Genomic DNA, 72089 nt, shown 5'->3' on the forward strand with positions numbered 1-72089 from the left:
GCTCCTTTGTTGATACACGTGCGGCTACTGCGCACACAATTCACAAACACAGAAAATATATATTTTTTTGGTTTGGAGTGTACTTTGGGGGTTACAGCACCCTATAACAGACAAGCCAGCCGGCCCTTTACTTATGACACAGGCGCACGCTTGGCACTACTTTGTTGATGCACGTGCGGCTACTGCGCACACAATTCACAAACACAGAAAATATTTAATTTTTTGGTTTGGACAGGAGTGTACTTTGGGAGTTACAGCACCCTTTAACGGTCAAGCCAGCCGGCCCTTTACTTATGACACAGGCGCACGCTTGGCGCTGCTCCTTTGTTGATGCACGTGCGGCTACTGCGCACACAATTCACAAACACAGAAAATATTTTTTATTTTGGTTTGGAGTGTACTTTGGGGGTTACAGCACCCTTTAACGGTCAAGCCAGCCAGCCCTTTACTTATGACACAGGCGCACGCTTGGCACTACTTTGTTGATGCACGTGCGGATACTGCGCACACAATTCACAAACACAGAAAATATTTTTTTTTTTGGTTTGGACTGGAGTGTTCTTTGGGGGTTACAGCACCCTTTAACGGTCAAGCCAGCTGGCCCTTTACTTATGACACAGGCGCACGCTTGGCACTACTTTGTTGATGCACGTGCGGCTACTGCGCACACAATTCACAAACACAGAAAATATATTTTTTTTGGTTTGGACTGGAGTGTACTTTGGGGGTTACAGCACCCTTTAACGGTCAAGCCAGCCGGCCCTTTACTTATGACAGAGGCGCACGCTTGGCACTACTTTGTTGATGCACGTGCGGCTACTGCGCACACAATTCACAAACACAGAAAATAATTTTTTTTTTGGTTTGGACTGGAGTGTACTTTGGGGGTTACAGCACCCTTTAATGGTCAAGCCAGCTGGCCCTACTTATGACACAGGCGCACGCTTGGCACTACTTTGTTGATGCACGTGCGGCTACTGCGCACACAATTCACAAACACAGAAAATATTTTTTTTTGGTTTGGACTGGAGTGTACTTTGGGGGTTACAGCACCCTTTAACGGTCAAGCCAGCCGGCCCTTTACTTATGACAGAGGCGCACGCTTGGCACTACTTTGTTGATGCACGTGCGGCTACTGCGCACACAATTCACAAACACAGAAAATATTTTTTTTTTTGGTTTGGACTGGAGTGTACTTTGGGGGTTACAGCACCCTTTAATGGTCAAGCCAGCCGGCCCTACTTATGACACAGGCGCACGCTTGGCACTATTTTGTTGATGCACGTGCGGCTACTGCGCACACAATTCACAAACACAGAAAATATTTTTTTTTTGGTTTGGACTGGAGTGTACTTTGGGGGTTACAGCACCCTTTAACGGTCAAGCCAGCCGGCCCTTTACTTATGACAGAGGCGCACGTTTGGCACTACTTTGTTGATGCACGTGCGGCTACTGCGCACACAATTCACAAACACAGAAAATAATTATTTTTTTGGTTTGGACTGGAGTGTACTTTGGGGGTTACAGCACCCTTTAATGGTCAAGCCAGCTGGCCCTACTTATGACACAGGCGCACGCTTGGCACTACTTTGTTGATGCACGTGCGGCTACTGCGCACACAATTCACAAACACAGAAAATATTTTTTTTTGGTTTGGACTGGAGTGTACTTTGGGGGTTACAGCACCCTTTAACGGTCAAGCCAGCCGGCCCTTTACTTATGACAGAGGCGCACGCTTGGCACTACTTTGTTGATGCACGTGCGGCTACTGCGCACACAATTCACAAACACAGAAAATATTTTTTTTTTTGGTTTGGACTGGAGTGTACTTTGGGGGTTACAGCACCCTTTAATGGTCAAGCCAGCCGGCCCTACTTATGACACAGGCGCACGCTTGGCACTATTTTGTTGATGCACGTGCGGCTACTGCGCACACAATTCACAAACACAGAAAATATTTTTTTTTGGTTTGGACTGGAGTGTACTTTGGGGTTTACAGCACCCTTTAACGGTCAAGCCAGCCGGCCCTTTACTTATGACAGAGGCGCACGCTTGGCACTACTTTGTTGATGCACGTGCGGCTACTGCGCACACAATTCACAAACACAGAAAATAATTTTTTTTTTGGTTTGGACTGGAGTGTACTTTGGGGGTTACAGCACCCTTTAACGGTCAAGCCAGTCGGCCCTTTACTTATGACACAGGCGCACGCTTGGCACTACTTTGTTGATGCACGTGCGGCTACTGCGCACACAATTCACAAACACAGAAAATATTTTTTTTTTTGGTTTGGACTGGAGTGTACTTTGGGGGTTACAGCACCCTTTAATGGTCAAGCCAGCCGGCCCTACTTATGACACAGGCGCACGCTTGGCACTATTTTGTTGATGCACGTGCGGCTACTGCGCACACAATTCACAAACACAGAAAATATTTTTTTTTGGTTTGGACTGGAGTGTACTTTGGGGTTTACAGCACCCTTTAACGGTCAAGCCAGCCGGCCCTTTACTTATGACAGAGGCGCACGCTTGGCACTACTTTGTTGATGCACGTGCGGCTACTGCGCACACAATTCACAAACACAGAAAATAATTTTTTTTTTGGTTTGGACTGGAGTGTACTTTGGGGGTTACAGCACCCTTTAACGGTCAAGCCAGTCGGCCCTTTACTTATGACACAGGCGCATGCTTGGCACTACTTTGTTGATGCACGTGCGGCTACTGCGCACACAATTCACAAACACAGAAAATATATATTTTTTTGGTTTGGATTGGAGTGTACTTTGGGGGTTACAGCACCCTTTAACGGTCAAGCCAGCCGGCCCTTTACTTATGACACAGGCGCACGCTTGGCACTACTTTGTTGATGCACGTGCGGCTACTGCGCACACAATTCACAAACACAGAAAAAAAAAATTTTTTTTTGGTTTGGACTGGAGTGTACTTTGGGGGTTACAGCACCCTTTAACGGTCAAACCAGCCGGCCCTTTACTTATGACACAGGCGCACGCTTGGCACTACTTTGTTGATGCATGTGCCGCTACTGCGCACACAATTCTCAAACACACAAAAAATATTATTTTTTTAGCACTTCGGGGGAGCACCCCTGATGGACAGAGCTCCCCCTGGACAACACTACAGCACCCCTTTAGGACTGGGACACTGCACAGGACTTTGGAGTGGACACAGCCCCTATGGAGAACTGACTGCACAACACAGTCCAGCCAGCCCCTATGGACTTTGAAGTAGTGGACACAGCCCCTATTAACAACAGCAGCACAGCACAACACAGCCAGCCCCTATGGACTTTGAAGTAGTGGACAACAGCAGCACAGCGCAGCACAGCACAGCACAGCACAGCACAACACTACTCTGCACTACACTACACAGCCCAGCCAGCCCTAACTTCCACCCTCCCTCTTCACTGTTCACAGCCGAGTGAGAAAATGGCACCGACGCGGGTACCTTATATAGGATCCAAAACCCGCGAGACCCGGAAGGCGGGATAATGACGTTTTGCCTCGATTTCAGATCCGAGTCAGGCGGGAAAAGTCGAGCCTGACTTGGATCGGCCTCGGATCGGGGGGGGGCTCGGGGGGGGGTTCGGATTTCAGAAATCCGAACCCGCTCACCCCTAACGTGTAGGTTCCCGATAATCAATGCAGTGCACGCTGAATTAGGCCCAGTAATCGCCCATTTTGCGGCCAGCTCAGCATCAGACCCATTTCTGTATAATACGGAGCCTGTGCTCTCTGGGAAGGTAAAATGTCACCGAGTTTTGTGAACTGCAGATAACACACGTTCCTCTCTGTGCCAATGTGGCAAACGCATTCTATCTGTCTAAACTCACAAAAGGAGCTGGATTCTGTTTTATTGATCTCATCAGGAATGACGACATGCTCCCTGTGGATTTTTATCCTTCTTGATGTGGATCAATGACAGTATTAAAACTTTCTACATTTTGGTTCATTCATTTTTAGTTCCATATTTGTCCTGCAAAACAGAGCACTGAGATTAGCAATTCTCTATAATAACAGCAAAGCGAGATGACCACTGGGTAACAGGTTGGCTCTGCTCAATTCACTTAATATTGTTATTACATTATAAAACTTTGCCCCAGAACATCAAAGTCAGTGAATCCATGTACAGTAGGTGTATGTACAAAAGTGTCTCTGGAGTAAAAATGTTCTATTTAAATTAGAATGCAGTAACATCTTATAGACCAGACCTAGCTCCTGCAGCAAGTGATAAACCTCGTTACGTTATTGGCGTGTTCATGCTGCTGTTTTCGAATAATTTAATTTATGGCTGGTAACTTCATTGTTAGTTTACAGTGTGTTTTGAATTTTAAGATGACATTAACGTGTCCATGAGCAAAGAGATACTTAGCGTCCGGTTTTAAGAGGTTTAGAAACTGACGGGACCGACGGTGACTTCTAAGATCAAAATACCGCATATAATAAAGGTGGGATTCAGTTTCTAAAAAAAGAAATAAAACTGCCGTTGATCCCGGTCGGTTTCTAAACCCCAATCCCGCTACAAGCCCATAGGGTTTTCTACAATGTTGCTTAGTAAATTTACCCCATGTGTCTCTACTACTACTGTAGCTTAAAAAGTAAAAAAAAATTCAAGAAACAGAAATAGACAAAAATAACTAATTTACAAATGAATAATGAAAAGTGTAACGAGTATTACAGCAACAGAGCTTACGGGGGCAATGTAATAAATAGTAAAATTGCTGGTTTTGGTGTTTTTTGGGGTGTTCTAACTGAACGTGAAGCCGGTCGGTGAACCCACCAGCTGACTGATGAGAGATCTCTCCTGATTGGCTGGCTGTCTATAACACAGACGGGCATCCGGCAGTTACCTTAATATAATATGGGGTCAAAATATTGAATAATAACATGCAGGGAGCAACAGTATACTACTATGCAAATAGACTCTGATGATGATAGCGTCTGATAGCACTAGCTGCCTGCTTCTGATTGGCTGGTTGGCTCTGAAGCTGATAGGTGCTTTCATCATGGCTTGTGTCTATAGCATACATAGGTGCACCTGACTGTGGAAGGAATGAGACGTGTACTATGAATGTCTTTGGACTAGTTACAAAACAAAGCTTAACTAAGCCCTGTGCTATACCCGGCTGCGGATGTGCAGTACTATAGCAGACCAGGTGGCCATCTTGGTAGTGGTACCTGGCAAAGAGATAGGCAGCACAGGAGCGCACTTCTCTCCACCACGTCTGATGTCACCGCACTGTAGTAAATCTCCCTGTTAGCGCTGTGGAGATGGCACATTTAGGAAGGTGGATTCATTTTAGTGGATGACTTGCGGCGGCCACTTGATTTTGGGCCTAATCCGAAGGTAGACGTTACACCGATGTTTGCGGAGTTGAGCGCTTAATTTTGTCCTGCACTACGCCTGCGTCCGGATGGAATACCGATGGCGGTCGCAGTGAGGATTTGTGACTGACGGTCAGTGAGTGTTTGTGGGCATGTCTGGGCACGCACTCACTATGGCTCCAGCGGATGACTCAGAGGATTGATGGTGCGACCAATGGTGTGACCGACAGCATATTCTCCCAACTGCCTCGCTACTGGCAGAACAGTCCCACTTTTCGGGAACTGTCCCGCCTTCCCACCAATAGGCTGCAGTGTCATGTGTGGCAGCGAGAGAATAGATGGCGAGCGCAAGCGCTTCCCGCACTTCATCTGTACACAGTGTGGGGAGAATCTAGGGTCACCCCCCCCCAGAGTGATGCAAATGAGGCCACGCCAGTGGCGTATCTATAATGGGTGCAGTGTGTGCGGGGGCACACGAGCCCCCGGGTCCAGGGGGCCCCGCACCGCACACACTGCACCCATATTATTTTAGACTTACCTGTCCGTGGTTCCACGTCGGGTGTCTGCGCTGCTCAGAACACCGGAAAATGGCCGCTGCGGCCATTTTGTCCAGTGTTCTGCGTCTGCGCAGTAGACTCTGGGCACTAGAGTGTTCCTGGGCTCTACTGCGCATGTACAGAACGCCGGTAAAATGGCCGCCACACCCATTTTCTGGCGTTCTGCGCATGCGCAGTAGACTCTGGGCACACTCTAGTGCCCAGAGTCTACTAAGGCTCCGGTGGCTGGCTGGACGCGTCAGTCGGCTGCAGGCCACCGGGGGTAGAGGAGGGGGCCCCGCACCGGGAGTGCACACGGGCCCCCTCCTCTCTTAAGACGCCCCTGGGCCACGCCCCATTTTTGGGAGCGCACAGGGTATGCGATGGGCATCTCTGTACAAATCCCAGCGGCTGCAGCATTTGCATGTTTTCCCAGAGCCGCTGCGTACAACGTCCAAGCTACAACGGAATATACTGTATGACTAAAGCAGGCCCCTTGGTACTGATAGAAACATTTATCTGTCACATAGACAAATTGCTGCATGCGGCAGCCCCTGAAAGGACTGAATTTAGCAAATAGGTCACAAAAAGTATCATCACAGACTGATGCAGAATGACACAAGAGAAGCCTGGAGTAACGGTGCACAGAGGGCACATAAGTACCTTTTGCCCCTTTTCCTCAGTGAATCTCTTACATTAAGCTATTTAGAACCACTGTACAAACCTCGTCGTCTTAGGAAATCTCTGTGTTTGGCTGTAACAGCAGCCTGGATGTATTTGTCTCTGGAGTATTCACCTTCTGAAGCATTTATACCGCTTATCATGCAAGTGGCTCCTTCATTTACTTTACTATTTCACATTCAGATTAAGCACTTGCCTTCCCAAGCGGGTTAAACTGTGCTCACCCACACACACGGTAAATGCCGGGAAGAGGATAAATTGCTGAAGTCTTATTAAATAAAGTAAATATGTACTGAGCGTATTATGCCACTGTTGTCAGGTTTGTTTGTCTTGCTTAGTAATGGCAGAATGTGAGTAATAAGCCAGCACAATACATTGATTATTCTGCACTCGTTCTGTACAGAGATAGGCCAGATCGTGGGGGCGTCCGGTTGCTACAAATTAATAAAAATAATAGGCCGGGGGCTGCTGCTGAGAAGGGCATTAGGGAGACACTGCTGCCCCCGGTGTGAGTTCTGTGGACCTGATTCAGCAAAGATCGCTATTGCGATTACGCACGCAGACGGCCGATTGTTGCATGTTTTGCAGTGCGCATGTGCGAATGCTCCACTGCGATCACTCCGTGATCACATTGACCACGCAGACCCATCGCAGAGTGATTGAGAGGAAGTGACCATTCGGGGGAGGTGACGGCGTGGGGGTGGTGGGGGAAACGCAGGCGTGTCGGTGCGTTTGAATTCCGTTACAGGTGTGTGCATAAATTAGCCGTTGCGATGCCATACGCAGCCTGAGCTTTCACTGCGTGCGATGAGGTAAGCAAATTCTGAGTAAGGTCAGACATTGTGCAAGTGAGCGTGAGGCTCTGATGGTACTCGATGTTACCGATGGTGCGTGAGACCGATGGTACTAGATGTTACCGATGGTTTTGCAGACTTGCAATGTGTTACAGATGTGAGTAAGAGGGGAAGTGGCCATCTTTATGTTGGGCTGCGACGGCATAGCGATTGGAAACATTAGCATATTTTCGCAGTGGGTCTGCGTGCGTAATCTCAGCTGCGATCACAATAGCGATCCGTAGTGAATCAGGTCCTGTGTAGGTAAATAGGAAATGCTGAGAGAACCACAGATGCCAGCATGTATAGTAAGACAGAATTTCTGGAACTATCTGCAAATATATTCATTACACTATGACAACTAAAGACAATTTGGTGGGGCGAGCTGGATAACATAAATCACTGTGACGGGCTATAAAAAGAATGTTGGCATTTAACATTTTCCTTGTTTTATTTATTTCATTTTTTAAAACTGCTATTAATGATTTATAATTCTGTTCTGCGTCATGGACTGCTATGGCAACCACAGTCACGTGGCACATGATACACTAGGCAGAGACCTCCCCCGCTGCTGCCTTCATATGACGTGCTGGGAGTCATGAGCTGGCGTGTGTGTCTGGCAGTCATACCTGTCTGTGCTCCAGAGAGATCAGGGGCAAGCTTGGAAGGTAACTTAGTGTGTAAGCTCTATCCAGCAGGGCCCTCCACCCCTGTTTACCCATTTGATGGGTCAGGATCACTGAGCACTGAAACTATTCCTAAATCCTGGAGGCGTGGCCATGCCTCCTACAAAAACAAATTAAAAATACTATGCGTGGCACCACAAAGGGGCTGATCAGGGCTCCCACCAGGCCCCTCCAACAAGCCCAGGCCTGGGTAATCAGTAGCTGCCCACCCTCCCGGCACCGCTGGTCCTATCTAGTCAGGGAGTTTAGATTGATGACCGGTACTCCACATAAGTACTTATACTACGATATCCCTTTACTGTTATCTATGTTTACCTTGCACAAATCTGCGTAGGCTTTGTGATGACTTTTAAATAAAAAATAATTAAAATAAATACAAATGATATTATCTGTGGGGTTGCTGTGTTGTTGATAAGTTTCTAGGCAAAGTCTTTCAGCACCAGTTGATACAGAAGTGATACGTCTGACTTATTAAAGTCACAGTGAATTTTTTATGTTGCTACATGTAAATAACAAATGGTGCCACTCAGTGTTGGACAGGGGCATATATAAGTAGAAAATGACAAGGGCGTGAGCACGATAGGGGAAGGGGGCGTGGTCTCATTGCAAGGGGTGTGGCCTCACAGGATATGCTGTACCCACAAGCCACACCTCCCATTTTCATCACGCTTGGGGCATGGGATACATACAATAAACAAGGCCAATATAAGTTATGTCCTACCTGTACTTGCAGCCTTGACAACTTGCTGCAGCTGCCAGCTGGTTCTCTAAGCTCCGTTGGTGCTTGTCTCAATCTTGGAAAGTTTGGGACCTATCGGAATAGAGATGGGGAATAAATACCTGCATTTAAAAAAAGTGTCAAATAATTTAGATCCCTCCCCCTAAATCTGCAACTGCCAGCCAACATAAAGCATCAGAATGCATGGATCTATTTCCCTGCCTCCTCCCTGCCCATATCTATATTACTGCCCCTCCATAGTTGTCTCATTGCCCCCTCCCTCCATATCACTCTGATTGCCCCCTCCATTGTTGTCTCATTGCCCTTGCATAGCTTTCTGATTGCCCCCTCCATAGCTGTTTCATCAAGTACTGGCATATCTTCTAATTGCCCAGGGTCCCCAACCACAGCTGTCTCATTGCTCCCTCCATATCATACTGACCCCCTCACAGCTCTCACTGACCCCCTTACTGCCCTCTCACAGCACTCACTGCCCCCTAGCAGCACACTGACCTCCCTCCCAGCTCTTTCATTTCCCCTGCTCAGCAAAGGGATCCATTCACAGCACACACAGTGACCCCCTCACTGCCCACCTTACAGCACTCACTGACCCTCTACTGCTCCCTCCCAGCACTGACACCCCCCACAGCTCACACACTGACCCACCCCCACACACAGTACTCACTGACCCTCTACTGCCCCCTCCCAGCACTGACACCCCCCACAGCTCACACACTGACGCACCCCCACACACAGCACACACTGACCCTCTACTGCCCCCTCCCAGCACTGACACCCCCCACAGCTCCCACACTGACCCACCCCACACACAGCACACACTGACCCTCTACTGCCCCCCCCAGCACTGACACCCCCACACTGACCCACCCCCACACACAGCACTCACTGACCCTCTACTGCCCCCTCCCAGCACTGACACCCCCCACAGCTCACACACTGACCCTCCCCCCCACACAGCACACACTGACCCTCTACTGCCCCCTCCCAGCACTGACACCCCCCACAGCTCACACACTGACCCACCCCCACACACAGCACACACTGACCCTCTACTGCCCCCTCCCAGCACTGACACCCCCCACAGCTCACACACTGACCCACCCCCACACACAGCACTCTGACCCTCTACTGCCCCCTCCCAGCATTGACACCCCCCACAGCTCACACACTGACCCACCCCCACACACAGCACACACTGACCCTCTACTGCCCCCTCCCAGCACTGACACCCCCCACAGCTCACACACTGACCCACCCCCGCACACAGCACACACTGACCCTCTACTGCCCCCTCCCAGCACTGACACCCCCCACAGCTCACACACTGACCCACCCCCACAAACAGCACACACAGTGACCCCCTCACTGCCCACCTTACAGCCCTCACTGACCTCTACTGCCCCCTCCCAGCACTGACACCCCCCCACAGCTCACACACTGACCCACCCCCACACACAGCACACACTGACCATCCTCATAGAATTACTTATTTCCTATTCACTTCCAACTTCAAAGCACATACTGGTCCCATCACTTTCCCCTCACAGCACCACATACTGCCCCCCTCACAGCAGTGCCACCTATAGGGGTGTTCGGCCATTGCGGTCGAACAGGGGTGCCACCGATAGAGGCCGCACCCCTCCCCAACATTTCAGTGGGACAGCCAAAGTGGCCCGCAGCTGGTCAAATCAGGAGGTTTGGGACCCCCACCGCCACAGCTGTGCGGCGGTGCCGGACCCCGGAGTCTGAATTGATGACGGGAGAGGGCTGGGGGAAGCCCAGCCTGACGTTATTTGGAGGAGTGCCATGCGGACATGCCTCCAAATATAGTCATGCAGTGGGTGTGGCCTATGGAAATTAGGCCACACCTTCAATTTCATTTGCACACGACAAAGCCGCACGTGATGTTGGGGCACACTGTAGAGTGCTGGCACAGGGTGCTCTGACCCCTGGAGATGACCCTGCCTCACAGCACCACATACTGCCCACTTACGGCAGCACCACATACTGCCCCCTCACAGCACCACATACTGCCCCCTCACAGCACCACATACTGCCCCTTCACAGCACCACATACTGCCCCCTCACAGCACCACATACTGCCCACTTATGGCAGCATCATATACTGCCCCCCTCACAGCACCACATACTGCCCCCCTCACAGCACCACATACTGCCCCCTCACAGCACCACATACTACCCTCTCACAGCACCACATACTGCCCCCGTCATAGCACCACATACTGCCCACTCATGGCAGCACCACATACTGCCCCCTCACAGCACCACATACTGCCCCCTCACAGCACCACATACTGCCCACTTATGGCAGCATCATATACTGCCCCCCTCACAGCACCACATACTGCCCCCTCACAGCACCACATACTGCCCCCCTCACAGCACCACATACTGCCCCCCTCACAGCACCACATACTGCCCCCCTCACAGCACCACATACTGCCCCCCTCACAGCACCACATACTGCCCCCTCACAGCACCACATACTGCCCCCCTCATAGCACCACATACTGCCCCCTCACAGCACCACATACTGCCCCCCTCATAGCACCACATACTGCCTCCCTCACAGCACCACATACTGCCCCCCTCACAGCACCACATACTGCCCCCCTCACAGCACAACATACTGCTCCCCTCACAGCACCACACACTGCCCCCTCATAGCACCACATACTGCCCACTTATGGCAGCATCATATACTGCCCCCCTCACAGCACCACATACTGCCCCCTCACAGCACCACATACTGCCCCCTCACAGCACCACATACTGCCCCCATCACAGCACCACATACTGCCCCCCTCACAGCACCACATACTGCCCCCCTCACAGCACCACATACTGCCCCCCTCACAGCACAACATACTGCCCCCTCACAGCACCACATACTGCCCCCCTCACAGCACCACATACTGCCCACATATGGCAGCATCATTAATTATATTTATTAATTAATTATTAATTTTTAGTAAAAATATGTATGTATTATATTGTTTTTTTAATATTGTGATGGTTATATGTGTGATATGTGACACTATGGTTGATAAATGGGCATATTAACCAATTGACATCTGTAAAAGGAACGCAAAATAAATCTTTTGGAACACATGATTAAAATAAATAGTCATCTAAAATTGCCGCTGGAACGCACATGACGTCAGCTGGAACGCATAAACCGGAAGTAGCGGCAATGTGACCCGCGATTGATGGGAAGAAACACAGCAGGATTGAATCTTGCAATCTGCAAGCAATTAAGGTGGTTTAAAAGCCCCATCCAAAATATGGGGAGCATTCTGTCTGAGGAAGCCGCTGAGACTCTGAGAGGCGGGGAAACGCGTTACTCCTATCTACAAACGTTTATGCTCCACGTTCCATGCAGCAAGGACTATTCAGCTCAAAGCAAACTGAGGCTGGGAAAGATCACTACAAACTCCTCTGCCAGGCTCCTAGTGAGTATCACCACATGGATATGTGCTGAAAAACCACTAAGAGGATTGAATTCTGAGATTTGTACCACAGTGTGATAACCATCTGAGCGCTGGACTGTATGTCTTTCAAAAAATCATTAAAAGAACTGAGATATTCAATAATATGCTGACCATTTCAGTCATTGAATTATTGAGATTTGCACCACAGTGTGCTAACCATCCAAGTGCTGGACTGTATGCTTTCTCTAAAATTACCAAAAGGACTGAGATATTGGGCCTGATTCAGAACCACTCGCAAGCGGCTGTCCGCTCGCAAGTGGGTCGATGTTGTGCACTGCGCATGCGCCAGACGCGACGAGCGAAGGACTTTCCTTCGCTCGTTGTGTCTGATCAAAGGGGGCGTGCTGTCGATGTTGATTGACAGCACGCCCCCTTTGGTGGGCGTGCCGGGGGCGTGCCTCCCAGACGGGGGCGTTCCCAAGGGAACGCCTACCGTCAGCAGCCGGCCCCACTGACATCACTAGTGATGTCAGTGGGAGTGATTTTGGCTCTGATAGAGCCAAAATCACTCCGGGCCTTGCGGTTGAGAAACTCAACCGCAGGCTCCAGCTCGCAGTTTCGATGGTCGCGATGGTCACGACCATCAAACTGCACGCTCGTATAGGCTGTGGGTGGTGACCCACAGCTATACGAGCGTCCAGGAGGACGCTCCATAATTATGGAGGGCGGCCCTCATTCAGAGTGTGCGCTCTGCTCAGAGCGTACGGCTCTGAATGAGGGCCATTATCCATTAAGCTGACCATTTGAGGAATTGGGAATTTATATCTTTTGTCTATACTCTCTAAAAACGACAAACAAACGGCTGGTTACCTATATAAGGGAAATAGATATATATTTCACCTTTTAAAAAAATCCCTATCATTGGAAATGCAAAGGAAAGGACATTATGTATAATCCTTCCACTGAATAAGTGGATCACAGGGAAAATAAAGGATCACTATTAGCAGTATTATCCTTGGAATTTCCAACAGCCCTGCAAAAAAAGCATGATCAGCAAATGCTGACTATTTGAAATATACGTGCTTGCTTTTACATGTGTGGTTTCAGCATGTGTGAAGCATTTAGCTATTAATTGATGGTACCATATTAGTGGTGTTTTTTTTATAAAAAGAGCACTCTATTGTCAATTGGAACAAGTGAAATATTGGCCCTCATTCAGAGCCGTACGCTCTGAGCAGAGCGCACGCTCTGCATGAGGGCCGGGCTCCATTTTCATGGAGCGTCCTCCTGGACGCTCGTATAGCTGTGGGTCACCACCCACAGGCTATACGAGCGTGCATTTTGATGGCCGCGATGGTCGTGACCATCGCGACCATCGAAATTGCGAGCCGGAGCCTGCGGTTGAGGTTTTCAACCGCAAGCTCCGGAGTGATTTTGGCTCTATCAGAGCCAAAATCACTCCCACTGACATCACTAGTGATGTCAGTGGGCCGGCTTCTGACGGGAGGCGTTCCCGTGGGAACGCCCCCGTCAGGGAGGCACGCCCCCGGCACGCCCACCAAAGGGGGCGTGCTGTCAATCAACATTGACAGCACGCCCCCTTTGATCGGACACAACGAGCGAAGGAAAGTCCTTCGCTCGTCGTGTCTGGCGCATGCGCACGACGGAGCTCCCTCCGTCGTGCGCATGCTCAGTGCAGACCATCGACCCACTTGCGAGCAGACAGCCGCTCGCGAGTGGGTCTGAATCAGGCCCATTGTGTATATGTCTGCTCAATCTTTATAAGATATACCCCATTACTGGTTTTTCTTTTTTTTTATTATTATTATTACTATTATTATTATTGGCCAATTTTATTATTTTTATTATTGTTATTGCATTAATAAATATGTATATTTTATATTGAAATTATTGTGTGGATAATCCTATTGATTGCAGTGCTGTCTGTTACTTTTACTATTTCAAAATTCTATTTTTCAAGAAAAGTTGGCAATTCCCTTAAAAGTAACAGATACCTGCAGCAAACATATTGGTTTCACCCACAAGTGCCTGGTTGGCGCCAGGATTTGTTTCTTTCTATCTTTATTGTCAATAGGGGGCCTGGGCTGGGAAGCTGGCTGCCGGGAATATCTTAAGGCTGCACCCAGCACCTTTTCAGGTAGTGAGGCTCCCTCAAGGTACCTAGTAAGATGACTGCTTAGGGTTCACAACTGGGCTTGTCACAGTGTGAGTCCTCCGCTGGTGTGTGCCTACATAACTCTGCAGTATCACTACCTGCTCACACATCATTTCCAACACAAATGCCGCTACTGACTCCTTCCCTTGTGTACAGCCGTGCTGCCCAATGTGCAAGGCTGAGACGCCCACTTTCAGCACCCACACAGGCTGTAATACTGATTGGTGCCTCCTGCCTCCTTATATGCCACCTTCAATCACGCCATGGACACTTACACCAGCACTATGGCCTTATACAGCTTATCCATCTGACCGGGGCCTCCTATGCCTGTGGCTGTGCATCTGTGAACGCAGCCATCTGCATAGACAGACTCGTGGCATTCCCGTAACGCGCCCACTGAGCGGACCTTGTTTGCATGCACTACTCCCAGTCACCGGCCAGGGACACCCATTACTTTGCTGCCCCGTAGCTGATACCGTCTGACCCGGTCTCATCAGCACCTCTGAGAGTCCACTCTGGGTCACACATGCACTGTAGGAGTTTTAAGCAATTTTTGCACATGTGCAACAGCAAATAATCATATAACTATGTTAACATCGGCGTTGCATGCAGATTGCGTGCGGCTATGAACAGGCCCTTACACTGAGGTTTGTTATCAATAGCAGAGCCAAATAATGTGTCTGTTATGGGAAGGGCATCATGTAACCGTCTCCTGTGGAGGGAGAGACAAGCCATCCTCATACCTTCAGCTCTGATCTGGGAATAGCCATCGTCCATCGATGGCTCATAACATCAATTTTTTCCATCCAATAGTAAATTATTTTACCATCGATGGGGAGAGTTCCGAGGGCAAAATCCCACCTCTGGTAAGTACAGTGCATGAATGGCCACAGTCCCATTTCTTTTGCAGGACTGCTTTGTTTAGCCATCCATAATTCCCAACCCATGGGTAACCCGTCAATGGCCATCGTTACTCAGAACTCCGATGTTGTGCTAGTGGTGTGTGACCTGCTGGCACTGTACAGAGGACGCTGCGCAATGCATGGGAGGTCATGTGATTGGGATGCTGGCCGCATGGTGCATAGAATAAGATTGAACTCAGTCTCTGATTCATGATGCGCCAAGTATCGATCTCTCCCCTCTTTTTTATTAAGTAAGAGCTAGGATTCCGGGTCTGCGCAGATGCAGGACCTCTTCTCCACATGTACAGAATGGGTTCTGCTTACTCGCGCTCAGACCCCCCTATTAGCCTCAGTACAATTGACATGCTACGGCATTTAGGGGGCAGATCGGGGTCAGCAACCAGAACCGTTCTCCAAAACTGATGCGGTTGTATATATTTCTAACCAAACACAACCTCCACAATATTGTCACCATTATACAATGTAACCAATGGGATGCCAGATGAGCATTAGCACATATAAATACATGGCCAATCGGGTAACTTTGGGTAAAGGAACATTTATCTACAGCAAGTGATTGTTAGGTCTCCTGTATGTGGCTGATGTCATAGGCCCTCATTCAGAGCCACTCGCTAGCGGCAGTACGCTCGTTCCGAGCGATGTTCGCACATCTGCGCATGCGTACGGATCGTTATACGCATGCGCGAACCAGTCAGTGCGGCCGAAATTCATGTGCACGCAATATAGCGAATGCCTGCTATTTTGAGTGACAGAATGAGGCGTATGTGGGTGGTAACAGGGGAAGGTGCTTGAAAATGGGGAGTGGAGATCCGAACGCAGGCGTGCTTAAAGGTCAAAACGGGCGTTTTATGGGTGTGCATAATTCATACAGCAGCGTCATTGACCACGTCACTGGGTTATTTTATAGCCAGAACTGCTCGCAAGATTGTGGTAGCAAAAACAAACCACAAGAATAGCGAGCAGTTCATACGCTGGTCGATGTACTCGATTAATCTAATAAATAGCGGACATGACGTATGGTGCGAGCGGCCAGGGGGCGTTTTTAACAAATAAACGAGCGTATGTTTTGCTCGCTCGTCCAGACTTAGAGGTGTGAACAGACTGCAATTTGCGAACGGATCATTTGAATAGCCACCCCTTGTTTTTGAACGAACGACCGCAAATAGCGAACGGCTCTGAATCAGGCCCATAGTTCCAAAAAGATAGTTGGAATAAGACAGCAGCCAGTAATTATATCCGGCCGACCAGACTGGCAGAAAGTGATGAATTAAAACTACAAAGGGCTGCTGGGATTATATATTATTTATCATTATCATTAGTGACCAGAATATCAGGCATAATGGGAAATATCCTTTACTGCTTGGGGTCTGAGGGGAGCTGAAAGCTACTGTATGCCATCATTATAATTAGGAGGTTGCATGAATTACTTTGAAGAAGGATCTCAGAGTTGGTATTATGGGTGTCTGCCATCTACTTGCCATGCTTTTTGCACAGCCTGGGCATTGCCCATGGCACCATTACTACCCACGCTTCCTAAAGCTGCATGTTGATGGGTTTTTTTCCTTTATTTTTTTATTTTCTTTGTAACCTGGGGGTAAATTTACTAAAGGTCAAGTAAAAAAATAATCTAAATCGTTCAACATTCATGTTGTGTTTCAGGGGCTAAATCACACAATTACTAACACCTAAAAATCAATATAAAAATAATCATCCATTAGTAAATGTGTGATTTAGCCCCTGAAACAAAACATCGATGTTAAATGATTTAGACTGATTTTATCCCCTAGTGTTCATCCCACATTCAGGTGAAATCTCCTCTCTCCTCCCTTCCTCTAAAACTGTCCCATTAACCCCATTTACTGTCGACTCCTCCCTTCCATGCCCCCATTCCATGCCCACATCAAACACACTTACACAACCTGCCCATCTCCACTGGCATGTTCCCTCCCATCTGTAATACACATTTATCGAACTCAGGAAACCAACTCTCTACCCGACCCCTCAGCTATTGCCTTGTTTCTCTCTTATCCTTCCAAACTGCTTATGACGTGTGTGTACGCCGGGAGTGGTATGTATTACCACCAGCCGCACGGCCGGCGGTTCAAATCCCAACAGCGGCTGCCCGACAAAGGAGGAAATCCTGATCATCCTAAAGGTAAGTATAAACTAATCTAATTCTACCCCCTAACCATAACCCTCCTTTTGGGTGCCTAACCCCCCTTCTAAGTGCCTAACCCTAACCCCCCTCTAAGTGCCTAAACATAACCCCCCTTCTCCGCTGCCTAAATCTAAGTCCCCTGGGGGGGTGCCTAACCCTAACCTCCCCCCGGGGTGCCTAGCCCAATCCCTCCCTCCCCCTAGCCTAACCCTAAACTCCCGGGGGGGTGCCTAACCCTAAGTCCCCCCTGGGAGCCCTAAACCTAACCCTCCCCCCCGCTGCTGTCCGCTGCGGTGCCCAGCATCCGCTCGATCGGGATGCCAGGCGCCGGTCTCCCGACGTCGGTCAAATGACAGGCGTCTAGATTTAGACGCCTGTCATTCGTCCCTAGTCGGGATTACAGTGTCTGGAAGCCGGCAGTCGGCATTTAGACAGTCGGCTTCCGGACTACATCCCGTGTGTACAATCCCTTCCTTATAGCAATATTAATACTTTTATTTATGTATCACTTTCCCGCAAGAGGACTTAAAGTAATTTACATATTCAGATAAAAAAAAAAATAAGAGTTATGGTATAACATACCATTGTTAACTCTTTTTCTTCAAGGTCCATGGGGTCCACAGCCATTACGTTGTGGTATGAATCCCGGTCACCAAACAGTTAATACAAACGAGCTCTCTGCTCCCAGGATGCACCGGGTTTCCTCCTCATATACCCCACCCCCTGTCTCAGGTAGCCAGTTCGTTACCAAGCTCAAGCAGACAGAGACAAACAAAGGGTAAGAAAGAAAAGACCCATACTCACGAGTCCAGACTCTCAAGAGAAGAACTACGGAAAAACCTCCCCCAGAACTACAGGTGCGTCTGGGTGGGTGTCCTGTGGACCCCATGGACCTCGAAGAAAAAGAGTTAACAAAGGTATGTTATACCATAACTCTTATTTTCTTCTTCGGGGTCCATGGGGTCCACAGCCATTACGTTGAGGATATCCCAAAGCACTAACCCTACGGGCAGGGACGCTCCTGACTCTCGGAAGAGAGGAGAATCCTACGCCCGAAGGAGGCATCCTGAGAGGCAAAGGTGTCAAAGGAATACAATTTGACAAAGGTATGGATGGAAGACCATGTGGCTGCTTTACATAATTGCTCAGCAGAAGCACCCCGGCGAGCCGCCCATGATGGACCTACCACCCTAGTAGAATGTGGAGTCACTGAATCCGGCACCCGCATACCAGCCTGTGTATAAGCCAATGAAATTGCCATGCAAATCCACCTGGCCAGTGTCTGTTTATTGGCTGGCCAGCCACGCTTATGACAACCATAAAGCACAAAAAGTGAATCGGACTTCCTCCATTTGCTCGTGCGTTTAACGTAAATTCTTAACGCACGGACCACATCCAGGCAAGCCTCATCTTGTGAGAGACTCGTGCCCTGAATAGCTGGAACTACTATTTCTTCATTAATATGAAATCTAGACACCACTTTCGAAAGGTAACCCTCCCTAGTACGTAGCACTGCTCCATCTTGATGAAATACCAAGAACAGTTCCTGGAAGGAAAGCGCAGCTAAATCTGACACTCTACGTGCAGATGCCATAGCAAGGAGGAATACCGTCTTTGCTGTTAGCCACTTGATGTCTATTGAATTCAAAGGCTCGAACGGAGGAGCCTGTAAAATCTTCAGAACTAGAGTCAAGTCCCATGGAACAACCGGGGAAACAAAGGGAGGCTGAATCCTCAACACCCCCTGAAAAAAGGTCTTCATATCCGGTCTCAGAGCAATTTTATGTTGAAACCAGACTGAAACAGCTGACACCTGTACCTTTAAAGAGGCCAGGCGGAGCCCTTTTTCAGACCGCTTTGAAGAAAATCAAGCACTCTGGATATCAGAAACTTCTGTGGATCACACCCTTTCAGTTCACACCACTGAAAGAAAGTATGCCAAACCCTATAGTATATACGGGCTGAGGATGGTTTCCGTACCTTCAACATCGTCCATATAACAGACTCGGAAAACCCCTTCTTCCTCAAGACGGAGGGCTCAAGGGCCATGCCGTCAGCGATAGCCGATGAAGATCAGGGTACCAGCAGGGACCCTGTAGCAACAGATCTGGTCTCAATGGCAGAGGCAATTGAGTGTCTATGGAGAGAGACTGTAGATCTGTGAACCAGTGCCGTCTCGGCCATGCTGGAGCTACTAATATGACGGTGCTGCCCTCTTGTTTGATCTTTCTGACAACTCTGGGCAGAAGAGCAAATGGGGGAAACAGATATACCAGCTTGTAACGCCACTTTACTGTCACTGCATCTACAAACTCGGCTCTCGGATCTCTTGTCCAGGATCCGTACCTGGGAACCTTGTTGTTCCTTCTTGATGCCATCAGATCTATTTCTGGTAGGCCCCACCTGTCCACAAGGTTCCGAAAAACCTGTGGATGTAGGGCCCACTCCCCTGCATTTATCTCTTGCCGACTGAGAAAATCGGCCTCCCAATTCAGGATTCCTGGAATGAACATGGCAGATATCGTGGGCAGATGAGTCTCTGCCCATACCAGGATCTTTGATACCTCTGCCAAGGCAGCCCAACTCCTTGTGCCCCCTTGATGATTTAGGTAGGCGACCGCAGTGCGATTGCCCGACTGTATCTGCACAGACCTGCCCTTTAGGATTTCCTGAGCCTGCACTAAAGCTTTGAATATAGCTCTTAGTTCCAGGATGTTTATCGGTAGCCGGCTTTCTGCCACTGACCACTTTCCCTGGAAAGTGTGTGACCCCATCAATACCCCCCAACCTTGAAGACTGGCATTGGTTTTGACTAATGTCCAATCTGGCACCCAAAGGGGGCGACCCTGTCTGAGATGCTTTGCCTGCAACCACCAGGTAAAGTACTACCATACCTCTGGAGAGAGACGCAGCAGCTGAGACCTGATCGTGCGATGATCCTTGTTCCAGCGAGACAGAACTAATTGCTACAGTGGTCTGGAGTGTAATTGAGCATATACCACCATCCTGAAGGTGGCCACCATCGACCCCAGGACCTGCATGGCAACTAGAACGGATATCTGCTTGTTGCGAAGCAACCTGCATATTCGTGATTGTAGGGCCAGGATCTTCTCCTCCGGCAGATATATTTTCTGCACCATGGAGTCCAATCTCGCTCCCAAATGACACATCTGTTGTACCGGACAGGGTGATGACTTTTGCCAGTTTATGATCCAGCCGTGATTGTACAGACATGATACTGTCAGCCTCAAATGATCCTGTACCTTCTGTGGGGACTGCCCCAGCAATAGGAGGTTGTCCAAGTAAGGCAAAATCCTGACGCCTTGGTGTCTGAGGCATGCCATCATCACCGCCATCACCTTGGTGAATACCCGAGGGGCTGTGGACAGGCCAAACGGCAGGGCCTGGAACTGAAAGTGTTCCTCCCCTACCGCAAAATGAAGACATTTTTGATGAGCCTGTGTGATTGGGATGTGAAGGTAGGCATCCTGTATATCTAGGGATACCATATAGTCCCCCTGTTTCATCGCCAACACAATCGATCGCAATGTTTCCATCCTGAACCTAGGGGTTCGAACAAATTTCTTGAGCTCCCTCAGATTCAGAATAGGCCGGTATGACCCATTCGGTTTCTGAATCAAGAACAGATTGGAGTAAAACCCCTCTCGGAACTGATTCTCTGGCACCGGAATCATTACTTCTGATGCTAGCAAGGCAAGAATAGCCTTCTGAATGGCCAAAGCTTTTTCTGAACCCACCTGCGGGTTTACACAAAATAACCTTTGTGGAGGAGTCCTCCAAAACGTCAGGACGTATCCCTGGGAAACAACTCCTCGAACCCAGGCGTCCTCCGTTGTGAGGTGCCAGGGCTCTGAGAACCGAAGTAGTCAGCCCCCTACCCTGGGATCCCCCAGGGGGAGGCCCATCCCATCAGGCCATTGGTTTATCCTGGACCCTAGATCCTGGACGTTTGTTTTGCCAGGGCTTCCTGGGTCCTGCCTTTTTTGGTGGCAGTCTCGCTGAGGGCTGACCTTTGACCTTGCCCTGCGGCCAAAACCCCCGAAAGGACGCCCTTCTCAATTTAGACGAGGTTGCTGATGGCAAACCTGCCATCTTTGAGGCTGCCATGGAGGCTACAATTTTGTCCAATTCTGGATCAAAGAGAACAGGTCCTGTGAATGGAAGGAATTCTAAGGCCTTTTTGGACCCTGCATCTGCCTTCCAATCCTTCAACCAGAGGATCCTACGTGCCACCACGGACTCTGCTGAAACCTTAGAGGAAAGGATCCCTGATCCAAGGCGGCATCTCCCAAATAAGAGGTCCCTTCTCTAATAAAGGTGATCATATCCAGTTGCTCCTTAGAGGCATCTGGTAAAGACTCTTTTAGAGTTTTGGCCTACTCCTCAAGAGCTCTTGCTACCCAGGCGGTGGCCATAGCTGGGCAGGTGGCCGTTCCTGCCAGCGAAAAAATTGATTTTAGACAAATCTCCAGTCTCCTATCCGTGGTTTCCTTCAGCAAAACTGCTGGGATTAGCAGAGTGGTACGTTTAATCAGCTTGCCACATGCGCATCAACTGACGGAGGATTCTCCCATTTGGCACAGTCCTCTGCTGGAAAAGGATATAGCAGCGCCATTCTTTTAGAAGAATGGCTTATCTTATCTGGACGGACACTGGCTTCCTCCTTAAGTTCTGATAAATGTTCAGACTTTGGAAATTCTGCCTTAACCACTTTCTGGCACTTAAACAGGGGGGTTTTCCTAGGTGTAAGATCCCCCTCCTCGATATTTAACACAGATTTTACCGCCCTTATCAGAAAGGGGACATCGGCTACTGGGAAATGATCATCACCCTCCTCGTAGCTAGACTCCTTTGAAAAGTCCTGTGCCTGTTCCTCGGAGGAGGAGGCACTGGAGTACTCAGCCATATGAGACCTGAGGCTGAAAAACCACCGAGGATGATGCCATGATCTTACCAGCACCAGGGTCCATCCAAGGTGGCCACATCATGGGCATAGGATGCATCTGCTGAGGCAAACCCCATACCAGTGGTACCGGGGCAGCCAGCCATTCCGCCACCTGAGCCATAACCTGAGAAAAGGACGCCCAAGGGGGCTCAGGGCCTAAAACAAGCAAACTTAATTGGTGTGGAGGCTGTCTGAAACAGTTCCCACAAAGCCCATTTTGTAGAAAGTCCTGTGGGGACAATCCTGCCTTGCAGGCTATACAGGATATCAGCAACGGGGCTGTCGCCACCTGACCCTCAGACTCCTTAGACATAACACTATGCCACTGGTTCTGAGCGTATATGTGCTGCGTTCTACTCTCAGCCCACACACCCGTAGCAAGGGAAGGGGAGAGACAGTGACAGTATACAGGAATTACAGTTCTTTTACAGAAGAAACAGTATCCATAAACAACAATCACATGTCATGCATAAATACTCCGCGGGCCATATGCATATAAGCTCTCACTACCACAATCAGCCTAAGCTTAGGTAGGATAGAGCCCTGTAAAATACCAAAACCAGCAGTAGGCAAGGTATACAGGGAGACTGCCCAGCGTCCTGTTAGGAGCAGCGTTCAGAGAGTAACTGACATACACTCTGGCTGCCCTATATGGAGGCTGGGAGGAGCAATCCACAATCACTGTGCCAGAGGACTGAACTAGCGTGTGGATTGGGGGAGGGGCCTCCGGGGAAGTGTACCTTCCCTATGCTGCTTGGACCGGGAAGCAATCGGGAAGCCGACTGCCTAAATACCGGCAGCCGGCTTCCACACACAAACGCTCACCCCAAATAAACTGATACTAACAATATAAATAGGACTTACTTATAATTATGCCTGTTGCCTTGTGCAGTCAAATGCTAGGTCCCTGCTTAAAAACATATGAGGGGGTGGGGGTCCGATTTATATTGTTAGTATCAGTTTATTTGGGGTGAGCGTTTGGGTGTGGGGCCCCCTGAGCTGTTTTGGCTGGACCTCTCTAGGGCATCACCATTTAATACATATAGTCACTTTGTATATCACCTTCATGTTTGTTTATTATTTATGTATTTTTTCACACACATTCTACCCTTATCATTATTATAACACTTGTTAATTACTTTACACACCTGATACTTTAACACTTCACTGTCACCCTTATTTTCGAGTGATGCCCTGGGGAGGTCTTTGGCTGAGCTGACTTTTGGGGTGTTCTGCGTCCCAGATGTGAACCCCAGAGTGTTAGGGACCTGCTCAATGAGGTGACCTTGACGCTGGTGGGCAGGCCCGTATCAGTGGCCATTGATATGCAAACTACCTCTGAAATTCTATATTATAAAATGTATACAGTAATGATCGCATAGTGCATCTGCAACTCTGTTTTTTGTATATGCCACTTTGAAATCTCAGCATGATAGCACCTTTCATTACTATTAGGGTGTGCAGTCTAGAGCCCCTCCTTATACCCCATATTGTGTATTTATACACACATCTGAAGTAGGGGTGTGCACCGGCCACTTTTCGTGTTTTGTGTTTGGTTTTGGATCTGGATCTTTCTTCGTGTTTTGGATCTGGATTGGTTTTGCCAAAACCACCGTTCCGTGTTTTGGTTCTGGGTTTTGTGTTTTGGATCTGTATTTTTTTTTAAAAAAGCATAAAAACAGCTAAAATCACAGAATGTGTTGGTTTTTCTGCTCCTATGCTATTATTAACCTCAATAACCTTAATTTACACTCATTTCCAGTCTATTCTGAACACCTCACACCTCACAATATTGTTTTTATGGCCAAAAGATTGCACCGAGGTAGCTGGATGACTATGCTAAGCGACACGAGTGGGCGGCACAAACACGTGGCCCATCTAGGAGTGACACTGCAGTGGCAGACAGGATGGCAGTTTGAAAAACTAGGCCCCAAACTGTACATAATGCAAAGAAAAAAAAGAGGTGCAAGATGGAATTGTCCTTGGGCCCTCCCACCCACCCTTATGTTGTATAAACAGGACATGCACACTTTAACAAAGCAATCATTTCAGCGCCAGGGTCTGCCACACGACTGTGGCTGAAATGTTTGGTTCGTTTGGGCCCCCACAAAACAAGCTGGCAATTAATCTGTCCCTGCACAAACTGGCTCTACGGAGGCAAGATGTCGTCCTCATCCTCCTCATCCACCGATTCCTCTCCCTCTTCAATGTTGTGTACATCCTCATCCTCACAGAGTATTAACTCGTCCCCACTGGAATCCACCACCAGAGGTACCTCTGTACGTTCTGGAGGCTGGTCTCCCTGGAAGAGTTGATAATTCATTTTGATGAACATCATCTTCTCCACATTTTGTGGAAGCAACCTCCTACGCCTTTTGCTGCAAGGTTCCCGGCTGCACTAAACACTCTTTCGGAGTACACACTGGAGGGGGGCAACTCAGGTAAAATAGAGCCAGTTTGTACAGGGGCCTCCAAATTGCCTCTTTTTCCTGCCAGTACATGTATGGACTGTCTGACATGCCTACTTGGATGCTGTCACCGATGTAATCCTCCACCATTCTGTCAATGGTGACAGTATCATATGTAGTAACAGTAGACATGTCAGAAATTGTTGCCAGGTCCTTCAGTCTGGACCAGATGTCCAAACTTGGTCCTGCCTGCCCTGCATCACCGCCAGCGGGTTGCTTAGGAAAGCTAAGTTTTTTCCTGGCAGCCCCAGTTGCGGGAGAAAATGAAGAAGGAGCTGTTGACGTGTCACGTTCTGCTTCAGCTGACAGTGTGTTCACCAGCAAGTCTTTGCACCTCTGCAGGCTTGTGTCAGCCGGAAAGCGAGATACCACATAGGCTTTAAACATAGGATCGAGCATGGTGGCCAAAATGTAGTGGTCTGATTTCAACAGATTGACCACCCTGGAATCCTGGCAAAGCGAATGAAGGGCTTCATGCCGAGCGGAATCGCTCCGTCTTAGCTCCTCCTTCACTTTCTCCAGCTGCTTCTGCAAAAGCCTGATGAGGGGAATGACCTGACTCAAGCTGGCAGTGTCTGAACTGACTTCACGTGTGGCAAGTTCGAAGGGCTGGAGAGCCTTGCACAACACGGAAATCATTCTCCACTGCGCTTGAGTCAGGTGCATACCCCTTCCTTTGCCTATGTCATAGGTGGATGTATAGGCTTGTATGGCTGCTTCTCCATCCTCTGAAGCATATAGAGGGTTGAGTTCCACCGCGTCACAACCTCTTGCTTCAGGTGATGGCGGGGCAGGTTCAAGAGTATTTGCTGGCGCTCCAGTCTTCGGCACACAGTCGCTGAATGGCGAAAGTGGCCAGAAATTTTTCGGGCCACCCAAAGCGTCTCCTGCATGCCCCTGTCGATTTTCAGAAAATTCTGCACCACCAAGTTTATTGTGTGAGCAAAACATGGGACGTGCTGGAATTTGCCCAGATGTAATGCCCGCACAATATTGGTGGCGTTGTCAGAAATCACAAATCCCCAGGAGAGTCTAAGTGGGGTAAGCCACTGGGCGATGATTTCCCTCAGTTTCTCTAAGAGGTTGTCGGCGGTGTGCCTCTAACTGAAACCGGTGATACACAGCATAGCCTGCCTTGGAACGAGCTTGCGTTTCTGAGATGCTGCTACTGGTGATGCTGCTGCTGTTGCTGCGTAAGGTGATACATCTACCCAGTGGGCTGTCACAGTCATATAGTCCTTAGACTGCCCTGTTCCACTTGTCCACATGTCCGTGGTTAAGTGGACATTGGGTACAATGGCATTTTTCAGGACACTGAGGACACTTTTTCTGACGTTTCTGTACAGTCTCGGTATCGCCTGCCTAGTGAAGTGGAATCTAGATGGGATTTGGAACCGGGGACACACTACCTCCATCAATTGTCTAAATCCCACTGCACTAATGGCGGATACCGGACGCACGTCTAACACCAACATAGCAGTCAAGGCCTCAGTTATACGTTTTGCTTCAGGATGACTGCTGTCGTACTTCATCCTCCTCGCTAAGGACTGTTGGAGGGTCAATTGTTTAGTAAAAGTAGTGGTGTTCCTACTTCCTCTCTGGGATGATGAACGACTCCCAGCAGCAGCAACAGCAGCAGCGGCAGCAGGAGGCATAGCAATGCAGGATCCTCCGGAGGAATCCCGGATAGGAGAGTCAGTCATGCCAGTGACATGGCCTGCAGGACTACTTCCGATCCTGACTAAAGAGGAAATTGACGAGGAGGGAGTTGACGGTGTGGTTTGCAGGTGCTTGGATACAACAGGACAACGGGATTTAGGTGTCCCAGGACTGCTTACGGTCTTAGCCAAAGTTTCTGAACTTGACAGTAACTTTTTATGAATGCGCTGCAGGTGCCGTATAAGGGAGGATGTTCCTAGGTGGTTGACGTCCCTACCCCTACTTATTTCACCTTTACATATGGTACATATGGCAAGACAGTTGTTGTCCGGATTTGGATAGAAATATTGCGAGACCAAAGAGGTGGAATGTTTGGTCTTCTGCCCAGGCATGACCGTGATGGGCTTTTTCATCCCACGGACAACAACTGTCTCCCCCGGAGCCTGATTTAAACAAACCACATCACCATCAGAATCCTCCTCGCCAACTTCCTCCTCAGCGCCAGCTACACCAGTATCCTCATCCTGTTGTACTTCAACAGTGACATCTTCAATTTGCATATCAGCAAGTGGACTGTGGGTGCTCCTTTCAGGACTTGCAGGGGGCATGCAAATGCTGGAAAGAGCCACCTCTTCCCGTCCAGTGCTGGGAAGGTCAGGCATCGCAACCACCACCACACTTGGACTCTCCTTGGGGATTTGTGATATCTTCTTAGAAAGCACAGTTCTTCGCTGTGCTTTTGCCAGCTTAACTCTTTTGATTTTTTTAGTGGGTGGAGGGCTTCCATCGTCATGTGAAGCTGAACCACTAGTCATGAACATACTCGTGATCGACCTTAGCCGTTCCTTGCCACTCCGTGTTGTAAATGGCATATTGGCAAGTTTACGTTTCTCTTCAGCTGATTTAAATGTTTTTTTCAAGGTCATTTTCCTGAACTTTGTCATTTGGGATTGTATGTGCCCTCTACTATGACATTGGGCATCGGCCTTGGCAGACGACGTTGATGGCATGTTATCGTCTATGTCATGACTAGTGGTAGCAGCTTCAGCACTAGGAGGAAGTGGTTCTTGATCTTTCTCTATTTTATTTTTATCGGAGAAAGTTTGGACCTCCATTTATGTTATATCGATTTGATATATACGTGCGGCTAAACACAGAAAGTATTTTTTTATTTCTGCTGTAGAGTAGTGCACTTTGTGGGTTTCACCACCCTTTAAGAAATGAGCCAGCCGGCTCTTTACTTATGGGACACAGGCGCACGCTTGGCGCTGCTCCTTTGTTGATGCACGTGCGGCTACTGCGCACACAATTCACAAACACAGAACATATTTTTTTTTTTTTTTGGTTTGGACTGGAGTGTACTTTGGGGGTTACAGCACCCTTTAACGGTCAAGCCAGCCGGCCCTTTACTTATGACACAGGCGCACGCTTGGCACTACTTTGTTGATGCACGTGCGGCTACTGCGCACACAATTCACAAACACAGAAAATAATTTTTTTTTTGGTTTGGACTGGAGTGTACTTTAGGGGTTACAGCACCCTTTAATGGTCAAGCCAGCCGGCCCTTTACTTATGACACAGGCGCACGCTTGGCACTTCTTTGTTGATGCTCGTGCGGCTACTGCGCACACAATTCACAAACACAGAACATATTATTTTTTTGGTTTGGACTGGAGTGTACTTTGGGGGTTACAGCACCCTTTAACGGTCAAGCCAGCCGGCCCTTTACTTATGACACAGGCGCACGCTTGGCACTACTTTGTTGATGCACGTGCGGCTACTGCGCACACAATTCACAAACACAGAAAAAATATTTTGTTATTTGGTTTGGATTGTACTTTTGGGGGTTACAGCACCCTTTAACGGTCAAGCCAGCCGGCCCTTTACTTATGACACAGGCGCACGCTTGGCACTACTTTGTTGATGCACGTGCGGCTACTGCGCACACAATTCACAAACACAGAAAATAATTTTTTTTTTGGTTTGGACTGGAGTGTACTTTGGGGGTTACAGCACCCTTTAACGGTCAAGCCAGCCGGCCCTTTACTTATGACACAGGCGCACGCTTGGCACTTCTTTGTTGATGCTCGTGCGGCTACTGCGCACACAATTCACAAACACAGAACATATTTTTTTTTTGGTTTGGTCTGGAGTGTACTTTGGGGGTTACAGCACCCTTTAACGGTCAAGGCAGCCGGCCCTTTACTTATGACACAGGCGCACGCTTGGCACTACTTTGTTGATGCACTTGCGGCTACTGCGCACACAATTCACAAACACAGAAAAAATATTTTGTTATTTGGTTTGGAGTGTACTTTTGGGGGTTACAGCACCCTTTAACGGTCAAGCCAGCCGGCCCTTTACTTATGACACAGGCGCATGCTTGGCACTACTTTGTTGATGCACGTGCGGCTACTGCGCACACAATTCACAAACACAGAAAATATATTTTTTTTTGGTTTGGACTGGAGTGTACTTTGGGGGTTACAGCACCCTTTAACGGTCAAGCCAGCTGGCCCTTTACTTATGACACAGGCGCACGCTTGGCACTACTTTGTTGATGCACGTGCGGCTACTGCGCACACAATTCACAAACACAGAAAATCTATATTTTTTTGGTTTGGACTGGAGTGTACTTTGGGGGTTACAGCACCCTTTAACGGTCAAGCCAGCCGGCCCTTTACTTATGACATTGGCGCACGCTTGGCACTACTTTGTTGATGCACGTGCGGCTACTGCGCACACAATTCACAAACACAGAAAAAATATTTTGTTATTTGGTTTGGACTGGAGTGTACTTTGGGGGTTACAGCACCCTTTAACAGTCAAGCCTGCCGGCCCTTTACTTATGACACAGGCGCACGCTTGGCACTACTTTGTTGATGCACATGCGGCTACTGCGCACACAATTCACAAACACAGAAAATATTTTTTTTTTTGGTTTGGACTGGAGTGTACTTTGGGGGTTACAGCACCCTTTAACGGTCAAGCCAGCCGGCCCTTTACTTATGACACAGGCGCACGCTTGGCACTTCTTTGTTGATGCTCGTGCGGCTACTGCGCACACAATTCACAAACACAGAACATATTATTTTTTTGGTTTGGACTGGAGTGTACTTTGGGGGTTACAGCACCCTTTAACAGTCAAGCCAGCCGGCCCTTTACTTATGACACAGGAGCACGCTTGGCACTACTTTGTTGATGCACGTGCGGCTACTGCGCACACAATTCACAAACACAGAAAAAATATTTTGTTATTTGGTTTGGACTGGAGTGTACTTTGGGGGTTACAGCACCCTTTAACAGTCAAGCCTGCCGGCCCTTTACTTATGACACAGGCGCACGCTTGGCACTTCTTTGTTGATGCTCGTGCTGCTACTGCGCACACAATTCACAAACAGAGAACATATTATTTTTTTGGTTTGGACTGGAGTGTACTTTGGGGGTTACAGCACCCTTTAACGGTCAAGCCAGCCGGCCCTTTACTTATGACACAGGCGCACGCTTGGCACTTCTTTGTTGATGCTCGTGCGGCTACTGCGCACACAATTCACAAACACAGAACATATTATTTTTTTGGTTTGGACTGGAGTGTACTTTGGGGGTTACAGCACCCTTTAACGGTCAAGCCAGCCGGCCCTTTACTTATGACACAGGCGCACGCTTGGCACTACTTTGTTGATGCACGTGCGGCTACTGCGCACACAATTCACAAACACAGAAAAAATATTTTGTTATTTGGTTTGGAGTGTACTTTTGGGGGTTACAGCACCCTTTAACGGTCAAGCCAGCCGGCCCTTTACTTATGACACAGGCGCACGCTTGGCACTACTTTGTTGATGCACGTGCGGCTACTGCGCACACAATTCACAAACACAGAAAATAATTTTTTTTTTGGTTTGGACTGGAGTGTACTTTGGGGGTTACAGCACCCTTTAACGGTCAAGCCAGCCGGCCCTTTACTTATGACACAGGCGCACGCTAGGCACTTCTTTGTTGATGCTCTTGCGGCTACTGCGCACACAATTCACAAACACAGAACATTTTTTTTTTTTGGTTTGGACTGGAGTGTACTTTGGGGGTTACAGCACCCTTTAACGGTCAAGGCAGCCGGCCCTTTACTTATGACACAGGCGCACGCTTGGCACTACTTTGTTGATGCACGTGTGGCTACTGCGCACACAATTCACAAACACAGAAAATATTTTTTTTTTGGTTTGGACTGGAGTGTACTTTGGGGGTTACAGCACCCTTTAACGGTCAAGCCAGCCGGCCCTTTACTTATGACACATGCGCACACTTGGCACTACTTTGTTGATGCACGTGCGGCTACTGCGCACACAATTCACAAACACAGAAAATATTTTTTTTTTGGTTTGGACTGGAGTGTACTTTGGGGGTTACAGCACCCTTTAACGGTCAAGCCAGCTGGCCCTTTACTTATGACACAGGCGCATGCTTGGCACTACTTTGTTGATGCACGTGCGGCTACTGCGCAAACAATTCACAAACACAGAAAATCTACATTTTTTTGGTTTGGACTGGAGTGTACTTTGGGGGTTACAGCACCCTTTAACGGTCAAGCCAGCCGGCCCTTTACTTATGACACAGGTGCACGCTTGGCACTACTTTGTTGATGCACGTGCGGCTACTGCGCACACAATTCACAAACACAGAAAATAATTTTTTGTTATTTGGTTTGGAGTGTACTTTTGGGGGTTACAGCACCCTTTAATGGTCAAGCCAGCCGGCCCTTTACTTATGACACAGGCGCACGCTTGGCACTACTTTGTTGATGCACGTGCGGCTGCACCCTTTAATGGTCAAGCCAGCCGGCCCTTTACTTATGACACAGGCGCACGCTTGGCACTACTTTGTTGATGCACGTGCGGCTACTGCGCACACAATTCACAAACACAGAAAATATTTTTTTTTTGGTTTGGACTGGAGTGTACTTTGGGGGTTACAGCACCCTTTAACGGTCAAGCCAGCCGGCCCTTTACTTATGACACATGCGCACACTTGGCACTACTTTGTTGATGCACGTGCGGCTACTGCGCACACAATTCACAAACACAGAAAATATTTTTTTTTTGGTTTGGACTGGAGTGTACTTTGGGGGTTACAGCACCCTTTAACGGTCAAGCCAGCTGGCCCTTTACTTATGACACAGGCGCACGCTTGGCACTACTTTGTTGATGCACGTGCGGCTACTGCGCAAACAATTCACAAACACAGAAAATCTATATTTTTTTGGTTTGGACTGGAGTGTACTTTGGGGGTTACAGCACCCTTTAACGGTCAAGCCAGCCGGCCCTTTACTTATGACACAGGCGCACGCTTGGCACTACTTTGTTGATGCACGTGCGGCTACTGCGCACACAATTCACAAACACAGAAAATAATTTTTTGTTATTTGGTTTGGAGTGTACTTTTGGGGGTTACAGCACCCTTTAATGGTCAAGCCAGCCGGCCCTTTACTTATGACACAGGCGCACGCTTGGCACTACTTTGTTGATGCACGTGCGGCTACTGCGCACACAATTCACAAACACAGAAAATATTTTTTTTTTGGTTTGGACTGGAGTGTACTTTGGGGGTTACAGCACCCTTTAACGGTCAAGCCAGCCGGCCCTTTACTTATGACACATGCGCACACTTGGCACTACTTTGTTGATGCACGTGCGGCTACTGCGCACACAATTCACAAACACAGAAAATATTTTTTTTTTGGTTTGGACTGGAGTGTACTTTGGGGGTTACAGCACCCTTTAACGGTCAAGCCAGCCGGCCCTTTACTTATGACACAGGCGCACGCTTGGCAATACTTTGTTGATGCACGTGCGGCTACTGCGCACACAATTCACAAACACAGAAAAAATATAATTTTTTTTGCACTTGGGGGGAGCACCACTGATGGACAGAGCACCCCCTGGACAACACTACAGCACCCCTTTAGGACTGGGACACTGCACAGGACTTTGGAGTGGACACAGCCCCTATGGAGAACTGACTGCACAACACAGTCCAGCTAGCCCCTATGGACTTTGAAGTAGTGGACACAGCCCCTATGGACAACAGCAGCACAGCGCAGCACAGCACAGCACAACACTACTCTGCACTACACTACACTACACTACACAGCCCACCCAGCCCTAACTCCCACCCACCCTCTTCACTGTCCACAGCTGAGTGAGAAAATGGCGCCGACGCGGGTACCTTATATAGGATCCAAAACCCACGAGACCCGGAAGGCGGGATGATGACGTTTTGCCTCGATTTCAGGTCCGAGTCAGGTGGGAAAAGTCGAGCCTGACTCGGATCTGCCTCAGAATCAGGGGGGCTCGGGGGGGTTTGGATTTCAGAAATCCGAACCCGTTCACGCCTAATCTGAAGCCTGAGATTGCTCCAGTCTAGATTTGCACCCCTCCCCCCACCCCCTCATATGTTTTTAAGCAGGGACCTACCATTTGACTGCACAAGGCAACAGGCATAATTACAAGTAAGTCCTATTTATATTGTTAGTGTCAGTTTATTTGGGGTGAGCGTTTGGGTGTGGGGCCCCCTGAGCTGTTTTGGCTGGACCTCTCTAGTGCATCACCATTTAATACATATAGTCACTTTGTATATCACCTTCATGTTTGTTTATTATTTATGTATTTTTTCACACACATTCTACCCTTATCATTATTATAACACTTGTTAATTACTGTACACACCTGATACTTTAACACGTCACTGTCACCCTTATTTTCGAGTGATGCCCTGGGGAGGTCTTTGGCTGAGCTGACTTTTGGGGTGTTCTGCGTCCCAGATGTGAACCCCAGAGTGTTAGGGACCTGCTCAATGAGGTGACCTTGATGCTGGTGGGCAGGCCCATATCAGTGGCCATTGATATGCAAACTACCTCTGAAATTCTATATTATAAATTTATATGTATACAGTAATGATCGCATAGTGCATCTGCAACTCTGTTTTTTGTATATGCCAATTTGAAATCTCAGCATGATAGCACCTTTCATTACTATTAGGGTGTGCAGTCTAGAGCCCCTCCTTACAACCCTGCATGTGCCCCTGCGGCTCTCTGCCTGATTGGCACTCAGTTGCTATCCTAACTACCTGGCTGCTATGTGCAGTTACTCACCTGTTGGTAGTATTGTTACCTAACCTCAGCCTGAGTGACCAACCACAGGAGACCTCTCCTCAGTGGCGTATCTATAATGGGAGCAGTGTGTGCGGGGCACATGGGCCCCCGGGTCCAGGGGGGCCCCGCACCGCACCCATATTTTTTTTAAACTTACCTGTCCGAGGTCCCACGTCAGATGTCACTGCTGCTCAGAACACCGGAAAAATGTCCACCACGGCCATTTTACAGTGTTCTGCGCATGTGCAGTAGACTCCGGGCACACTCTAGTGCCCGGAGTCTACTAATCCTCCGGTGGCTGACCAACCACGTCAGTCAGCTGCCAGCCACCAGGGAGAGAGGAGGGGGCCCTGCACGAGGAGTGCACACGGGCTTCCTCCTCCCTTAAAACGCCCCTGTCTCTCCCTTCATTAGGGATTCTAGTCTGTTCCTGCCTGCTGGTGATATTACTAAGTTTTGTTCCTAGTGGATGTTCATGTGGTCACTGCACGCTGTGCAGTTCCTCGCTCCCTAACCTTTGTTCCTGTGTCCAGTATCCTGCCGTTGTATAACTTTGCTCCCAGTCTACTGTGTCCTGCTGGATTTTGCCCTGTTCCCGTTTCCATCCTAGCTCTGTGCCTGTGTCTTGCCAAGACCCTCCAGCTTACCTTCTGTGTCTCCTCCGGTTTGTGTCTAGTCCCAGCATGTACCTGCATCTGCCTGCCAGTTCAACCATTTCAAGTACTGATTCTGTTACAAGCTCCAACCAGCATTCACCGGTCAGTTCAACTATAGCAAGTACTGGTTCTGTTACAAACTCCCACCTGCATCCTGAGCAGCTGGTCTGCCACAATCAAATCCATTTCCAGCATTACTGGTTTCACAGTATTTCCACCTGCATCCGGAATAGCTGGCCTGCCACAATCAAGGCCATATCCAACATTGCTAGTACCACAATATTCACACCTCTAACCTGAATGGCGTCAGTCGGCTGCCAGCCACCGGGGAGAGCGGAAGGGGCCCCGCCCGGGGAGTGCACACGGGCCCCCTCCTCTCTTAAGATGCCCCTGCTTACTGGGTTTAAGCCTCTTTGTCGGATCTTTCCCACCCTTCCTGATTCCTGTTTTCGTCACCTTGTTGTAGTTTCTGTTCTAGATGTTAGCGGTTTTGGACGCGCGGGAAAGCGTGGTAGAGCAGAAGACCGGGTGCAAGTTTTGTGTTGCAAGCTCAAATTGATATTTATATTTGTTTTGTGGGGACCTCGTCTTCGTGACTATTTTGTAGCTGCACTACCCTAACGGGGGCAGCAAACACTCACCTTATGGGTGCAGCAAACGCCTCCCTCCTGTGAAGGGTAGTCAAGTTTAGAATGGGGAGTTGCATACTCATGTTATGGTCGTGTTTTGTGCACCTTGTCTTGACTTACAATGCAGGTGGTTTTAGGTTGGTATGGTAATACATCGTAGGTTTTTGTTGTGTTCTTGTCCATCCTTTCTTGGCCACCATACAAGTATCCCCTAATATTTACATTTATTGTTATCTAAATAAATAACTGAGATTAGATGAATCCAAACTTTCCATGTGTTTATTTTAGATTCATTTGTATCGATGTTAGTGCTATTGATTATGTGATTGACAGAAGAGACACCCCATCAGCCGATAGAAGGTTTATCATAGTTATTAATAGTGGGGGGTGAGACCACAATGATGCAATTCAGCACCTCCCTCTTACCTGTGCCCCCCACAACCACCAGCTGGCTGCCCACCCTGAAGGGAGCAGCCTAAAAGTCGGCAACTTTGCTTGTTATCCTGCTATATAATTATATAATATAACAACAATGGTTGACCACCACTAGCGCTTCCAAATTCGGCAGCACTTGAATCTGAGGGAAAGTCTCACAAAAAGTTTCGCTTCCACAGAGTATAAATACAAATAAGTTAGTGTCTATGCGCCAGAATAATGTTAGGAAAGTGCACCAAACATATCCACAACTCTAGGATGTGTTCTCCACTCCACAAACGACAAACATCTGTTCTTCTATCTTTCAAAAGGTTGGATACATTTTCAACATATGCAAAAAAGGTCACAGAAAGACTAATATGGTGAAGTACTTCCAAATTCTTGAATATCTAAAAAGCTACAAAAACATTATATATATATATATATATATATATATATATAATACCAACAACGGCTGTCACTCCTCCAAGTAGCCACAATGTTGCAAGGTGCCTGATGTAGATCACAATACAGGTAAATAATCCCAGTACGGCCCACCCACCCGGTCCCAGGGGGTTCTTTATCGTATTAAGAGTGAAGAGTGCCGTACTGGGATTATTTACCTGTATATATATATATATATATATATATATATATACCTATCACCAGATAGGTAGGCCCCGTACCGTAAAATGAGGGTGTAGTTCAAAGACACCCAAACTGGCATAAGGTGTTATATTCCACGCTTCCCGGGTAAGATCGTGGACATCCTGGTAGTCTGGATTTTACTGTCCTCCAAAAACGGCACTCCACACACACCAACGCGTTTCAACTCCTACAATGCTGGAGTCTTCCTCAGGGCATGTGAGTGTTGTGCCTTACATGTCTTAAATACACCTCCCTTCAACCTGATTGGTGGATTAGGGAGATCTCTCCTAAAATTCTCTATATGCACAGCGGAGATTCCTAAATACCCTTTGCTCATGTCTCCATCGGTGCACAACACATAATCATTATTTCAGATTACAATACATAGTATAAAGCAAGCAATTACCTATACAGTGCAGTTTGCATTCCAATATGCGTTCCACTTGCCCCTTCTGCTCACTCAGTCCAGCACTTCCAGCGCGGGAACACGTGTTTTACATGCTGCGTCCATCCGGACATTCTATGTAAAATCTCTGCCACTTATTGCATGATGTTTAGTCATGATCATGTGATATTAATCACATGACTCACAGAGTTTAGATCTCGGAAGTTCACATGCGTTCCAGCTGGAACACAAGCACCCACTGTACCACACAATGATTATACACACATAAAATATACAATTCATGTAAACATATGTGGCACCCCACCAACACCCTGTGTTCCTACCCACACTGATGTGCCTATATGAAAATGTAAAATATTAATGTGACTCCTGCCATTGTCTAATATAGGGCATGATTTCACTGGTTTCATTAATGTTCAGGGACTATTTGCACTGCCCCCTCAGTGGTGGACATCAGGGGACCAGTGAGTACTGTAGCAGGCTCAAGGATTTGAACTAGAGGAAAATGGCAGTTGCTGTGGGCAGTTGGTGTGTGAGCAGTTGGTGTGAGCAGTTGGTGAGGGCAGTTGGTGTGGGCACTTGGTGAGGTAGCTGGACAGGAGAAGGGGCTGCGCTGCCTTGATGCTTATCTGAGGGCAGCGGCCGTACTCCGGGACAAGCAGCGGAGGTCTCTGAGGTGGGAAATATCCGGTGGGACCAAGTTGTGTCATCCGGGGAGGTTCCTGAGAACAATCAGCATAAGAGGGGTGTGTAGGATGACCCCTAAGGGAGTGCCTCAGGCGGAGCTGCGGAAATATAGAGAGACTGAGCTTGTAAAGGAGCCGGAGGTTGAGAGCAGATACTGGAGGGGTAAGAAAACTGCTGCAACCTCCCAAATAGACACTCAGTGACATTGGCGCTTATTAACTGGAGGCCTACAGCTGTCCACCATTACATATGCATAGCAGTCCCTGCAGAGATCATATCTTGGGGTCTATAGACTGCATTCATAATAGTAAGAGTAACCCCCTGATACCACATATTGGAGGTTAGGTACAACAGGTACCAGCAGTGTTAGGGCGACACTTCCCTGCCAGCACTTGTAATACTCTCGCTATGAACTAAGGTTGCTAAGCAGAGAAGGAACTGACAGTAGCACCAACACCATCGCAGCAGGATAATATACAGAGGATTACAGTGTTGCATTAAATACAGACAAGTACTGTAGCTGGAACAGTATAAGAACATCTGTACAGGACTTGGCAAATACAGAGTAGATTGCCAGTTAAATAATTCCCAAAGAACTGTTCTTCATATCCCGGGCAACGAAGGGTGCACCCTATTAACTATTTCAGCGCTGAACTAGCATTGTATCAGACTTGTAAAGAGCAGTGGTGTGAGGAAAACGTTTTCCTAAAAAGGTATATAGAAAAGTAACACAAGTTTGCAATTGTATTCTTGATGTAACCTTATCCTACTCACGTGAGGTTGTTTGTATATATTTTAGAGATGTTAAGGGAATTGCAAAATTAGTCATTTGATAATTGTCACTAGAGAATACTTACCCATTTATAGTTTGCAGGTTCGAAGTCCAGAGTTCGCTGGTGATCTTCAGGTTCCTGAAGAATAAAATAAACGAGAGTGTTAATGTGTGTGTTACTGTCTACTGAAATGCATTGTTGATATATGAATATTGCCAAGTGTTTCTTTGTTCTTGCAAAATAAAATAATCGTAAGAAATTATTCACTATCTCTATCTTTACTGTTATACTATTACATTGTGAATAAACTAATAGTATAGGGTATTACACATACAATATATAAGATCCTTAAAAAGAGAGGAAATTATACTCAAATAAAAATACTCATAATAAAATATTCATAAAAATACTTAAAAATTCATAAAACACTCATTTTTTTTAAAAAAGGATAAAGTACTATAAAAACCATTTCAATTCAAAATCGCCATTAAGGCCTTTAGGAGATAGCGTGCCCATTTCATAAATCCATTTCATTTCCACCTTTGCTAGGTTTTCTTCTATGTAATTTTTTGCTCCAATTACTTGAAACCTGTTTAATGCCTACTACTGTCTTAATATTTTTTACTGAACATTCATGATTTTCTCTAAAATGATTTGAAACAGAATGTTTCTCGAACCCATTTTTTATGTTTCAAATATGTTCGCCCCACCGCTCCCTCAATGGCCTGGAAGCCCTCCCTATATACTGCAAACCGCATGTGCACTCAATCAAGTACACGCATTTTTTACTATTACATGTTATAAATTCTGAAATTCTATAACTAATATTCATAGCAGTTGAGGAGAATGTTTCAATTTTACTTATTTGACTTTTATGGTTTCTACACATAATGCATAGACCACATCTAAAGAAACCAGTGCTCTTAACTCTTCCAACTCGTTTAGGTGGAATGGCACTTTTAACCAACTTATTCTTAATATTCTGAGCATTCCTATATACAAATACTGGTTTCTCTGGTAATAGAGGTTTTAGCAACGTATCTCTCCTTAGAAGGTTCCAATGCTGTTTTATATTTTTTTCTACCTCCTTATGCTGACTGTTAAAAGTGGCAATGAATGGTAAGTTCCCACACTTATTTTCCATTTTTTCTTTTGGTTTCAAAAGGAGTTCTCTATCAATCTCAACCATCTTTTTAATCTCTTCATCAATTTTGTTTGTCTTATACCCCTTATCTATGAATTTTTCTTTCAAAACCTCTGATTGTTCTTTAAATACATCTACATCTGTACAGTTGCAGCAAATTCTTCTTATTTGCCCTTTTGGGATGTTTTGCAACCACTGTGGATGGTGATTGCTTCCCCACTCAATATAAGCATTACTATCTGTGGGCTTATAAAAAGTTTTTGTCTTCAGGGTATCATCCTCTATATAAAGTAGTAAATCCAAAAAGTTAACTTCTATTTTACTGATATTGAAGGTAAGTACTATATCCAGAGAGTTCTTATTCAATTCTTCACAGAATTTTTTCAAATCATTTTCACTGCCACCCCATATAAAAAGGATGTCATCTATAAATCGAAACCACTTGAAGACTCCCAAATGGTACATATGATGGGTCTCCCAAAATACCATGAACAAATTGGCATATGAAGGGGCAAATCTTGTGTCCATAGCTGTACCTTTGCATTGTTTGTAAAATTTCCCATTATGCCAAAAGAAATTGTTGGTTAAAATTAATTTTATGCCATCTACTAGGAAGTCTATTTTTCTCTTTGGTATCTCTGTCTTCTCTAGGTAATATTTGGTTGCCTCTACACCACTAGAATGTTCAATAACTGTGTATAGACTTCTGACATCAGCCGTCACCAGGATATATTTCTGATCCCAAATGATATTTCTTAATTTGGTCAGTAGGTCTCCCATATCTTTAATATAAGAGTCCAGTTTAAGAACTTCTGGTGCCCCAGTGGATTTTTAAAGTTCTTATGAATCTTTGGCAATATATAGAACACTGGTATGCTTGGATTTTTTACTGTGATGTACTGTTCTTCTTTTTCACTAATAATTCTATATATTACCCAAGATTCTTAAGAACTTAAAAAATCCACCGGTGCACCTCATAGTAGCGGGAACAGAAAGCATAACCTCAAACCTGTCCCACTATTTTGACTATCATTTACAGCCAGAAGTTCTTAAACTGAGATTAAAAAGATGGTTGATCTTGATAAAGAACTCCTTTTGAAACCAAAAGAAAAAATGGAAAATAAGTGTGGGAACTTACCATTCATTGCCACTTTTAACAGTCAGCATAAGGAGGTAGAAAAAAATATAAAACAGCATTGGAACCTTCTAAGGAGAGATACGTTGCTAAAACCTCTATTACCAGATAAACCAGTATTTGTATATAGGAAGGCTCAGAATATTAAGAATAAGTTGGTTAAAAGTGCCATTCCACCTAAACGAGTTGGAAGAGTTAAGAGCACTGGTTTCTTTAGATGTGGTCTATGCATTATGTGTAGAAACCATAAAAGTCAAATAAGTAAAATTGAAACATTCTCCTCAACTGATACGAATATTAGTTATAGAATTTCAGAATTTATAACATGTAATAGTAAAAACTGCGTGTACTTGATTGAGTGCACATGCGGTTTGCAGTATATAGGGAGGGCTTCCAGGCCATTGAGGGAGCAGTGGGGCGAACATATTCAAAACATAAAAAATGGGTTCGAGAAACATTCTGTTTCAAATCATTTTAGAGAAAATCATGAATGTTCAGTAAAAAATATTAAGACAGTAGTTGGCATTAAACAGGTTTCAAGTAATTGGAGAAAAAATAATATAGAAGAAAACCTAGCAAAGGTGGAAATGAAATGGATTTATGAAATGGGCACGCTATCTCCAAAAGGCCTTAATGGCGATTTTGAATTGAAATGGTTTTTATAGTACTTTATCCTTTTTTTTAAAAAAATGAGTGTTTTATGAATTTTTAAATATTTTTATAAATATTTTATTACGAGTATTTTTATTTGAGTCTCATTTCCTCTCTTTTTAAGGATCTTATATATTGTATGTTTACATGAATTGTATATTTTATGTGTGTATAATTATTGTGTCGTACAGTGGGTGTTTGCGTTCCAGCTGGAACGCATGCGAACTTCCGGGATCTAAACTCTGTGAGTCATGTGATTAATATCACATGAGCATGACTAAAAGTCATGCAATAAGTGGCAGAGATTTTACATAGAACGTCCGGATGGACGCAGCATGTAAAACACGTGTTCCCGTGCCGGAAGTGCTGGACTGAGTGAGCGGAAGGGGCAAGTGGAACGCATATTGGAACACAAACTGCACTGTATAGGTAATTGCTTGCTTTATACTATGTATTGTAATCTGAAATAATGATTATGTGTTGTGCACCGACAGAGACATGAGCAAAGGGTATTTAGGAATCTCCGCTGTGCATATAGAGAATTTTAGGAGAGATCTCCCTAATCCACCAATCAGGTTGAAGGGAGGTGTATTTAAGACATGTAAGGCACAACAGACACATGCCCTGAGGAAGACTCCAGCATTGTAGGAGTTGAAACGCGTTGGTGTGTGTGGAGTGCTGTTTTTGGAGGACAGTAAAATCCAGACTACCAGGATGTCCACGATCTTACCCGGGAAGCGTGGAATATAACTTCTTATGCTTGTTTGGGTGTCTGGGAACTACACCCTCATTTTACGGTACGGGGCCTACCTATCTGGTGATAGGTATATATATATATATATATATATATATATATATATATATATATAATGTTTTTGTAGCTTTTTAGGTATAGGTATATATATATATATATATATATATATATTATGTTTTTGTAGATTTTTAGATATTAAAGAATTTGGAAGTACTTCACCATATTAGTCTTTCTCTGACCTTTTTTGCATATGTTGAAAATGGATCCAACCTTTTGAAAGGTAGAAGAACAGATGTTTGTCGTTTGTGAAGTGGAGAGCACATCCTAGAGTTGTGGATATGTTTGGTGAACTTTCCTAACATTATTCTGGCGCATAGACACTAACTTGTTTGTATTTAATTATATAATATATTTGAACCTGGACGTGAAATGTGATTAGATGGTGAGACTTTAGCTTGTTTTCATCTTGAATGGATTGGTAGTGGAGCCTTACAGCTTAAGGCCCCCTATACATCAGCAATTGATTGCAGCAATCGTACAATTTGCAATCGATTGTGTATAAAAATCTTTCCCTTTTTCAATCGATAGTGGCATCTCTGCAATCGATTGAACAAGGGAAAGATTTTTATTCACAATCGATTGCAAATTGCATGATTGCTGCAATCAATTGCTGATGTATGGGGGTCTTTAGACTGTAGAGCTGAGCAGATACTTATTAATGTTGTTATTTTATATGAGGTTTTATTTTATTGTGGTTTATTTGGGCCTGATTGAAAGGTGGATGGATCTTTAGTGCTGGCTACGACTCTTATGCTAATACTGCAGCCAATGGGATTCCTATTCAGTAGCCTAATAGCTGTGACTCTAAACCACTACAGTGCGTTGAAAGTCACATTATCGATCGGACATCGGCCTCACCATTGGACATTAGAGCAACACTATGTATGGATGATCAGAATTTCTGATGGTACATGACGCAGTCCCTAACACCGGCACCCTAGACACGCCCACTGTGGCACGCCCAAGTGCCATCCCCCCAGTCATGTCCCAGGAATGCCTTTTAAAAATGCACGGATCTTCACGCAATTCCATAATGCATCTGTCTGCGGTAACCATTGGGACGCTTGCGCTGTGCATCTTAGACACATGAGTAGATTTAAAACATTGGCCACCCCTGAATTGGGATCTTTTATGGCCAACCTCGCTCCTGTGAGGACAATTTCGTGACACTGTACAGTTTTTGGGATCTCACCAACTCTTAATGGTGCTGAGAAGCAAAGTGATGTCCGTAGTAAGCTGTAACATTGTGCATTTCCTTCATATTCTAGAATTAATGTTAAATGAAGCTGAATGACCGTTTGTTTGGTGTGCAGACAAACCATCTGTATAATGACATTACGCCGCTGCTGGTGGCATAAACATGGAAGGTGACACCACAGGCTGAGCACACAGCACTTTGCAAATACGGCACCCAGGATCTTTTATTCATAGAAAGTACGGGAGAAAAGTCACAGGTTTCCTTACTCCCTGGGCGGCTGGTATAATTGTGACCTGGGAAATACCCACGAAACTCTGCAATATGGAAGCTTAAAATGAGATATTTTCTATCTTTAAAGGTGGGGGAATGATTAGGAATAACCTAGATTGTAACGGTTCTGGGCAAAAGACGGGAAAATAAAAACATTTATAAAGATAATAGAGTATCATGTAAATTGTATGTAGAGCTCTCTATATAGAGAGTATATAGAGGGGTTGGGTATGAAATCCCGACAGCCAGAATCCTGACATCCATAGGAACGCATGGTAAGTATTTTCCCATCCCCTACCCTAACCCTAACTCTCCTTCCCTGGTGCCTAACCCTAACCTCCCCCTCTCCACACCCTAATCCAAACCATCCCCCTAATGCCTAACCCTAACCTGATACATAACCTCCCCCTAACACCCCAATACTTACCTTTGATCATCGGCATCCCGCACGCCAAGATGCTGATTATATCACCTTTTTTTTGTCATTTCATAGTCTGTGGTAGATAATTGATAGCAAGAAGCTGATTGGTTGCTATGGGCAATTCCTCCACTTAGTGCACTAAGGCCCCCATTTATCAACGAAGGCAAATACCAGCTGAACTTTTCACTTAGTATCACTGTGATTCAAACGAACAATCCACTGGTATTTACCAATACTTACCCCTCCGGGCGAGGTCCCGCAAAGTCCAGTGAAGTCCTCCTCTGTGAGTTCCTCCACTGGGCTGTCTGGCAGCCTGACGGTGCCAGTGATGGGGCTCCGGTGTACTGCACATGTGCGACGGCCTGTCTGTGCATGACACGGGGACCTGGCAGTGTCTGGAGGGCTTTGCTGAAGCTGGAAGGGTAGCATCGGGTCCCCATTGTCGTCCATGGGGACCGCATCGCACTTGGCAGCTATAGATGGCGAGAATGTTGCTGTGACAAACAGCGGTAATCTTAGATTACTGCAGTTTGTTAAATCCAGAAATGAGGACATAACCCAATCAGCTCCTAACTTCTGACAGTTGGGTGCTCTAGCTCACAGTCACGGCAGGAAGCATCCGAAACACAGAGAGAGGAGGTGATACAAAGAGCTGCCCTCAAGACTGATGCACAGTCCTGTGAGGCAACGGTGACTAAACGGGACCTCGCACTACCGCAGTTACCTGAAGCGGTTGTGGACTTTTCGGCTTGTGGGCATAGAGTGGAGGAGAGACTGGGTGTAGGGGGTAAATTTACTAAAGTGCGGGTTTCTAGAACTGCAGATGTTGCCCATAACAACCAATCAGATTCTACTTAAAATGTATCTAGCACCTTCTAGAAGATATTGGCTAGAATCTGATTGGTTGCTATGGGCAACATCTCCACTTCAAAAAACTCTCACTTTAGTAAATTTACCCCTAAGTCTGGAGATATCGCTGTGTTCTCTGAGGCAATTTCCCATTCCTCCGTCAGAAGCCGGCTGATGAAGGTGTGAACATTGGCAGGAGGAGGCGCGACTTGGGTGGAGTCCACAGTTGGAAGATGGAGCCTGACGGAGCTGTTCATGGAGGAGGCCGGAGTATGCTGTGGTTAGCCCAGCAGTGACAGAAGGAGAAGGGGAACAGGAGGCTGTGGTTAGCCCAGCAGTGACAGAAGGAGAAGGGGAACAGGAGGCGTCCCCTGAGGTAAGAGGAGACTCCCAGACACCCTCCATAAAAATGCCCACAGACATCTACCCTCAGGCAGATAGACTCACAGCTCTAACAGGCTCTGCACCACCTACTGTAATTACTTCCAGTGATAGTGACCCAGAATAGAAGGTGGACCCTCTGCTAGTCAGACTGTATTGCATCACCCACCTGCAGAGGATAGTCGCATAGACAATTGAGGTGGTCACCGATAAAGGCTGCGCTACAAAAATTCTAAAAACTTTTGACTTGACAGGGTCCAGCCCCTTTATTGAACTGCCTAGAAAAACCTTAAAACCTTTAGCTACAGGATTCTACAGCATCAAAAGGGTTCATTAAACTACCTCATCGGCCTCTGGAATCCATTCCAGGTAAAGCTCTGACTATTGCAGGAGTGACGGTCGTTAGAGAGAAATTCAGCTAAAACCAGCGATGACTAAATAAGGGTGGTGAGTAGAGACTGCAGCTAAATAGATACAATTGTTACTATATTTCCTTGCTACATAGTTTTTCCCGAGAGAGAGAGAGAGAGAGAGAGAGAGAGAGATCTACTAATTTGTTACTGTAGCAGTTTAATGGCCTGATTCACTATGGAACGCAACTGCGAATGCAATAGCGACTACGCACGCAGTTCAACAGCGAGAGTATGCTAATCCATTGTGATCGCTATGCCATACCCAACTTACCTTACACACATCCGTAATGTTTAGCAAGACTGCGAAACCATCGGTAACATCGAGTAACATGGCATCCTCAGACACACTTACACAAGCTCTGTCCTTACTCAGGAATTGCTAACTTCCAGGCCTCAGGCTGCGTAGGACATCGCAGTGGATAATTTATGCACGCCCATGCAACACTTTTCAAATGCATGGGCACGCCTGCATTCGCCCGACCACCCCCTGTCACCACCCACAAAAAGCATTTCCTGTCATCCACTCTGCAATGGGTCTGCGTAGTTATTGCGATCGCAGTCTCGATCGCAATGGCTAGTTTGCACCCTGCGATGCATAGGCATGCACAGTATGCAACAATTGTCCCATTACGTGTGTAATCGCAGTTGCATATGGTGGTGAATCAGACCCTAAGTTGACATCATAAGTAGGAGACTCCAATAAAAACAAACTACAACTACAGTAAAACAGCCGTAGACTGGTGTAAGAGATAAATTCCAGCCTCAAAGGACAGCAGGCGGATAGTGGAAACCTCAGCCCACTTAACTTCAAGTAACCCGGGCAGCGATTAGTGCACCTACAGAAAACACAGCGCTGAACTTTTAAAGTTAGAAATAATTCTGCTAACAGAAATTGGTACAGTAATTAGTTGCGGGGGAGATTAGAGTTATTTATGGGATGGAAAGTAAGGGTTAACTGTGAGTTGTTTGCATACCTGTGTTGCGGTATTATTGTACATTGCACCTTTAATGGTAATGGTAAGACAATTGTCTGATATGAGGTGTTTAATGCACTAACCCTTGAAGTTCCACAGTGTTTCTGCCGAGTCCTGAGGCTTTTGGTCAACGCTGCATTCCAGTATAATAGAGAAATTGTTGTTTTGTTTAAAGTGTGTCTCCCTGATAGACGAACTGTAAAGCAATTATATATTATCATTGCATAATCTTATGTTCTTTAGTTATTTACCTCATCTTACGTGTAAATAAAAAGAGAACGCTCCCTTCATTACGACTATATATTGTTATTTATATATATTGTTGTATCCCTTTCCGCTCTGTATATAAGCTAGGAACCTATACTTGATATTGTATGACATCACCTTGTCGTACCAACTATTTCGGTGTGTCACACTCACATCAACGATCGCTCTGTTCACTTATCGGTTGGGACCTTGTTGTACAGCAGGTCCGATCCAATTATCTGATCTGTCTGCTGTGCACACGGTAACAGGCCCTGGGTGCTGCAAGCACACTGTGAGATAACTGCAGCGTTCAACCAAAGAGCGGCTCATCGGCCCCATAACCGCACATAGGCCCTGATTCAGAGCCGCTCGTAAGCGGCCGCTCGTTCGTTCTGACCGATGTTCGCACATCTGCGTACAGATTTTAATACACATGCGCGAACCAGTCAGTGAAGCCCAAAATCGTTTGTTCGCTATATAGCGAATGCCTGCTATTTTGAGTGACAGAGGGAGGCGTATGTGGGTGGTAACAGGGGAAGGTGCTTGAAAACGGGGTGTGGAATTAGATCGCAGGCGTGCTTAAAGGTCAAAACGGGCGTTTTAAGGGAGTGCAAAATTAATACAGCAGCGTCATTGACCACGTCACTGGGTTATTTTTTACTCCGAACTGCTCGCAAAATAGCAGTTGAAAAAACCAGCCACAAGAATAGCGAGCAGTTCATACGCTGTTCGATGTACTCGATTAATCTAATAAATAGCGGACATGACGTAGGATGCGAGCGGCCAGGGGGCGTATTTTTCAAAATTACAACCGCAAGTTTTGCTCGCTCGTTCAGACTTAGAGGCGTGAACAGACCGCAATTAGCGAACGGTTCATTTGAATAGCCACCCCTTGCTTTAGAACGAACGACCGCAAATAGCGAGCGGCTCTGAATGAGGGCCATTGTGTAGCCCACTTACAGTATGTCTGCTGGGGCTGACCGCCTGTCATTTCTTGTGGTGTTTATGGGGGTCTATACAAGCTGGACTGCATAGAAGTCCAAGAAAAATAAATAAGATTTTCTGTCATATTTAATAAAAAAGTGAAAGAGATTTTGGGAAGTTGTTTGTTTAATTAAAATGCGATTTCATATGTTTGTGCTTTTTGTTTTTACTCTTTTGGAATAAAACTGTTGTGGTCTTGGGATGTGTCAAACACCCATGGCCGTAACTAGGAGTCTGTGAGCGGTGCCATCGCACAGGACGCAGGGCCCTGGGTTGGCACCATTCCTGCCCCATATCACCTGCATGTGGTTTTTATTTTTCAGGGTTCCTTTCAGGTACCAGCGCTAATGCAGAGCCTCCCAGAGCGTCAAAGGAATGTTCTGGACAAGCATCCGGCCTGTGGAGCTGCCCGGAGCAGAGGCGGTAGCCCCGCCCCTATGTGTGATGTCATGATGTTTACGCGGCGGGGCCAATACAGGGTGCATTGCCGTCCTGTTGCAGCACTGCAAGTATGGCATATACTATTATATACACCCCACCCCCATCACATTGTACCCGTTATTTATTAATGCCAGTATGCACGATTCCTTACCTCCTGGCACAGCTCTTCTGATGTAAAGTTATCCCAGAGATGTCCTGACTTATGGGTTTATGACCCAGGAGAGCAGGCAGATTGTCGGCAAGTACCGTATGATGTGGAACCGTACGTATTGCGTTTTGACTACCTTATTTTATTGCTTGATACATTACATCCTGTCCAGAAGAACGAGGAGTGGGAGGGGTGAATCAGAGGTGCTACACCAAAGGTCACCATCTTTTTAAAAAAAAATTAGTAAAAGGGGCCAAGTGCTGCTCAGCGTGGCGATTATAGCCTTTGGGAACAGCATGATGTTTTTGTGCCACTAAGTACTCGCAAGAGTTTTGCCTCCTGACAGGTGCATATACTTACTTTAGTTGCAATGAACACACTTTGGCATACACCACAACCATTTCTTCTTTTGACAGGACAATCCTGCGTTTTTGGCACTGTACCACCATCTCACCCATGGACCACAGTGTCCCGTGGTGAGGAAGGATGGGGGAGCACTTTCTTACCACTGATCTGCACAGCAGAGGGTGAATGATGCCATGAGGGTATGAGCGTGATGTGGGAGGCTGCCACTAGGTGGAGTTGCAGAGTGCCAGAAAGGGGCAAGATGGTAAGAGACAGGGATATGTGGTTTGCACATGCACAATGCAGTGAGTGAGATGCCAAGGAGTGGAGCTGGATAGTGGGGTAAGATATCACTGGACTGGGAGCCAAGACTGGGCCAGTGGTGGCGCTAAGTCCCAAGGCCACTGAATACTCGCTGATAGAGTGCTGGGGACCACCACAACAAAAGCACCATCAGTGTCTGAGATTCAGAGAGGAAGCATGTCATTGCTGGGAGCTGCAGCACCGATCTGTGAAGACTGTGTTAAATTGATAAAGGGAGACATCCCTACTAAAGCTAGATATATATATATACATACTGACAGCGTGATACAGTATATGGGCTGATTGAGATATCATTGAACCAGTAGCCTATTAGTATAAAAAGAGAGAGAAAGCCACTTTGTGAGAAAGATTGATATAGGAGCTGATTAATGGTGCACTAGAGACTGATGTACTGATACTATTGAGTGCTGAAGATAACTGTGCTACTAAAGTGGAACTGTATTCTTGTGATTTATTATTGGAAAGTGGAAGCTGTTTTTCTGTGCAATCAAGAAGGACCAGCATTAGATGCTAATTCTGTTACCTTTGCCTATTGTTGATTACAAGAACATGCATGTAATTGGACAGTGACTGCCTAGCAAGAGAGTACTCCCAACAAGAGAACTTTGTGCTCACTTCAAAGTAACTGTTATATCCGTGTTATTGAGAAGGCTATTGAGTGTTTAGAGTGTAATGTATTGTAATAACTGAGAAATTATAGTTTCCATTGTTATATCCAAAGAGGTGCTGCAGCAGTTAGGATGAAAAAAACCTATTTAACTAAAGACACAATTATTGCCTATGGTCTATTTACTAACGTATTGCAAACTACTGCCTTCTATCTGTCATATTTTATTTGTCATTTGTCTGGTGATTATTATATTCTCCATATGGACCTCTCTGGACCCATGTCCTCTTACTTCCCCTTTAATAAATCTATTAGATTATTCTATTTATCAAATGTTAAGTCATGTTACTGTTTGTATGGGGCCTATCCTCTCTGCTAGAGCCTGAGAAGGATAAGCTTGTGGAGTCATTGCCAGTGAGAGAAAGGGAAGATCTACTACTGTAAGGTACCAAGTAAATCTAACTTATTTGTGCCCACACCAATACCCGGGGCACCGCAATAGCAGCGCACATCACCTATTGTGCAATGTGCCTACAAAAATCGAAATGCGTGTTTATGCTGCAAAAGTAATTTAGTGGTAATATAGAGGCAGGGGCATTACTAGAGAGGAGGGGGCCCGTGTGCAGTCTCCAACACAGGCCCCCTCCTCTCCGGCCGGCGGCCAGCAGCGCACTGAGCTGTGCGCGGCCAGCGCCAGAGGTACAGACTCTGGGCACTAGAGTGTGCCCAGAGTCTATAATGAATGCACAGGTCACCGGGAAAATGGCCATTGTGGCCATTATCCCTGTACTGCGCATGCGCAAACAATGGGAAAATGGCCCCCATGGCCATTTTCCCATCGTTTTACAGTGCCGGACCCCCGCGCCGATGTGAGACTCCAGAGAGGCACGTAATATTATGGGTGCAGGGTGTTCAGTGCGGGGCCCCCCTGGACCCAGGGGCCTGTGGCCCTGATTCAGAGCCAGATGCTCTGACAGAGCGCTCGCTCTGAATCAGGGCCGTGCCTCTGAATTTAAGAGCGGCCTCCAGGCCACTCGCATAGCTGTGGGTAACCACTGACATCATTTGTGATGTCAGTGGGGCCGGCCCCAGACGGTAGGCGTTCCCATGGGAAACGCCTCTGTCTGGGTAGCCACGCCCCCGGCACACCCACCAAAGGGGGCATGCTGTCAATCACAATCGACAGCACGCCCCCTTTGGTGCGAGACCCATAACGATGGCTTGGCCATCATTATTCGGGGCTCGCACATGTGCACGACGGAGCCGCCTCCGTTGTGCGCATGCGCCCTTGGCAAACATTGCCCCGCTTGCGAGCGCTCAGCGCTCGCGAGCGGGTCTGAATCAGGCCCTGTGTTCCCTGCACCCATTATAGATACGCCCCTGTATAGAGGCATTACAGCGCCATTCCAATGCCACAACTTGGGCACAGCCTACACATCATCCCTAATTGAATTGACCCATAAGTGTTCTAAATTACACTTCCTCCATTCTGCTTCTCCAAATGTAAGGATGGGCCCACGTGCCTCGTACAGTACAGAAATGCGTATTTAATGCAAACAACACACAACTGCAGCCTACCCTAAATCAGACCTTCTGTCTTAGCTGCAAAAAATGTAGTTTTATTCTTCTATCTGAAATCCCGTAAATGGTGCTAGAAGAAAATTCTATCCCAGAAACCTTGAACTCCTAATAACTGTGTCACGCTGTTTTGCGGCTAATGTAATCCGTCTTTGAAGTGCAAAATGTGATCATGCATTTCGTAACCACACACTTGTTATGCAGGAACAAAGACATCTCTAAATCATTGCCATAATTAATGGTAAAATATGCCACTTCCACCCTTGTTTGATATGATCATAAGAAAGTCTTAAAATACTTAGCTCTGTATTTCCCTCACTTGATCAGAGAAACTAACGTTACAATCTTGATCACCACAATTTCACAGCTTTTATCTCGTTATGTCTGAGACAAATTAGCAGCTGTTAATGTTTCGCTAGATATGATAAAGGCTAAAAAAAATATTAAATATTTCAATGTTGGGTTTCACCTGACTAAATTGCTGTATTACATGTAAATACATTTGTGCTGTGTAGAATTGATATTAGTGCAGAGGTTCCAAACCTTTTTAGAACCACGGCGCCCTGGAGTATCAGCAATGTTTTCACGGCACTCCTGAGCCAAAAGGGGATGCAGCCAGGAAGCCAACGGTCGAGGTGCCGACTGCCAGCTTCCCGACTGTCTAATCCCATAAGGTACTAATGACAGGCGTCGAAATCCCAACGCCTGTTATTTTACCTACGCTGAGAGCCTGATGCCTGGCATACCGATCGAAGGTAAGCCTGGCGGCGGGCACGCAGGGGGGGGGAATGGTTAGCATAGGGGCTCCCGGGGGGAACTTAGGGTTAGTCACCCCCCATGGGAGGGTTAGGGTTAGGCTAGGGGAAGGGGGTGTTAGGGTTAGGCACCCCCGGGGGGAGGTTAGGGTTAGGCACCCCCGGGGGGAGACTTAGGTTGAGGCACTTACAGGGAGGATTAGGGTTAGGCACTTGGGAAGGAGGTTAGGGTTAGGCACCCCTAAGGGAGGGTTAGGGTTATGGGGGGATAAGGTTAGCGAATACTTACCTGTCGGGAACTTCACTGCCGGTCTTCCAGCGTCGGGATCAGTATTTCATACTTATCCCACCAAAAGTTAGTTATTGAGAAATACAGAAAAAATGTAATAAAGTAGTAAAGTGAAGTAAATTGTGCTGACCTGTCATCCTTAGGCTCAGTTATGTGATTGTGGACAGGTTTGTGCTTCTGTGTGTCCCCATATTTACATTACATTGACCATGAATAATTTGATTTGGTGCTGGACCACCAACCTGAGGCACCCCTGCAAGTGTCCCGAGGCACCCCTGCAAGTGTCCCGAGGCACCCCTGCAAGTCTCCTGAGGCACCCCTGCAAGTATCCTGAGGCACCCCTGCAATGGTCCTGAGGCACCCCTGCAAGTGTCCTGAGGCACCCCTGCAACGGTCCTGAGGCACCCCTGCAAGTGTCCTGAGGCACCCCTGCAAGTGTCCTGAGGCACCCCTGCAACGGTCCTGAGGCACCCCTGCAAGTGTCCTGAGGCACCCCGCATCGGTCCTGAGGCACCCCTGCAAGTGTCCTGAGGCACCCCTGCAAGTGTCCTGAGGCACCCCTGCAAGTGTCCTGAGGCACCCCTGCAATGGTCCTGAGTCACCCCAGGGTGCCACGGCGCACACTTTTGGAACTACGGGGCTAGTGCAAATTTCTCGAACTTTGCATGCACATAACTTACACCCGTATTTCCATCTGGGTGAGTTATATTACTTGTGCTTAGAGAGGAGGGTCAGGAGTACGTGTCTTTATGACATTGTTATTATCTTTAAGTTATATGATGCTACTCATCATAAAGCGCTGTACACAGAATATTTGTCATTCACTTCAGTTGCTGCCCCTTTAGAGACTACTGTCTACTCTGTCTCCTAAAACATAAGCGCGTGTGCTCACACACACACTCACTCACACGCACACACTCACACACACATATATACACAATGACACACACAGACTCACACACACATATATACACAATGACACACACACACACAGACTCACACACACATATATACACACTGACACACACACACGCACACACACACAGACTCACACACACATATATACACACTCACACACACACACTCACTCACACACATATATACACAATGACACACAAAGACTCACACACACACACTCACTCACACACACTCACTCACACAAACATATATACACACCGACACACACACACACACTCACTCACACACACACTCACTCACACACACATATATACACACTGACACTCACACACACACACTCACACATATATACACCCTGACACACACACTCACACACACACTCACACATATATACACACTGACTCACACACTCACACACACTCACGCACACACACACACACACACACATATACACACTCACACACACACTCACTCAAATACACTCATACACACACTCATACACACACTCACACACGCTTGCATATACACAGCCTCACACACTCTTACACAGGCTCTGACCTTACTCAGGAATTACTAACCTCATCACACGCAGTGACTACACAAGACTGAGATACCATCAGTAACATGGAGTACCATCACAGCCTCACAAACACTTACACAGGCTCTGACCTTACTCAGGAATTACTAACCTCATCAAACGCAGTGATTACACAAGACTGAGACACCATCAGTAACATGGAGTACCATCACATCCTCACACACACTTACACAGGCTCTGACCTTAAACAGGAATTACTAACCTCATCACACACAGTGATTACACAAGACTGAGAGACCATCAGTAACATGGAGTACCATCACATCCTCACACACACTTACACTGGCTCTGACCTTACTCAGGAATTACTAACCTCATCACACACAGTGATTACACAAGACTGAGATACCATCAGTAACATGGAGTACCATCACACCCTCACACACACTTACACAGGCTCTGACCTTACTCAGGAATTACTAACCTCATCACACACAGTGATTACACAAGACTACGATACCATCAGTAACATGGAGTACCATCACAAATAACAGCCTCACACACACTTACACAGGCTCTGACCTTACTCAGGAATTACTAACCTCATCACACACAGTGATTACACAAGACTACGATACCATCAGTAACATGGAGTACCATCACAGCCTCACACACACACTTACACAGGCTCTGACCTTACTCAGGAATTACTAACCTCATCACACACAGTGATTACACAAGACTGAGACACCATCAGTAACATGGAGTACCACCACATCCTCACACACACTTACACAGGCTCTGACCTTTCTCGGGAATTACTAACCTCATCACACACAGTGATTACACAAGACTGAGATACCATCAGTAACATGGAGTACCTTCACAGCCTCACACACAGTTACACAGGCTCTGACCTTACTCAGGAATTACTAACCTCATCACACGCAGTGATTACACAAGACTGAGAAACCATCAGTAACATGGAGTACCATCACAGCCTCACACACACTTACACAGGCTCTGACCTTACTCAGGAATTACTAACCTCATCACACGCAGTGATTACACAAGACTGAGAAACCATCAGTAACATGGAGTACCATCACAGCCTCACACACACTTACACAGGCTCTGACCTTACTCAGAAATTACTAACCTCATCTCACGCAGTGATTACACAAGACTGAGAAACCATCAGTAACATGGAGTACCATCACAGATCACAGCCTCACACACACTTACACAGGCTCTGACCTTACTCAGGAATTACTAACCTCATCACACACAGTGATTACACAAGACTGACATACCATCAGTAACATGGAGTACCATCACATCCTCACACACACTTACACAGGCTCTGACCTTACTCAGGAATTACTAACCTCATCACACACAGTGATTACACAAGACTGAGAGACCATCAGTAACATGGAGTACCATCACAGCCTCACACACACTTACACAGGCTCTGACCTTACTCAGGAATTACTAACCTCATCACACACAGTGATTAAACAAGACTGAGACACCATCAGTAAAATGGAGTACCATCACAGCCTCACACACACTTACACAGGCTCTGACCTTACTCAGGAATTACTAACCTCATCTCACGCAGTGATTACACAAGACTGAGATACCATCAGTAAAATGGATTACATCACAGCCTCACACACTCTTACACAGGCTCTGACCTTACTCAGGAATTACTAACCTCATCACATGCAGTGATTACACAAGACTGAGAGACCATCAGTAACATGGAGTACCGTCACATCCTCACACACACTTACACAGGCTCTGACATTACTCAGGAATTACTAATCTTGTCGCATGCTATGAGCCCTCAAGCGGTGTACGGCATCGCAGTGGATAATTTATGCACGCCCCTGCAACGGCGTTCAAACGCACTGGCTCGCCTGTGTTTCCCCTCCATCTTGGCACCTCTGTGTGCACCAGTCCTAAATATGAAAACAGACAGATCTCTGCATTCACACAAAACGCCTGTGAGTGTGCACACGTAGTAATTTAAAAGGATGATTTGAACGATAACGATATCGTTTCCGTTATCTATCAAATCGTCCTTTTAAATGGTCCAACTTACCTTTGACCAGCGATGCCCGGGCATGTATGGACGATAGCGATATCGTCCATCGGCCGTGCATGCCGGTCAACTTGCTCAATATCGAGCAACTTACTATAGGGACCCGCACAGTGTAGGGCAATTAGCCAGCGATATCGCATCGCTGGCTGATCGCTGCATGTGTATGCACCATTAGTCTAAGTGATGCCCCATTACCAGCCAGATGCAGGCACGCTATTCTGGAGTGTGCACCAGTGGCGTATCTATAATGGGTGCAGTGCTTTCGGGGCACACGAGCCCCTGGGACCCCACACCACACACACTGCACCCATATTTTTTTTTAAACTTACTTGTCCGAGGTCCCGCATCGGGTGTCACTGCTGCTCAGAACACCGGAAAAATGGCCGCCGTGGCCATTTTTCCGGCGTTCTGCGCATGCGCAGTAGACTCCGGGCACACTCTAGCAGACCCGCTGAGAGCCGCAGCGGGCCCAGGTAATAGGGGGCGTGGCCTAATCGCGGGAGGCTTGGCCACGCCCCCTTCCCGAAAAAAGAAAAAGATTTGCAGCACTGGGGAGGGGGGCGCTCTGGGCCCCCTCAGCCCTGCTCAAAGCCAGGGGGGGCACGATCAGTGTGATTGCTCCCCCCCACAGGCATAGGAGACCGCTGTGTGCTGAGCTGCTGTGAGGGAGGGGGAGCAGCGCAGGTCCCGGGCCCCCGCCAGGCCCCTCAGGAAGCCCGGGCCCCAGTAATCTGTACCCGCTCCCCCCCTCTCGACGCCCCTGCACTCTAGTGCCCGGAGTCTACTAATGCTTTGGTGGCTGGCCAGCCGCGTCAGTCAGCTGCCAGCCACCAGGGAGAGAGGAGGGGGCCTCGCATGAGGAGTGCACACAGGCCCCCTCCTCTCTTAAAACGCCCCTGGTGTGCACAGTGCAAAAACACCCAAGATCCATCTGCTAAACGGAATTACATGCGGTTCTGTGTGGAAGCCCAACGTCCTGCAGAGCCCGACAAATGTCCCATTTTGCTTCATTATTAAATTTCCCTGGTTGTCACAGCACCTACAGTTTACTGACAAAGCTTCACATTCTAAGAAGATGCACAAAGCTAATTAGAAATGAAATTCATTAAACTACTAATGAATAATGTATTCAGCAGTCTTTCTAATATGTTTCCAATGTCTCCACAGTTTCATTTAGAATTAGCCATTTGTAACTTGTGATCACACAATGAGAACTCATTCTCGCATCGCGAGCCGCGGGTCACCTGTTAAGGGCAAAAGTTCTACTGCAAAATGTTGAATTTATTGCGGTTGAAATCATCGGTGACACAGCGTAGACTCCGGGCACCTCAGCTTCTGCTCTTTAATTATCCTAATGAGGATGAAGATTTGCATAGCTATGCACAGGCTTAACCTCTGTCAGAATGTGAGAAAATGTCCCATACTGATAGCTGAGGCCCCGTGCACTCTGCATTTCCTCTAATGGTTCTACCTGCCGCCGATACAGAGCTAAAACTAAATGCAGGTAAAGTTCTGTGCTGATCAGAGCTGACAGCTTTGTGGTAAACTCTATTTTTCCCTTCTGTGAAATATTTGGAATGTACACGTTTGTTAGTTATTCTATAGAGCTGGAAACGTGGAGAAAAAAGTTAGAACAAATTGTTTTTTTTGAAGCCATAATAACCCATTCATGTTTTTTAGGGTCCCATTTATCAAAGGTCATGTGAAGAAGTGATCACAAAATGCGCTGTCACGCTCCAGACCCTAAAATCTACCTTCTTACCTCTCCGGTGTCTGTCCAGGCTAGCGCCGAGGTCCGCTCACGCTGCACTTCACTTCCAGCTGATGCTGAGCTCTGTCTGTGCTGCTCCTGCCCAGTCCGCGCAGTGGGCCTGATTCAGACCTGCTCGCGAGCGCTGAGCCCTCGCAAGCGGGTCGATGTTGGGCCAGTGCGCATGCGCACGACGGACCCGGTTCTTATGGGTCTCGCTACAAAGGGGGCTAACAATACTGCATTAGAACCTCTATACACTCCTTCCTTTACCTTCTAATATCCTGCCTATACCTTCTAATATCCTGCCTATACCTTCTAAAGATGACGCTGATTTGCGTATGCAGTCATTCAGTAAATAAAGACAAAAGACCTGGAATCTGTGGTTCCAAAGCACAAGTATTATTCAAGTAAAAGTACAGTCAGTTACACGCTATTGATCCAGACACAATTCGGCGCAAAGGAATTATACAGACCCAAGTACAGTATACATACGCAGCGCTTCTGGACCAGATGTTAGGGATCAGCAAGAAACGCCTCATCTATCAGCATTCAGCATGAAGACTAAAGACCCAGGGTTGGAGCACACATATTTATACCCCCCAGGAATAGACAAAACAATAGAGACATTTGTTGCTGATGCTATTGGTTCCCCAGGGGGATCCATCTGTTACAGAGCATTTAACAGGCTGATTCAAATAGACACAACCCAGCCTCCAACAACTGAGGGTCCCTAGATTCCCGCCACATGCAACATCCTAACAGTTATTCATATCATATTCATTTTGTTGCTTGAAGTCTCTGCGGTCCATAAGTCGAGAATGCATGATGCGATCTCCCCACCGATAACACCGGAATACTGTGGAAAGAGTACGCATCATTACAAAACCAAACACGGCTTACTTAGCATGTATAAGATCTTAGAACCAAACAATCTTTATTTCATAGCATTTATACCAAATGAACAAACTTAAATCATACCTTAAAGCTTATGAAACCTTGTATGTGAATATGTAATGTGTGAGTATGCGGGGTTTGATATAAAGACGCTAGTTAACTTGGTGCAGATGCACGCGCATTTAGCTACTAAACAGTGTTTTATCTTATGAATTCGCTAATATGCGACTAGTTAACAGCGCAATTGTGCGTATTACTGTGTATATGAGAAATGGTGAAAGATGCAATAGCATGGTGCTAATAGTAATCTCGCCATATGTACTTAATGGTGAGTTTATCTAAAATGGCGCTTGGGCTGCCATTCATAAAATGGCATCTTGCGATTTCATTTCCAAGATGGCATCTTGCGGCCAGTCACAAGATGGCATCGCCGCGATTAAATTTTAAACTGATATTGTCTCAGCCAATTTCCCAGCTTCGACAGTCCACCCTTTGATAGCAGACAACATGCTATCACAATCTACTCTTTGAGTTTAATTTAGGCTTACATTTACATATTATTTAGTGTTATTGTGGGATGGCACAAGGTGGTTCTTAATCCATCAATAATGTGTCTTTGGGTGGGGACATAAAACTACTATTATACGCACACCGCGGATCTTGGAACAGCATGTGAAAGGTGTGGGAATGCACCAGTCTTATAAAGGCAGTCTTGAAGGGGAATTGAGACTTTACATTATCTGAGGTGTTCTAAAAATAACATTTCAATAATACATTCTATGCACGTCTAAATATAATACATCAAATAATGGTATTTCCTAGTTCAGGGTTGTAATTCAGTTCTATATTTACCTCGGTATTCATATTGTCATTACTGACCACCATCATAGTTTTGTTCTGCGTTTAACTCTATTTTTACATTTTCCATACTTCAACACAATAGGAACACACCGGACGCATATGAAAATTATTATGATGACAATTAGTATAAGGATCAAGAATTTGCCTATGCTGGCGATCACTTTCTGGACCCATTCCCCTAGACCTGAGAACCATTTTACTGGGTTCAGCCATGAAACCCATTCTTCTATCTTTTCCCCTACTTCAGCCACTGAAGCGTTATGGTTCTTACGAAACTCCCATTTTAGCTGCAGAATTTCGTCCATCTTTCGGTCTATCACCTGCTTGGGGTCGCTGGTATCATTGGTGACATAGGTGCAACATTTACTTCGAACTGGGTGGCTAAAGTTATGCAATACCCTCCAGTAACAGCAGTTAAATAATTCAACACTAGCCTGTGTTGCACCAGTTCTTTCTTGTACGCTTGCAATTCTCTCCCTGTATACCTGAATGTGTCATCGTACATCTCGGTGATATTGTCTATCAATTTAGCAAGTTCCTGAATATATCTAACATTTAATCTACCCCGAGAAATCCTGGTGGGATCCAGTGCGACTAAAACTTGAAAGACAGTTGACTCACTGATTAACTGAGTGGCTTTATGCACGTCACCAGGTATCATATTTCTTTTGCCTCTGTGTTCATATTGTGTGTGAAGATATGGTGACGGTGTGTTTTTATGTATACCAAGCATTTCAACATGTGTGAGGGTCATAACTTCTACTCTTCCCAGGTAACATAAACCTTCGGAACTCGGGGAGAGCCATTTATATGCTTTTCTTCCACATATGAAATATACATTATCAGGGAGAACATAAGGAATGGTATGCATCATTATTATTAAGCACATTTCCCTTGCTTGCAAACAATCCTATTTCTGGGTCTTCCATCTGGTACATGCAAGTTTCTGGCTGTATTATTTTAGCACAATAACCATTTAGCACCTTACCAATAATTTCTTTGGTGGAACTCAATGTATACCGATACCTAAAATGTTTCCCACCAGATTTAATTTAGCATAATAGATCATGGTTTATGGACTCATTATCAGCTCTTTGTGAGAAGGTCATCGTCTGATTATTCCCCGTCACTTCCCAACTCCCGGATTTATTGGGGTTGGTTATGTTTAGACACAAAAGTGATCTATCTATTGGAATTGATAGAGTTTTAAATGAGGTGGTTTGGATGAGACGAATTTTCCATCCAGTGTTTTCCTCTTCTGTAATTCTAAAATTTCTGTGATATTCAGCGGGAATGGCACCAACCCTACATTATGCTGTCCCTGTGGCACATGTGAACACACCCAGCAATCAGTTTGATTTAACACTTTGCCTACCACGCTATGATAATCCTCTAAAGGATACCCACCCCAGTACAGGTTATATTTAGGTTGGCACCGTTGGATACAGTTCTCATCAACTAGGGAGCCACATAGCTCACAAATACAGGAATCTTCAGACGATAAACCTCCACACCATCCCCGAGTATCCAGAATGACAGCTCTTTTAACAATAATAGTACTAAGATTGGTCAGACACTCCCCTGATTGGCATTACACTCCTCCTGACTCCACTCCATCAGCACTGCCATCAGCTACCATTTCCTCGATCGGTCTCCCATCACAGAAACTGGATATTCCCGAACCGACCAAGATGGTGAACACTGTAAAAGAGAATATGAAAATTAACACAGCAGGCCCGTCCATTGTCACAACAAAACCTGCAAGTTTCTTTTAGTTCAGGTATCTCACTACAACCTTTTCAATCCTCCTGGAACAAGCTCACGAGCGACAGGTCCACACTATCAGCCTTGTCTCCGACTTGTTTCTCCACTGGTTGATTGACCTTTTTGCAGTGAGTGGAATGGACCCAGGTATCTCTCTCGGCCACCTTCAAAGTTGTAGTACTTGTCAGCAGCACCTGGTACGGACCTTCCCACCGATCAGTCAAACAACCTGAATGCAAGAAATTTCGGATCATTACATATTCTCCTGGTTCAACATCATGGCAGTTCATTTCAGGCATATCATGGGACAACAATTTCAGTTTCTGCTGCTGTTGCTTTAACTGCTTACTCATTGACATAAGATACTTTACAGTTACCTCATTGTTACCCTTCAAGTCTTCCTGTGGACTTATAATCAAATGAGGTTGTCTACCGAACAATATTTCAAATGGGGACAGATTTAGAGGGGGTCTAGGAGTGGTCCTTATGCTATGTAGGACCAAAGGTAACGCGTCTGGCCATCCTAGTCTAGTCTCTGCCATGATTTTACTTAACTTATTTTTAATAGTCCCGTTCATCCTCTCTACCTTGGCACTGGCTTGCGGTCGGTAGGGGGTATGAAGTCGGCTATTAATACCCATCAGCTTACACATATTTTGAAAAACATCACCTGTGAAATGAGTACCCCTGCCACTCTCGATGATTTTAGGGATACCGTACCTGCATACAAATTCCTGAACTATTTTCTTGGCGGTAAATGCAGCAGTATTAGTGGCCACTGGGTAGGCCTCAACCCAGTTAGAAAATACGTCTGTGCACACTAATACATACTTAAGGTTCCTGAAGGGTGGTGATTGGATGAAATCAATTTGTATCACCTGGAAAGGTCCATCAGTCGGTGGAATGTGGGACGGTTCGGTAGGGATCGCTTTCCCTATGTTCTTTCTCAAGCAGGTCAGACAGGACATTGCTCTCTTTTCTGCTTATGAAGAAAAACCTGGTGCGCACCAGTATGCCCTCACCAAATTGCACATACCTTGTTTGCCCAGATGAGTCAGACCGTGTGCTGCCTCAGCCAGACTGGGGTAATATGCCTTGGGGGCTACTGGCTTACCTTGTCCGTCCCTCCAGAGCCCGGAGGACTCTTGCCCACATCCATTGGACTTCCAAATGGATCTTTCCTGAATTGAACGCAAATTTTGCATCTCAATTAATTTCAGCATATCAATTGTTTGGAAAGACATAATTTTTTCAGTTGGAGAAAACATTTTCAACCCTGCTGCCCATTTTGCAGCTTCATCGGCTCTGTTGTTGCCCAGTGACATTTAATTACTGCCACAACTTTGGGCAGTTGGATTGCTTCTAAAAGATTTTTTATGTGTCGGGAATATGCAACTGGTGTGCCTGCTGCTGTCATAAAATTTCTCAGATGCCATAGAGCCCCAAAATCGTGCACCACCCCGAACGCATACTTCGAGTCAGTGTAAATGTTAGCAGATTTGCCTGCTGCCAGTTCACACACTCTAGTTAGTGTTACTAACTCTGCCACCTGGGCTGAGTGGGGAGGACCAAGAAGTTTAGCTTCTATGATGTCTGTGTCATTTACAACAGCATAACCTGTACATAATTCACCTGTGTTTGTTTGTCTATGACAACTCCCATCCGTATAAAAAGTCACATCCACATTCTCTAAAGGTGTGTCATGTATATCAGGTCTAGCAGTAAAGGTCTGATTCAGATATGTCATACAATCGTGCGTATCATTATGTCTGCTGAACTCACCTCCCGCCAGCAACTCCTCTCCTTACACCCTTTGTACATCATGTTGTACATATGGTAAATACGTTGCTGGATTCAGCGTGCTGCATCGTTTAACAGTAATGTTTGCGGGTGCGATTAGAGCTAGTTCCCATTTGGTAAACCTAGCTGAAGAGATGTGTCTGGTTTGAGCTGAGTTCAACAGAGCAGATACAGCATGGTGAGTGTAGACAATCATATCATGACCCAATACTACATCCTCACTTTTACTCACCAATAGAGTGGTAGCTGCTCAAACAGGTGGGGAGTGATCTTGCCACTGTGTCCAATTGGGCACTGTAGTATGCTACGGGCCTACTGGCATCACCATGTTTTTGTGTAAGGACACCTGCAGCACAACCATCGGCTTCCGTACAATACAAATCAAAAGGTTTTTCATAATCAGGTATTCCCAATGCAGGAGCTTTTGTCAGACTATCCTTCAGATTAAGGAAAGCCTGCTCTGATTCCTCTGTGTGTACGTCACGATCGGGCTTTGAGGAAGAGACTAAATCCTGTAAAGGTAAGGCCAAAATAGAAAATCCTGGAATCCACATTCTACAGTATCCACACATTCACAAGAAGGTACGAATTTGCTGTTGATTCTGCGGCAGTGTCATATTTTGTATGGCCTGGATTCTATCCATTGTAAGATGTCGTAAACCCTGGGTTAGGCAGTGTCCCAAATATTTTACTCTGGATTGGCACGGCTGTAGTTTGTCCTTAGCCACCTTGTGTCCTGAATGCGAGAGATGAAGTAACAAAAGTTTAGTATCATTTAAACAAGACATAAACAAGTCAGAACAAAGCAATAAATCATCCACATATTGAATTAGAACAGATCCATTGGCAGGTTGAAAAGATTGTAAACAGTCGTGCAATGCCTGGGAGAAGATACTGGGGCTGTCTATGAAACCTTGGGGTAACCGTGTCCATGTGTATTGTAAACCTCTGTATGTAAATGCGAATAGATACTGACAGTCAAGGTGGAGAGGCACAGAGAAGAAAGCAGAACAGAGGTCAATGACAGTGAAATGGGTTGCATTTGGTGGGATCTGCATCAGAATGACAGCTGGATTTGGCACTACAGGGAATTGGCTCTCTACCACCTTATTAACACCTCTAAAGTCTTCTACCAGCCTATAACCCCTCCCACCACTCTTTTTCACTGGAAAAATGGGACTGTTGGCTATACTAGCTGTACGAACTAAAATTCCATGTTGCAATAATCGCTCAATTATTGGAAAAACCCCTAATTCTACTTCCTGTTTTAGTGGATACTGTGGAATTTTTGGAGCTTGCCTACCGCTTTTTAAATTACAGGGCTTACATTTGCCATTAATCCAGTGTCTTGTCCATCTTTAGTCCAAAGGGAATCTGGAATTTGGGACAACATTTCATCTACCTGGGATGGATTTTCATTTAAACTTATAGAGTGATACATTATCCTTTGGGGAGTGTTCAATATATCCTGCACCTCGTGTGCAACTCTCTCTGGGATATCTAAAAATACACCATCAGGGGTGCAGTATATAACACATCCCATCTTACATAACAAGTCTCTGCCCAGCAGGTTAGTAGGAGCCGCAGCAGCCAGGAGGAAAGAATGCCTGGTATACAACGGCCCAATAGTAACCTCTGTGGACTTTGTTAAAGGATAATGTTCCACTTTACCTGTTACACCCATTGTTGGTACTGTCTCATTTGTCACCTGTAAATTAACGGGAGATTTTATCACTGACCTGGTCGCCCCTGTGTCTACAAGAAAAGGATATTCAGTACCAGCTACATCAACCATCATGACCGGTTCTTCCCTAGTACTTCCCGTTAACCTGACTAACTGTAGACTACAGGTATGACATGACCCCTAGCGTTGGCTACCATTCTCCAATAAAGAATTTATGGCCACAATTGGAGCTGGTGCCTGTTGGACATTTGCTGGTCTCTGTGCTTATCCCTTATGAGGATATCCAGGTCTTCCCTGACTTGGGGTTCCTACTCTTTTTACTATACAGTTTCTACTTAAGTGTCCTGTTTACAGTTAAAACATGTTCGTGGATCGGGTGAAGACATGTGCTGTTGTGAGGTTTGAGCAGAGGGTAAAGGTGGTGGATATGGGTAAGGATAGGGAGGGTAAGGGTATTGTGGGGGATAAGAAGTTTGTGAGTAGTATGGGAATTGTGGTTGTATCGGGTTGTATCGGGTTAGTGGGATAGAGTTGTGTTTGTTGCGTGGGGTTAGTGAGGGCACATAACTGTTCAGGTGTGTGTGCAAGTGCAAGTGTGTCTGTTGGCTGTGATGTTGCCGTCATTCCCTCCAGAGCTTGGATACTAACAGCCATTAGTTTTTTGCTCTGGGCTTATCTCTTCTTTGAGATGTTTTTATCATGTTTGATGGCGGTTTCTATGAGGGTATCTATTATGAGTCCCCGCCAGCCAGGCTGTGAGGTCTGAACCCGGGTTTTTAAACTCTCTTTCAGACCGTCCACGAGTACCGTGACTATCATTCCCCTGTGGTGAGTGCTATCTTTAATATCCTCTATCCCAGTGTACTGGGTGATAGCCTGCAGAGCCCGTTCGCAATAATCTTCGGCAGATTCACTTTCCTTTTGCTTAATGGTGAAAATTTTGTTCCAGTTAACTACTACTGGAAAATATATACCTAATTGAGTTACAATGCGGGAAATGTTACTTTGGTTTACTTGGTCTGTTAAGGGAACGTCACCATCCAATACACAATCCGTGATAAATTTTGTCACGTCATGGTAGGCAGGCCCTTAACACCACAAGCCAATCTTTATTAGTGGGCTCATGTGTAGTACCCAAATTTCTCAAAAATCTTTGACATTTGGCTAGTTCCTTTTTGGGATCGGGGAAATCATTTATGATGAAATTTAGGGCCTGATTCAGACCCACTCGCGAGCGGCTGTCCGCTCACAAGTGGGTCAATGTTCTGGACTGAGCATGCGCACGATGGAGGGAGCTCCGTCGTGCGCATGCGCCAGACGCGACGAGCGAAGGAAAGTCCTTCGCTCGTTGTGTCTGATCAAAGGGGGCGTGCTGTCGATGTTGATGTCAGTGGGAGTGATTTTGGCTCTGATAGAGCCAAAAAAATCAATCCGGAGCTTGCGGTTGAAAACCTCAACCGCAGGCTCCGGCTCGCAGTTTCGATGGTCACGATGGTCACGACCATCGCGGCCATCAAAATGCACGCTCGTATAGCCTGTGGGTGGTGACCCACAGCTATACGAGCGTCCAGGAGGACGCTCCATTTTCATGGAGGCCGGCCCTCATTCAGAGCGTGCGCTCTGCTCAGAGCGTACGGCTCTGAATGAGGGCCTTAGTTCTGCTCTTGTCCAAGGACAATGCATTACCACTTCCCTTGTGGGCACTATACCGTTTGCATCTGCATTTCCATTTGGAACGGTTATTGTCCGAAAGGGATGCAGACCGGTAGTGCTGCTACCTTTGACCTTGTTACCTGGCTGGGGGTTTAGTCTTTTGCTGCTATGTATGGTATGAACAACTTCCTCTACGGGTGCAGCGGGGGTTAACACTTCCCTTGCTGTTACCAATGGAGATGGCGGCACCACTCGTGATTGTGGTGATGCAGCATCTATAATCTTCACAGCATGGGAAATGGCAGACATTACAATCAGCTCATCATCCACATCATAAACATTTTCTTTATGGTTGCTTAAGAGAGGGTACAAATTGCTTGTTACATTTTTATGAGTATTTTTGGTAACTGTACTTGCACATCCATCCACATAAGGTGGGGGTGGTAAGCGTGAACTGCTGGCAATACTCTCCACAACACTACCTTGCCACACGTGCACGCCATTTTGCGGCTCACCCGTATTGCAATTTAGCGTCGCGGATGTACTCTCTGGCAATGTGCTTGCGACGCTAGTTTGCGTCGTTTGCACATTTTTAAGCCACGCATCCCCTTGACGATATTAAAATGAACCTCTATATACCCCTGCCTGTACCTTCTAAAATCCTTCCTATAAACCTCTAAGGATGACGCTAATTTGCGTATGCAGTCATACAATAAATAGAGACTCCAGACTCAGAACATGTGGTTCCGAAGCACAAAGTATTATACAAGTAAAAGTACAGACAGTTACACGCTATGATCTGTGTACAATTTAGTGCAAAGGAATTATACAGACCCAAGTACAGTTATACATACGCAGCGCCTCTGATCCAGATCCCGGCATTCATAAAGAAAACCTCCGTCAATCAGCATTCAGCAAGAAGACTAAAGACCCAGTGTTTGAGCACACATGTTTATACCCCCCCAGAATAGACAGGACAATAGAGAAGTTTCTTGCTTATGCCATTGGTTCCCAGGGGAGAAGAATATGTTACAGTGCATTTAACAGGCTGGTTCAAATAGACTCGCCCAGCCTCTAACAACTGAGGGTCTTTTCGGTCCCGCCTCCCCATGCTGCATCCTAACAGTTGTTCATAAAATATACATGTTGCTTTTAGTTTCTGCGGTCCATAAGTTGAGAATGCATGATGCGATCTCCACACCGATAGTACCGGAATTCTGTTGAAAGAGTATGCATCAGTTCGAAACCAAACACAGCTGTCTTTTAACATGTATAAAACCTTAGTTATCAAATATCTTTATTTCCCAGCATTTAAACTAACTGAACCAACTTAAATCATATACTTTAAAGCTTATTAAACCTTATGTGTGAATATGTAATGTGTGAGTATTCGGGGTTTGATATAAAGACGTATTAATGTGTGTATGAGGAAGGGTGCACTTAACTCTCACTAAGTGAACATCTTAGCAGTGTGACATGCTGAGCCAGATAGTTCCACATGCCCACTCTGTCAGCAGTCCCCCCCACCTGTCCCAGGCTTCAAAAGAAAAACTCTTTATTCTCCCAGTCTCTTGTGTGAAATGCAAATAGCCCAGCTACAAGAGACAGATCTAAGATGACACTCTAGTCTTTGAAGTCATGTCATTGCAGGAAACTTGCTAATGTAGGTGTGTATTCGAGCCAGACCACCTGTCGTGAGGGCAGACACTGTCCAGGAAGCTTATCTACACAAGCTAGTTGTCATGTAGCCATTTCTGAAATATATCCTTTATAATACATAAAGTCATGTAATAGGCTTCTGGTGAATCGCCATAACTTATGGCGATGGTCAAAGATGCATTCACATGATGCTAATAGTATTATCGCCACATGTACTAAAGTGTGAATTTATCTAAAATGGCGCTTAGGCGGCCATTTCGCAAAATGGCGTCTTTCGGCCAGTCGCAAGATGGTGTTGCTGGGATTCAATTTTAAACTGATATTGTCTCAGCCAATAATCCAGTTTCGACTTTCCACCCTTTGATAGCGAACAACATGCTATCACAATCTGATCTTAAAATTTAATTTAGGCTTACATTTATATATTATTTAGTGTTATTATGGGATGGCACAAGGTGGTTCTTAATCCATCGATAATGTGTCTCTGGGTGGGGACATATAACTACTATTATACGCACACCGCGGATCTTGGAAGATCATGTGAAAGGTGTGGGGATGCACCAGTCTTATAAAAGCAGTCTTGATGGGGAATTTAGACTTTACATTATCTGAGGTGTTTTAAAAATAATAATTCAATAATACATTCTATGCATGGCTAAATATAATACATTAAATGATGGTATTTCCTAGTTTAGGGTTGTAATGCAGTTCTGTATTTACCTCGGTATTCATACTGGCCACCATCATGATTTCATTCTTTCGTTTTACTCTATTTTTACATTTTCCACACTTCAGTGACAATCAGTATAAGGATTAAGAATTTGCCTATGCTAGCGATCACTTCCTGGACCCATTACCCTAGACCTGAGAACCATTTCACTGGGTTCAGCCATGACACTCATCCTTCTATCTTCTCCCCTACTTCAGCCACTGAAGCATTATGGTTCTTGCGAAATTCCCACTTTAGCTGCAGAATTTCGTCCATCTTTCGGTCTATCACTTCTTTAGGGTCGCTGGTATCATTGGTGACATAGGTGCAACATTTTACTCCAAATTGGGTGGCTAACATTACGCAATACCCTCCAGTAACAGCAGTTAAATAATTCAACACTAGCCTGTGTTGCACCAGTTCTTTCTTGTACGCTTACAATTCTCTCCCTGTATACCTGAATGTGTCATCGTACATCTCGGTGATATTATCTATCAATTTAGCAAGTTCCTGAATATATCTAAAATTTAATATACCCCGAGCAATTCTGGTGGGATCCAGTGTGATTTAAACTTGAAAGCCAGTTGTCTCACTAATTAACTGAGCGGCTTTATGCACATCACCAGGTATCATATTTCTCTTGCCTCTGTGTTCATATTGCGTGTGAAGATATGGTGATGGTGTGTTCTTATGTATACCAAGCATTTCAACATGTCTGAGGGTCATAACTTCTGGAAGTATTCTTCCCAAATAACAACAATTACTATACTAAAATTGGTCAGACACTCCCCTGATTGGCATTGCACTCCTCCTCCTGACTCCACTCCATCAGCTCTGCCATCAGCTCACATTTCCTTTATCGGTCCCCCATCACAGAAACTGGGTATCTCCAAACAGATCATCACGACAGAAACTTCTGGGAGAAAGAACTAGGATGATCACAGCAGACCACTCGATTGCTGGAAGCACTGATCTACACATTTCTTTAGCTCAGATATCTCACCGTCACCTTTTTAATCCTTCCGGCACAAGCTCGCAATCGAAAGGTCCACGTTATCGGCCTTGTCTCCGCCTTGTATCTCCACCGGTTGGTTAACCTCCCTATAGTGAGTGGAATGGACCCACGTATCTTCCTCGGCCACCCTTTGTGGATGTCGTATCGTCAGATACGGACCTTTCCACCGATCAGTCAAACAACCTGAGCTAAAAAAATTTGGATCATAACAAATTCTCCAGATTTGACATCATGACAGTTTGCATTAAATATGTTAGTTAATAACACTTTCAATTTCTGTTATTCGCATTCATCTTCGTGAGACCCTTTACAGTAACCTCATTATCATATTTTCACATGAGGCTGCCTGTTTGAACAGTATCTCAAAGGGGGGCAAATAATGGAAAAGACAGTCTGGGATAATCTTAGTGTTGTTACCCATCACCTTACACATGTTCTTGGAAATGTCACCTGTAAAATAAGTCCCCCTATAATTTTTAATAATTCTAGGGATTTTGGACCTCATTCAGAGTCGGTCGAAGTGGCCGAACGGTCGTACGCCACCGATGTTCGCTATACTGCGCATGCGTAAAGTTCGCAATGCGCGTGCGCAAACTAACCGCTATGATCAGAAATTTCTCTCTCCTTGAACACAGCCAGGTCGGTAGTTTGAGTGACAGATGGAGGTGTTTGTGGGTGGTAACAGGGGAAGGTGCTTGAAAACGGGGGAGTGGAGATCCGAACGCAGGCGTGCCTCATTTTGCGAATGGCGTTTTATGGGAGTGCATACGGATTATGGGAGTGCATAATTAACAAAGTAGCGTCATGGCACATGTGACCTGGGAGGTTTTTACACTGACATGATCGTAGAGCTTAAGAGAGGGTATGGTCAACCTTAAGCTCTACGACCAGTACCTATGGTTCCCGATGGTCTCGATTAATCTTTATATGCCCAGAGATGACGTGCAAAGCGTACGAGAAGGGGGCGTATTTTTTTGTCTTCCGACCGCTTCCTCCCCTTGGTCGGCCAACTACCGATCCGAACTTAGGGACGCAACTTGCGAGGGAATCATTTGAATATCCGGCCCCTTTTTCCGTACGACCATGCGGCTGCTTCGACTGACTCTGAATGAGGTCCATAGTATCTGCATACAGGTTCCTGCAATTAAATTTTGTTATTAATAGCTACTGCTCTAAATAATGCCTGTGCCACTGGGTTGGATAGTATTCCGAGTAGTCAACCTTAGCCTGGCATGGCTGCCGTTTATCCTTAGCAACCTTGTGTCCTATGAGTGGGAGATAAAGCACAACAGTTTATTATCATTTAAACATGACCTAAATACAACAATAAATCGTCCACATTTTATATTAGAACAGATCCATTGATAGGTTGAAAATATTGTAAACAGTCATATAAGGCCTGGGAGAAGATACTGGGGTTACCTATGAACCCATGGGAAACCCGTGTTCATGTGTGGTGTTCATTACTTTGCAGTACTTACTTATGTGTCCTGCTTGGTTGCAGTTAAAACATGTTTTTGAGCGGGGTGGATGAAAAGATTGTTGTGGGATTTGAGCAAGAGGGAAAGGTGGTGGGTATGGGTAAGGATGTGAAGGATAAGGGTATGGTTGGAGGTATGAAGTTTGTGGGTAGTATGAGACCTGTGGTTGTGTAGTAAGGATGTGTTTGCTGTGGTGTGGGATTGGTGAGGACGTGTAATTGTTCAGGTGCAGGTGTGTGTGTGGGTGCAGGTGTGTCGGTTGGCTGTGATGTTATTGTCATTCCTTCCAGAGCTTGGATACTGACAGCCATAAGTTTTTCGCTCTGGGTCTCTCTCTTTTTTGTGATATTTTTATCATGTTCTATGGCAGACTCTATGAGGTTATCTATTGTGATTCCCCTCCAGCCAGGTTGTGAGGTCTGAACCTGAGTCTTTAAGTCGTCTTTCAGACCGTCCATGAGTACCGTGACTATCATTCCCCTGTGGTGAGTGCTATTTTTAATATCTTCTATCCCAGTGTACTGGGTGATAGCCTGCAGAGCCCGGTCGCAATAGTCTAATGCAGTTTCTCTCTCCTTTTGCTTAATGGTGAAAATTTTGTTCCAGTTAACTACTACTGGAAAATATATACCCAATTGAGTTACAATGCGGGAAATGTTACTTTGGTTTACTTGGTTTGTTAAGGGAACATCACCATCCAATACATCCGCGACTCTAAATTGCATTAAGGCCGAGCCGCAAAATGGCGCACATCCAATACACAATCCGTGATAAATTTTGTCACGTCGGTACTGCGTGGTAGGCAGGCCCTTAACACCACACGCCAATCTTTATTAGTGGGCTCATGTGAACTACCCAAATTTCTCAAAAATCTTTGACATTTGGCTAGTTCCTTTTTGGGATCGGGGAAATCATTTATGATGGAATTTAGTTCTGCTCTTGTCCAAGGACAATGCATTACCACTTCCCCCGTGGGCACTATACCGTTCGCATCTGCATTTCCATTTGGAATGGTTATTGTCCGAATGGGATGCAGATACTTTCACTTACCTGTGGACGATTTAAGTCGGCGGTGCCCACACACCTCGATAAGATTTGAAAAAGGCAACTTCCGCACCCAGATAAGATTTAGTAAGGCAACTTCCACACCTATGGAAGTTTGTATGTCGGCCACTTCCACGCACCTCTCTACAGCAAAGATAACATGTACACCTGCTACTGTGTATAGAACGGTAAAGCTGCTTACCGAGTGACTAGCACTTAGCCCTTAAAGGTCATATGGTACCTTTAACTGTAGGGAACAAGTTA

Source organism: Taudactylus pleione, unplaced genomic scaffold, assembly GCF_031769625.1.
Source record: "Taudactylus pleione unplaced genomic scaffold, aTauple2 ptg000300l, whole genome shotgun sequence".
Taxonomy (NCBI): Eukaryota; Metazoa; Chordata; class Amphibia; order Anura; family Myobatrachidae; genus Taudactylus; species Taudactylus pleione.